Raw genomic sequence first — 72,089 nt, 5'->3', positions numbered from 1 at the left:
AGGAAGGAAGGAAGGAAGGAAGGAAGGAAGGAAGGAAGGAAGGAAGGAAGGAAGGAAGGAAGGAAGGAAGGAAGGAAGGAAGGAAGAAAAGTTTGGAGACAGTAGTTCCTTTGACTTCATGTCCATCCATCCAGTAATATTGAACATTTGTGTGAAACAGCCTTCTAGGAATTGGTACTGTATCCATCCAATATGATCCAGAAAACATTTATTAAGTACTTGTTATGTGCTAGTTCTGGGCCACAATCACAAACCAAAAATAGCCCTTGATTTCCAGGGGCTTCATTCTAATGGAAGGAAGTACACACATGACCATTTGGGAAGAGAGAGAACATTAAAAAAGGCTTCATGGAAGCCAGACTGGTGATTCTGGGGAGTTGATGGCTTACTGACATCATCTGCAGAACTAGAAGCTCAGAGAATCTCTTTGAACAAAAGCCTCTCGCAGGCCACATAGTCTAGACCAGGGGTCGGCAACCATTTTGGCCTTGAGAACCATAAACGCCACATTTTTTAAAATGTAATTTCGTGAGAGCCGTGCAGTGCTCACAGTGCGTGCTTCTGCAACAGCGCCTGAAAAAAAATTGACTTTATGGCTCCTGCAGAAAGAGCCATATCTGGCCCTCAAAAGAGCCAGATATGGCTCAAGAGCCATTCGTTGCTGACCCCTGGTCTAGACAGAGGTCACCATGCTGGCCCTACTGGTGGCACATCAGCTTTTTCAGTTTCACCTATACTTGAGGTTCAAATTTATCAAATATTTATCAAATAAAAAATTTATCAAATATCAAAATTATCAAATACAAAGGAAAATGCACCTATTTGAACAAACAGAAGAATCATAGCAACACACCAAATCTAAGAGCTAATAATCTAAGACTCTCATTTTTCAGCTCCTCTGTCAGAATAGAACTGAATTTGGGGTGCTCATTAGGACAGCTGTGGCATTCTGGCAAGTCCCTTTTTGGAGGGCATGTAAGGTGACACAGTGGATAGAGTAGAATTGAGAAAACTCATCTACTTTAGTTCAAATCTGACCTCAGACTATGTGATCCTAGGCAAGTCATTCAACCTTATTTGCCTCAGTTTCTTTAACTGCAAAATGAGCTGGAGAAGGAGATGGCAAACCTCTCTGGTATCTTTATCAAGAAAATGCCAAATGAGGTCATGAAGAGTCAGACATGATTGAGAAACAACTGAACAACAAGAAGTCCCCTTTCCTTACATAGTCCTATGAGTATTCTAAGAGTCCTCTCAATCTATGGTTTAGGTTTCTACTGAAAAGCAAATATACCCTGGGAGGGAGCTGCTGAACAAACAATCCCTTTTGGAATAGGACCTACACTGCCTAAATAACTCACTGGTTTTGTTCTCTAAGTAGGATGCCACTCAGGAATGTTATGAAAGTTTCTCCCTCTTTCTTTCTTTTTCTTTTTTTTAAAAACCCTTACCTTATTGACTCCAAGGCAGAAGAGTGGTAAGGAGTAGGCAATGGGGGTTAAGTGACTTGCCCAGGACTTGCCCAGGGTCACACAGCTAGGAAGTGTCTGAGGCCAGATTTGAACCTAGTACTTCCCATCTCTAGGCCTGGCTCTCAATCCACTGAGCTACCCAGCTTCCCCCTCCCTTCTTTCTAAAAGGAGCATTCAGTCAGAGGGTAGTTCATGAGCAATGTTCATGAACTGTAAATTTCTGGGTGGAGAAAAGGGTATTTTGCCTTGGGCATTATAATCCTAACCTAGCCAGGAAGGGAGAATTCCTGGGCAGTATCAGTTCTGAGGGGCTGCCTCTTGGGTTAACTGCAAGTTTGAGAACCCATGGATCAGACCTTCTAGAAAAAGGGGATGTCCTGAACTAATATGCTTCTCCCATTTTCTTCACTAAAATTGTCAGTGTACCCAATGCTGCCATCTCAAGGGCTTGGAAAACTTACACTCAGGATCCTTCCTCTTAGCTCACCTGAAAGTACATGCAACTCCTACATGCTTTCCATTCCATGGGTGGAGAGGTAGAGAGGGAAAAAATCCTCTTTTCCCCTAACATTACTACCATCTTTAAATACATGAGAATTCTGTCTAAATTGCAATAAAACAACTGAGTCAGAGCTCTGAGCCAATAACTACGTATTAAAGGGACCTGGCCTTATTCAACAAAAAGGATCCCAGACCTTCCTCTCACTCTGCGACAAATATTTTTCAGCCAATCTGAAAGAAAACAAGGAGGCAAAGCTCGAAGTCAATAATAGGTTTATTGAGAGAGACTGGTGTCCCTTAACAAAGCTCGATCCTTGCTTCCTCACACTCAAAGACCATCAAATGAGGGTTTCTCTTTCTTATATACCCTAGAATTACATTACATCAAGCTACTTTCCTGACAATGGGTATAGGGATACAGGGTTTTTGTTGGTTTTTTTCCTAAAGGAGTGAGAGATTCAAAGAGTGGGGAATACATTTTCTGACATTACATCATGATATGTTTTTGAAATGAGTGGGTACTAGCTTCTTGAGGAAGCGTCTCAGCTTCTTATGGAGTCCTAATTGACTAAGATGGTCCTTAAAATGATATGTGAGGTCACGGTCTCCTTCAGACTTGTCTTATGTGGTTAGAGGATGCTCATCTTCCCATTCGAGTCATACAGTACACAGACCCTCTGCCTGAATGGGCCACATTCTCTATTGCAAAATGCTGGCTCATAGGAAAGTTACAGAAACAGTTCAATATATTACATTCATTTTCCTTAATAACTTTATAAAATATAGTTACCTTATAATATAGTTACTATAATTCTATTCATCACTAGTCAATCATTATCCCAAGTTAATCACTTCCTTTACTAAAAATTGACTTATTCTAATATCTGGGGTAATATTTTTAAAAGAGTCGGGAGTCAGGGATTCTCATTCTCTTCAGATCTTAGAACCTTTTTTACTCCAAGGTATAAAATTTATAACCTGTAAGTCCCAGATGGTAGTCTATAAGTGCAGGCCTATCTAGATTGGTACATTAGAAAATATATATTCCCTTTGGTGGATCACAATCAGACTGGATGAGACAAAGACTGTTACCAGCTCATTGTCACAAAACAACAGGGTGAATTTATGACAAGTTACAGTCCAGAGGGTCAAGATAGGTCAAGACATATAATAAAAGGTTTTGTCCAAAGAGTCAAAGAGGTCAAGATTTGCCCAACGTTGGCCAATCTAGGAAGTGACCAAGGATCAAGGGAATCCTAAAATAGCTAGGGATGTTTCACTGAACCTTGTGACATCTCTGTGATGCAGAACTTAAATGATCAAGCCTAGGAAGAGATTGGTTAGCTATTAGTCATGCAGGGGGGTATGTCCTAATTAGGTTAAAGTCTAACATAAGAAGAACCCACTCAGGTATTTAATCTAACCTAATTATTCTTAATTGTATTAAACATTAAAATTATTTGATTATTCTTAAATGAACATATATCAATTCTGCTAATACAAATGAAATAGTCACTACCCCTATGGAATCACATAAAATCAATTAATAGTGATTGAAGCTTAACATAGAGATAAAATAATTGATTCACTACTATGGAAGAGAATTCTTTACTCTATTGTCTATACCAAGTTAACACTAACTTAAGTACCCCTATTTAGTACCTCACTAGACTGAAGACAGGATTAACTCCCCCTTTGTCTACTTTTAAATTGAATCAACAGAAGATTAAACACCCTACCTAGTACTAGGTGAGAAGCTAGCAAGGTACTTAGAGAATTCACACCCTTAGAAATTCAATCAAATCAGGAAATGGTGAACCTTTTTCATGAGAACTTAACCTTCAGAAGGTGAGAAACTGATCCTACAGACACTGCCCTCTGGGCAGTGCTAGACAATTTGGAAACTGTGATTGGCCCCAGTGAAGAGGGGAAGGGACAAGAAGTCACCATAAAAAGCAAGCCCCCAACTCCTTCAGGGCAGATTGTCTTTAAGAAGAGTCTGAAGATAGTGTCTTCTGGAGATAGTCTTAGATAGTCTTAGAGGGAGCTGGAGACTAAGCCCTGGATCATGGGCTCAGAGCTTGGCTTCTTCTTGGACTACTTTGTTGGGTGAGTAAAAGGCTGACCCCTTCCTAGTTTCTAGGGAGACTAGCTTCCATCTTGGAGGAGGCTCATGGTTACTCACTACCAACCTTCCTGGTTGAGAACTAATTATTCTTTGCCTGGATTAAGAAGACCAAAAGCAAAACATTTAGGTTGAATATCCCAAGGTTTTTGCAATCAAATGAGATAGCATGTGAGAAAGTATTTTGCAAACTTTGGTTATCTTCTATTCAATTTAATTCAACATGTATTTCCTAAGTGCCTGCTAAGCATAAGGCACTGGACCAGGTAGAATTTTTAAAGTCATGTTTGTAAGTTGATGACTAGCTGTAAAGTCACAACCTAAGGGGCATTAATCTAACTCCATGAAGGATTTGGGTGCCCATAATCCCATCTGAAGGTGTCAATCACTTCAGAGAGCCAAAGGATCCTTGGTACTCACCACAGATTCTCTATGTTTTCAGCAGAATGCTTACGAATGATGGGCATTCAGTTTTATGAACCATACAAAAATAAATTTTAAAAAATCCCCCCCAAAAAAAAACATTTAGGTTGATAGGATAGATAACTTCTCTATCCCCCTCACATTTCTCTTCTTTATTGTTTCCTCTCTATTTCTAAATATCTGAAAATAAATTTCTGACTCAAGATATAATAAATACTGGCAACCACATAATTTCATATAATCATTGTCCAACCATTAATTTTAACCTTTACAATTCTAAGGCTGGGGTTAACCCAAATAGAGTAGGGGTCAAATCACTTCTCATGCTTTACTATATACTGAATGTCTCAAAGAAAGAGGTGAAAGATTCCAAAAGAGAATAAACTGGTCTATCAGATTGCTTTTATAGACCATGGAGAAGGGTAGCTACTCTTCTGAGCTCTAGTTAGCCAGTCATCAAGTATTGCCTCAGATACCTCCAAACAAATGATCTGTAATCTCCTCAAGGTGACTGAGAAACACTATCACAATAGTAAGGGATTCTCAATCTCTTTTACAGTAGGTGGAGCAAAACTTGTATAAACAAAGTCTCTGGAAAGTCTGAATTCTTTCATTTGTTGAAGTTAAATTCCCTTAGTAGGTATAGTTGTTGTGTTGTTTTTTTTTTTCTAAACCCTTACTTTCCATCTTAGAATCAATACTTAGAACTCCATATCTAGAGATAGCGACACTTGACGTAGCATAGCGATAGGGTAAACTTCAGAACCAATGAGCAAAAGGACTTGATAAGAGAGAGAGAAAAAGAAGTGCCAGCAAGCAATGTAAGCCCTTAGAGCAGTGATGGCAAATCCATGGCACAGGTGCCAAAGATGGCACACAGAGCACTCTCTGTGAGCACGTACCTACCCTCCTCCCAGAGTTCTTTACTAGAAAGGAAGAGAGTCTTAGGAAGAGCTGCTCCCCTCCCCCTCTCCACCATGCCTAATAACATTTTTTTCATATCCCCCACCCCTCTGCCCAGCAGCCCAACAGGAGTGCACAGTGGGAAAGGTGGGAGGCTCACAGGAGGCAGAGCTAGAGGGGAGTAGAGTGCTTGGCCCATTCCCCTCACCCTCTCTTCATTCACTGAGGACATTCCTCACTTCACTCACCCAGCACCCCAATAGGAGCACTTTCTCCCTCTCCTGCATAGGGCTTGGGGGGCAGGGTGCACCTGATATTTGGAGGGGAGGGGCACAGACATGATCTCTTGGGGGAGGGCACTTGGTCTGGATGGTGGGATGGGAGTGGGATCCGGCACTCTGTCTCTAAAAGGTTTGTTAGTACTGCCTTACAGGGTAGCAACTGTTTCACTTTTGTCCTTCTGCTTCCAATGTCTAGCACAATTCCTGGAGTATAAATATTCCATGAATGGGTATTGATTGATTGATCAAATCTCCTATCAAAGCTGCCACACAGTTGATCCCAAGATTCCCAGAGTGTGTAATACTGAAGTTGGAACTGTCATGGTATCTCTGAGTTGGAAGGAACCTCAGTGACCACCTAGTCCTATTCATACCAGAACAGGCATTCCCTTTGCAAAGAATTCTACATTTGGTCAAGTTGCAGCTTTTGCTTGAAGAATCTGCAATGAGGAGGAACCTACTACATCCCAAGGACACCTTGGGATGGCTCTATCAGAAAGTGTTTTCTATATCAAGTCTAAATTTGCCTCTTTGCATCTTCCATCCATTGCTCCTAGTTCTACCTTATGTGTTCAAGTAGAAAATATTTAATTATCTATCCCTCTTCCACATAGTGGTCCTGCAAATAGTTGAAGGCATGTGTTACAGTCCTTCAAATTTTTTTCTTATCCCAAGCAGAACATCCCCATTTCCTTCAGCCATCCTTTGTTATAAACTTAAAAGCTTTTGCCATCCTGGCTGCCCTCCTCGACTCTTTCCAACTTATCAGTCTCCTTCCTCAAATGTGGCACCCAGAATTAAATGTAATAATCCAGATATGATCTGAGTAGAGTACAGAACAGAAGAGCAGGGAATACCATCTCCCTAGTCTTAGCTGTCATTCCTCTTTTAAAGTGGCCTCAGATTGTCAAATATGGGTCAAGAGGACTGGGGCTCAGTTCAGAAGCTACTTGAAGAACATCACCAATTCTCTGTCTGAGTTCCACATGATTCTCCCTGAAGGGACCATTTCATTTTCATGAGCAATAAAATTCATCAGACATATTTTTCGAATGAAAAGGAACATGGCATTTTGCATGTAATTGCAGAGTAGGCTAGACATGCAAATTTAAAGAGAAAATAAAATCGTCCTTGCTTTCAAAATAAATTGTCACGACAGAAGCATAAAGCCTTATTTCCTGAAAGCAAAGGGCCATTGAGAAAGGAACACTCACATGCCCATCATCTACCTATGTGGCAGCACATGTGGATAAGAATAATTCCAGAGCGAAGAAAATCAGAATGGGTAATGAAGGGTTTCTGAGGCATGGAGTATCTAAGATTCTGTGGAGACAGGAGAATTTTCTTTTCACTCTTTTCTCTTCCACATGTCCTTATGTTTAGTAATTCTACCTCTCTTTGTTAGTGGTGTATTCCATTACTGTATACCTTCTAAAGAAACACTTTGGAGGCATGGGAAATCTTATTTTTCCCTATAAATCTGGCCAAGCTTCTGTAGCTTTTGAGTCTACAAATACTTAATGTATCTGGAAAGTCCTATTATAATCAATGAATCAGCAGGTACTTCTTTTTTAATAATATATTTTTCCCAATTACATGTAGTAATTTTTAACATATACTTTTCAAAATTATGAGATCCAAATTGTCTCCTTTCTTCCCTTCCCTCTCCCTTCTGTGAGATGGTAAGCAATTTGATCTAGGCTATACATATATGATCATGCAAAACATATTTCCATATTGGTCGTGTTATAAGTGAATACTCATATAAAACCAAAACCCCCAAGATAGATGACACATGTTAAACCAGTGGAAATGTGCGTCAGCTATGGGGGGGTGGAGGTTGCGGGGGTGAAGGGGAAAGTAAGAGCATGAATCTAAAAAATAAAAATTAGTTTAAAAAAATAAATAAATAAAACCAAAACCCCAAAATAAAAAAACACGCACAAAAATAAAATGAAAGTATGCCTTGATCTGCATTTAGACTCCATCAGGTCTTTCTCTGGGGGTAGATAATATTTTTCATCATAAATCCTTTAGAATTGTCTTGGATCATTGTATTGATGAGAATAGCTACATCTTTCACTTCAACAGGTATGTCTTTAAAAAAAAAAACAACAACAACAACCAAAAAAACCCTTACCTTCTGTCTTAGAATTGATATTAAATAACAGTTCCAAGGCAGAAGAGTGGTAAGTGCTAGGCAATTGGGGTTAAGTGACTTGGCTAAAGTCACACAGCTAGGAAGTATCTGAGGACTCAAGGAGTACTTCTTGAGCACCTATTACATTTCAGACACTGTACTAGGTGCTAGGATATAAATGACAAAGCAAGACAATCCCTGCCCTTGGGGAGTTTGCAGTCTACCTGGAGTTACAACACAGTTCATAGATAAGTAAATATAGGATATATACAAATAAGTACCAATTGATAGGGAGGAGATAAACAGCTGGGGGAACCAGAAAAGTCACCTTGTAGGAGGTGACTTTTCCTTAAGCAGTTAAGAGTTCAGAGGGGTAGAGATGAAGAGAGTTCCAGGAATCTGAGAAAGCCTGTGACTCTCTTTGGATTCTCAGTGCTTAGCACAATGACTGGCACATAGTAAGTGCTTACAAATAAATGCTTATTGATTGCTCTTCTGACTAGAAAATTATGGAATGTCAAAAAAAAGTAAGCCAGTTTGGCTGAAAGATGAAATGCATGAGGAAGAATAAAATGTAAATAATCTGGAAAGATAAAGCCAATCCAGATTGTGAAGGGCTTTGAATGCCAAACAGAAGAATTTGTATTTCATCTAAAAATCAATAGAAAGTCACTGAAGCTTCTTGAGCAGGGGAATTAATTGGTTGTACCTTATACTTGATGAATATCAATTTTGCAGCTATGTGGAGGTTAGATTAGAGGGGAAAGAGATTAGTGTGCATCAAGTTCAATTAGGAGGCAATTGCAACAGTCCAGACCTAAGGTGGTTGTGGTGTGAGATGGATATGAGAGAAATGGAAAACGAGTCAACAAGATTTAGCAACATATTTGGATTTGAAGGGTGAATGAGAGTAGAAAATCAAGAAAGATTCTTCAGTTGCAAACCTTGGGTTACTAAAATAATGATTGATGTTCTTGACAGAAATAGGGAAGTTAATAGGAAGAATGACTTTAGGAGGAAAGATAAAGAATTCAGTTTTGAACATGTTGAATTATAGATGGCTATGGGACATGTAGGTAGAGATGTCCCTCTTGCAGTTAGAATTCAGAAGAGAGATGAGGGCTGGATATTTAGGTCTGGGAGCCATTAGTAAAGAGATGACAATTAAATACTTCAGAGATAAGAGCATAACTGAGAGTGTGGAGAGACAGGAGAGCTCTGGGGTATAGTGATAGTTGGGGAAAGAGAAGGATCAGCAAGTCAGGTAAGAAGAGAACCAAGAAAGAATAGTGTATTCAGAAGGAGAAGGTAGTAAACAATGCCCCAAAACTGCAAAAAGGTCAAGGATCATGAGAAATGGGAAGAGGTCATTAGGCATGGCAATAACAAGAATGATAGATTATCTTGGAGAGACTTGTTTCAGCTAAGTGCAATGGATCTAGAGATCTTTACTACCACCACCTGCATCTTCACTATGACAATACCCCTCTTAAAGTGGTGGAGGACACTGAGTTGATTTTTCCTTCTGGAAATAGATGTCATATTTAGAATGAGAAGAAAAGGGGGTAAATGCTTGTCAAATTTGCAACTCTGGGAGGATAGCTAAAGCATTAGTACCTATCACAATGTTAAGCATGTGGTAGACACTTAATAAATCCTTGTTGATTAATTGATTAAATTATATATTCAGGCTACAAAAAGTCCTTGACAGATTAGAAAGATGAGCCTAATTTAATAAGATGGGATTTAATAAGAACAAATATGAAATGTGTGCTTTGGTTTTGAAAGTCAACTTCACATCAAGCCTGGGGTGTATGACTCGGCAACAGTTCCTAAAAAAAAGAACTATGGACTTTAGTGAACTGAGCTCATCATAAGTCAACAGCATTATATGAAAGGAAAACCAGCACATAAAACTATCTTGAACTCTGTTTTAAGTGATACATAGTAATCAGAACACAGGAAGGAACAGTTGTGCTGTACTGTGCCTTGGATGATGGCTTGTGGCTCCACATTTTAAGAAGGACATGGATAAACTAAAAAGGAATCAAGAAAAAAACAAACCATGATGAGCAGACTGCTAGTGAACATGTTTAATGAGGATCAACTAAAGGAACTGGTGATTTTGAAGACTGAAGAAGGCTTGGGGTGACACATGAGAGCCGTCTTCAGGTATTTGAAGACTAATTATGTAGAAGAGATAGAATTTTCTACTGGATCCTTAGAAGTAATGAGGAGACGTGGCAAAGGGTTAATTTTAATTTGTTGTAAAGAAAAACTTCTTACCAATTAAAACTATCAAAAAGTGGAATTATTTGTCACTGGGAAAATAGTCGATTCTTCCTCCTTTCAAGGACTTCAAGCAAAGGCTGGATGACCAATTATTGAATATGTTGTAGATAGGGTTCATATTGAATCAATCACTAAATATTAATTTAATGCCTATTGTGTGCCAGGCATAGTGCTAAGGGTTAAGGATACAAAACAAAAAAGACAAAAGACAGTCCCTGCCTTTAAAGAACTTTCAATCTAATGGGGGAAGAGAACATGCAAACAAATATAAACAAAGCAAGCTATATATAGGATAAATAGGAATTGATTAAAAGAGGGAAAGTACTAGAATTAAGAGAGGATAGGGAAAGCATCTTGATTTTAATTGGTGGTTAGAGGAAGCTAGGGAAGTTAGTAGTCAGGGAGGGAGAATGTTCTGGGCATAGATATTTGCCTGAGAAAATGTACAGAGCTGAGAGACAGTGTCTTGTTCATAGAACAGTCAGGAAGCCAGTATCACTGGATTGAGGAATATACATTGGAGAATAAGGTATAAGAAGACTGGTAGGTAGGAGGGGGCTAGATTATGAAGGACTTTGAATGCCAAATAGAGCATTTTGTATTTGATACTGGAGGCCATAGGGGAGAGTGACAGGATTAAACATGGGCTTTAGGAAAATCACTTCAGTGGAGAAGATAGATTAAAGTGGGGAGAGACTTGAGGCAAGTGGACTGCCAGCAAGCAATTGCAATAGTCCAACCATTAGATGATGAGGATTTGGACCAGAGTTTTGGTAGTGTCAGAGGAGACAAAGGGGTGTACTTGAGAGAGATGGCAAAGGTGAAGTTGGCAAGCCTTATCAATGGCTTGGATATGGGGAGTGGGAAGGAGATGAGAGATATGAGGAATCTAGAATGACTTCTAGGTTTTCAGCCTGAGGGACTAGAATGGGAGAATGAAGTTTTCCACTACTGTAATAGAGAAGGTAGGGGCAGAAGAGATTTTGGGGGGAAGTTAATGAATTCTGTTTTGTACACAAAGAGTTAAAAATGGTTACTGGACATCCAGTCATAGATATGTAATAGGAAATGCAGGGAAAGGGGGAAAGCAGGTTGATTATGTTCAGAAAAGGAGATTTAAGAATTTTTGAACGTAGAGGTGAAATATTTGTCATATTCAGAAATAAGTGGGACTAGATGATTTCTAAGGTCTCTCTCTCCACTTTGTGATTCTGTGTTTCTATGAAACAATAGCAGCTCTGTGAAGGTGGCTCAGGGGGGAAAAGCTACAATTCTGCTGTCCTTTCTTTCTCCATCATAATAATTATTATAATTAATAATGATAATTATTGTCATTGTTCATAATTATTATAATTATCATTATTAAAATCATGATTATCATTATTGTTATAGCTAGCATTTCTGTAGAGTGCTCTAAATAGTTTTAAAGCCATTTTAAGCTTAATATATTTTATAAATGCTTAAAATGGTACTAAGAATTTTGGGACATCCTGTATATAGCTCTAAGGTCTGTAAAGCATTTAACAAATAATATCTCATTTGATTCCAGAATAACTTGGGAGGAAGATGCTATGATTATTCCCATTTTACAGATGAGGAAACTGAGGCAGACAAAGGTTAAGCGACATGCCCAGAGCCACAGAGCTAATAAGTATCAAACAATAAACAATCAGATCCCCCACTTTTTAAAGAACTATTGTGCCACGAACACGGAAAATACAGTTTTTGTACAGAAGAATTTGTTGCAGACAATTTGTTATTACTAGACAAACAAGGCACTACTTCATCTGCTAGGACGGTGAACACATCTTTGTTATATAGAATGATTCTTGATAATGCTATATTTTAATTATACCTGCTTCTATATTGGAGCTAAAAGCTATGCCTTCACAGCATTTTTACAATTACTTTGGCTGATATGGGAATGTCTGGGGTGTAAGTTTCATATTTGGAAAAGTGTCCAAGTCTAAAAAAAGTGATTCACTCAAAAAATGTATTTCCTGGTATCAGTGCCTTCATGTGAGAATCTTGAATTACTTGAACATACACCAACCACCATACTTCCCTCCAAGTGGTTTCCATAAGCCTCATTATCCTCATTTTCCCCCAATAGTAGAATTTTTAGACATGGAAGGACTTTAGTAAACATCATTTTACAGAATAGAAAGCTGAGACCCAGAAATAACAACTGACTTGCCCAAGGACATTAGCTACTTAGTGTTTGACCCAGAGGTTGAGTTGTGACATCCTGACTCCCAGTCTAAATCTCTTTCCCCTACACCACAATGATGTCTTATATTGCAATTTCAGAAATGCTTTGTCTTATTTTAATTTAAATTAAATTTTGCTGAACACTAACATTTAGACCCATTAAAATTCAGTCACAGGAGAGGCTGTTTATTTCTGTATGAAAGGTGCTTTGCTTGCAATTAGAGGAAGATGTCACTAGGTCATAGGATCATAAACTTGGAGTTGAAATTGTCCTTTGAGGTCATTTAATCCAACCCTCTCAAGTTCAAGCTCACATAAACAGGAAGTAGCAAAAACAAGATTCAAATCCATGCCCTCTAACTCCAAATCCAGAGCTCTTTCCAACTCACAATCTGCCTCACATCTCACACTTCTCATCCACACTGTCACAGCTCTCCTCTCCAAACCACCCCCAGTCCAAAGAGCAGACTAAGCCCCATAGATGGAGCCTTGGAGCAATAACTAAAGTGTTCACGTCTCCCATCACTAAGACAATTGGTGCAAAATTTTTCAGTAATAATTATATTTCCACCACGAATCTCCAATGGATGGTATTTTTTTTCTCTATTTCTACCCACGATGTCAACATCCTGGGGGAAATAGAGGTCATCCAGACTAATCAAAACAAACAAACAAACAAAAAAACAGATTTACCTGAGTTGCAAGGGAGGAGAGGTAGAAATAATATTTGAGTAGGGTAATTACTGAGCTTTTGTTGAAGCCTTGCCAATCAAATACAATTCAATTTGATGCAATAAACATTTATTAACTGACTATTCTGTGTCAGGCTCTGTGCTTAGCTCTGGGGTTACAAATAAGAAAAAGAAAAATAGTATCCGCCCTCATGGAGCTCACAATCTAATTGGAGAAGCTAACCACAAAAGGAAACAAAAAACTGGGTTTTTTGGGGGAGGGAAGGAAGGGAAGGAAGGGAAGGGGAGTGACACCAGAAAGTATACTATGAGAGAGCATGATGTTCTGTAGAGTCACCAAACTTAGCTACCTATGGAACATAAAGAGTTACCTGGAAATTTCCGAGTCTTCTGTATAGGAAAGGTTTTGAAGAGGTTTATTGTTCCACTCTTCAGTTCTCGAATCAGAGAGGAGAGACATCTCACATAGTTCTAATGGTTTTCATATAAAAAAAATGGCCAATCTGCATGGTGGTGAGATTTCAGGTGATACTGGGGGAGTCAGGATGTTCTGTGATGGAGTGGAAACTACGCTGAACTGCTGATGACAAACAGTCTGGTTAATCACCTGAAACTTCTGTATAGACCACTTCTGCAAAAAAAAAAAACCTATCTGTCCAGACAATCAACCTATTCCTGGAAGAAAGAATAATCAGTTCTTTGTTTTGCCAAAATAAGCCATGCCACTTCTCTAATGATATACAAACTAGGAAGGGTGAGCGGCATCCAGGAGTAAAGTGATGGTGAAGCCTTGATTATGTGGTTTGTGATCCCAAAATCCAGGTTTCAGCAACAATTGTAGGCCACTAAGAGTCTAGCATATTGTTTTTTTCCCCCTTCAAAATTATTTTTTAAACAAAAATTTAAAAGCTAAACATAATCAGTATTGCTAAATGCTTTTTGAAAGATATGTAAAGCAGAAAAGGAAAGGGAAGTTGGTAACAATAAATAAAGCTTCTGGGACAAAGAAAGCTGAAGTGTTTGTCCTCTCTCTGTCCACTGTGGAGATCTCCTCAGCCCTGGATTCATTAATATATGTGTACCTGGTTAAGCTCTTGGGAAGTCTTTGGGGACAATTGCTGCTGTGACAAGGAGTCAAGATATTTTTTGATGTTTGGCTCTTTATGTCAACTACTTTATACCCCAAAGTCCTGGGGGAAAGTATTTAAAAGTTAAGTTTGGTTCATTTCTGGGGCTCTCCCACAAAGGGAGAATACAAAAATATTTAAAATTCAATGTAAGTCAGATATGAGACAACTATGTTTCCTTCACAAAATAAAAACTTAGTACAAGAGAATCACAAGTTCCCATTAAAAAAAAAACCTTACAAAAGCAGAAGCAATAGCAACTTATCACTACTCATACTCTTTCAGCAGGCTGATTCTTAAATGTTAAAACATAAAGCATTTGTTAAGTCCCTAAGAAGTGTTGGACATACTAAGCACTTTTCAAAACAGCCCTGGGAGGTAGGTGCTATTTATCAAGCCCATTCCACAGTTGAGAAAACCCAAGGCTGACAGAGATTAAGTGACTTGTCCAAGTTCACACAGCTAGTGAATGTCTGTGGCTAACACAGGTCTTGTGTCTTTAAAACCAGTGTGCCATCTAGCTGCCTATCCTCATGGGAGAGTAGGTAGCAGCCACCTATCCTATCTCTCCAGTCTCAGTTTGTCCGGATTTACCTTCCAAACAGGAGACAGAGACAGACACAGAGACAGAGAGAAAGAGAGAGATCAGAGACAGAGACAGAGAAACTGAGAGAGACAGAGACCGAGAGAAGAGAGAGATGAGAGACAGAGAGAAGAGAAACAGACAGACAGACAGACAGACTGACAGACAGAGAAACAGAAGAATGGAGAGAGGACAGAGGGAGAAAGAGAAGAGAAAGAGACAGAGAGAAGGAGAGAACTAACCCACTCACATCATGATGGCCCCTCTATGCAATATATAAATGGGGGGGTGGAGAAAGGGAGAGGAATCCCCACTATGGAAAAAAAAAAAACAAGAATAAGAAGGAGCTAGGCATAATATGATACTTCATTCATTAATTTTTAACATAACAGCTGCCCTGTGCAGTCACCCACACTTCCTACTATTTCCTGGGCTCTTTGTCTAGAACAAGAATTTTTAACTTTGGGGGGTCATGGACCCTTTTGGTAGAATGTTGAAGCCTATTGGGCCCCTTCTCAGAATGATATTTTTAAATACATAAAATATGTAGAATTGCAAAGGAAACCCATTTTATTAAAATGTACTTAAAAAAATTTTTTAACAAGTTTACAGATGTCAGGGTAAATTCCCTGGTCCAGGAGTACCTGTCAGTCATGACTTGCCACTCATATCAGCCCCACCCACTAGCTACACCTACTCCTTCTACTCTCATGTGGTTTCAGTCATTTAAGCTTCAAGATTTAATGTTAAACAAACACTAGATTAGTAAAAACATGGTAAAAATCAAGCATTAGTCACTTGAATCATAAAATGTGCCATTCCAAACACTTCCCAGCTCCAACCCCCAAGGCAAACTCTACTGGATTTGAGTCTGTTTCTAGTCTTTTCAGTTTCCCAAGCTAAGAAGAAGAGAGAATGAGGAAGTTTGTTTCTTTCAGGCAAAACAAAACATAACTTCCATTTCCACACAGTAAAGGACAGGAGAAAGAAAATAGTCCTGCCAGAGAACTTTAGGAATAGCACCTGCAGCTGAGAGTACCATTTTGTTCTTTCTGGGGTCGGTGGGCCCCCACCTCCGGGGTCTAGCTCGCTTCTGTGCACCTCCACAGGGTTAGTGGGACAAGGAAATTCTCTATCATAGCCACGGGTAATTTATAGATAAATAAACTTGATGAATAGACAAAGTGATAGTCTGGTCATTTTCTTTGGCTCAGTTGTCTTCTCTTACTTCTTTTTTCTTTGAGAAACAAACTGAAAGAAGGATATTATAGTAATATAGCAACATCCCAACATTCCAGTGACCCTGAATGGCTATTTTTCCCTATAAAAAGGAAAAATAAAAAAGGGGGTGTCCTGACAGTGTATCAGGATCCATTCTACTATTTCCAACAGATATGAGCTCAAGATATATTCCAAGCTAGGATTATTGCTCCCCCACCCTGGCTCTCTCTCAATCTCTTCCCCATCACCAGCCATTATATGAATCATATGACATGACATTGCAGTGGTGAAAAGGTACAATCTGCTAAAAACAGAAAACAAAATAAGTGACAAAGAAGTCAAGCCAGGCAGCTCTAGCAACCATTTCCCCAAACTTCCTCCTCCCATACTTCCAGCAAATCTAGTTTGTGAGACCTCAGCTTCTGCTTTTCAAGCCAAGAAAAAAACGAAACAGATTCATGAGGTCACAGGCCCCCACTCCCTGAGCAGGTCATCAGCATGGCCAGGAGGTCACTGAATGGCTTCCACAGCAACCACAATGGGAGCACTGGACTTCCCACCAGTGATAGCTGATATGGGATCACAGAAAGTCCAGCCCTAGAGAACCCTGTTTCTCAGTAAGAGGAAGCTCGGAATTTTCATATGCGTTCCTACTGACAATCTCGCTTTCATTTCTCTATTGTCTCCCCATAGTGGTACTCCAAGCCGCTCCCAGTGTTTCTTTCAAATTATCCCATCTTAGAGGAGTTCTCATGCTATGTGCTTCTCCTGAGGCAGTCTCCCTGGTCCTAAAGACTTGTAGAAATGTGGCAAACTCCTGGAAAGGCTCCTTGCATTTTTTTTTTAACTTTTAGTAAAGAGAATCAAAAACACAAGCTTTCCCATAAGTATTTGACACCCTTAGCTATGTTTTATTTTATCAGTGCCTCCTAATGTAGCTTTGAATAAGAACTTGCTTCTGGTATATTATTATTAATTATTATTACTCGTGAATCAATGAATGGCATACTGGACCTGGAGTTAGGCCAAATTTGACCTCAGACACTTGCTAACTTTGTGATTTTGGACATCACTTAATCTTTGTTTCAATTTCCTGATATGTAAAACAACAGAACCTACTAACCTAGGGAACTGTGAGGATCAAATGAGATAATAATTTAAAAGTGCTTAATACAGTGCCTGGCACATCGTAAATTCTTCGTAAATGTCAGTTATCATCATCACTGTTTATTATACCTGAAGGTGACCAAAATCCCCTTTTACCAGGTACTCAACAAATTCAGCTTCTGCTAGAAAACTTCCAAAGAGGGGAAACCTCCTCTCGCAGTAGGTAGTACCCACACTATTTTAGTAACCAAAACTCTTGGGTAGTTTTTCCTTATATTAAACCTTAATTTGTTGCTCTACATCTCATACCAATTGCTTCTAAGACTGCTCTCTGGCACTCCCAGCCTGTTGTGAAGCTTAGGTGCTATCAGAAGACATATGTATGTGTAAGTATGTAAAGGGTAAAATTATGGTTGGACTGAATATATGAGTGTGGTCGCCAAAATTAATTACTCAAGTCAGAATGACTTTTATAGTAGTTTATTTACAAATAGAAAGAGTGAAAGTAAGGAAAATGAATCAGCAAAATGATTTTCCCTGTCAGAATCAAAGTACATTCATATATATACACACACAAAACATGCATGCATGCATATATGGTTTTATATGTGGGCAAGAATGAGGATCGAACCTGTGATTTCGTTGCAATATGAAGTTTCGAAAGAGAAAACTTTCTCTACTAAAGTAAGTTGGCCCCTAATCTTAGAGAATAGTCTAGAACACTGAGAGCCAGTCAGAGGCAGGACTTGGACTCAGATCTTAAGTACAAAGCCAGATCTATACCATGACATCATGCAGTCTCTCATAATAAGTCTATACAAAATAAAAACAACATAATTTTTTTTAATTTTCATTTTGAATATTTTCCCCTAGTTACATATTTCATGTTCTTTCCCTCTCCCACTATCCCTCCTAACCCCCCTTAGCCGACACACACAATTCCACTGGGTTTTACATATATCATTGATCAAGACCTAATTCCATATTATTGATAGTTGGACTAGAGTTATTGTTTAGTGTCTACTTCCCCAATAATATCCCCATCAGCCCATGTGTGCAAGCAGTAAAACAACATAATTTTTGAGAGATAACTCTAGCGAGTTTAGAGGACTCCTGCTGAAGATAGCCCTTGAACTGAGCTTTGAAGGAAACAAGGGATTTTAAGAAGTGAAGAGAGAATTCATCCAAGGAATAGGAGACAGATTCATTACCTACCCCTTCCAATTTTGTGTCACTAGGTCAGTGCCTCTAGGCCACCTTGCTTGTTATCCATACACTGTAAATTTGCACACTAACATCTAAAGTCCTGGGACTTATGGATAACCCCTTTCCTGGATCTTTTCTCCTGGGAGGTAATGTGCCCAGTGTTATATCTTTAATTTTCTATGGCATTCATCTTGAGAGCTATATCAAGGCTGTTTCTTTCTTTCCTTCCCTACTCATTTAATTCCCCCTTGATTAGATTTGTAAGCCTGCAAGCAAATATACCTTCAACAGCCCTTTTTAAGTCCACTCCATCCCTGGCCAAGGACCCATCATTTCTAATGATTCCACTTTAATCTGTGCCCTAGAAACTCAAATCCTGTTCTAAGGCGCCATCCTCTTAACTTGCTGTTCATTTCCTAAATTTGCTTCTCTTTTCTGAAGCCCTTGCCTTTAATCAGTAGCTCTGATGAGAAACAAAAACAAGAAACCATCTATAAACTTCACATTTATAGTTTTTTATCCAGGATCTCATAAATAATTTCCAGTGATGATTTTTAGGTTCCATTTGAAAGGGAAAGAGAATAAGTGTTTTTATAGGACCCACTTTATGCCAGGGACTGTGCTAAGTGCTTTACAAATATGATCTCACCTAATCCTTAGGACAACCCTGGGAGATAGGTGCTATTATTATCTCCATTTTACAGCTGAGGAAACTGGTTAAGTGACTTGCTCAGGATTTCCTAACTAGTGAGCATCCAAGGCCAGATTTAAACTCAGGATTGACTCCAGGCTCTGCTGCCATTCATTCCCATATGAATGATGAGAAATAGGCAGAAATCATCGAATGTGGGGAAGTAATATTGTCACATTCCAGATATATATCCCAGGAAGAGAATGGACCCCTATCAGGTCAACAAAGAGATGCCTGTAAAGCTCTCAGAAAGAACAATTTGTCTCTTCTTATTTTGGATTTTACTGGATGATCTTTCTCTGGCAACTACAGAAACAATTTCTTAGAATGTAAATGCCTGCTTTCTCCTCAGAGAATGCAGCTCACCCTTCTGGTAAGAAATATCTCACATCTTTTCCTTAAATCCATATGTTAGGTGGTTCTTGCTTTCCTCCTCCTCTTTCCTAGTTCTTCTGCTCTCTTAACTTACCACTCTTCTGCCTTGGAGCCAATGCACAGTATTGATTCCAAGATAGAAGATAAGGGTTTTAAAAATAAAAAAACTGAATGAAAGCTGGACACTAAAGGTGGATAAAAAGCCCTGGAAAGGGCTCATCAAGCCCTGAAGCAGAGGTGCTAGGCCTCCCCAAACACCCATCCAGCCCTGGGTATCAGTCAGTAAACATTTATTAAGTACCTACTTACACGCCAGGCACAGTGCTAGTTAATCACTGAGGACTCAAAGAAAGAAGGAAAGAAAGACCATCCTAATAAAGAAGACAAAATGAAAGCAAAAACTATGTATGAAGGAGATCTATACAGGATCAAATGGAAATAATCCACAGAGGTTAGGATTCATTTCTGTGTCTTTCCATCCTTTTACCTTTGCCATGATGCTCTTTTTTTCTCCAATTTTTAGAAGAAGACATTTAATCTCTCCTGATAGCCTAGAGACCAGAGAAGCATTTATCTAAGGAAAACCTTATCTGCTTCTAGGAAGAAGAGCAATCTACCTTTTGAACATAGATAGCAGCTATTATCTATGGCAGAAAGGCAAACACTGTACACTTTGTAGGACTCCAAAGGATGGTCTTCGCTTTCTCAGGCTCGAGCACTCATCTAGTTGACTTTCAGCCTTCAGTTCAGGAATTCCTATTGGTAGCACTTCATGGCCAACTCTCCTAGGGAACTGCTAGGGCCAACTCTACAGGCCATACCAGTTCTTGTTGAGGAAAAATTCACTGAGTCCCTGAGAGACACTTTATTTATTTATAATGCTCCTCTTGCCTTTTCCTGAAAGATGAAGCCAACTGGTCCAGCCTTTGATTGACAATTAGCAGCTTCCTGTCAAAAGCCAACACAAAAAAATAGATAAACATATGTTAATATACATACATTTGTTGTTGTTTAGTCCTTTTAGTTGTCTTTGACTCTTTGCGACCCCATTTGGGATTTTCTTGGCAAAGATACTGGAGAGGCTTGCTATTTTCTACTCCAGCTCATTTTACAGATGAGGAAAACTGAGGTATACAAGGTTAAGTGACTTGCCCAGAGACAAAACTAGTAAGTTTCTAATGCTGCATTTGAACTTGGGTCTCCTGAATATAGGCCTGGCTCTCTCTCCACTTGCCCACCTACCTTCTCTAATATGCATACATCCTTTGTCATTTATAACATCTATTCTTTTTGGGCAAATCAGTCAACTCTCAAGAGTCTCAGCTTTCTTATAGTTATAACAATTATAAAACTGAAGGAGTTTGAGTTTGATTTCTAAAGTCTTTTCCATCTTGAAATCTATGATTCAATGATTTTTATATTTTTTAATTTTTATTTATTTAATTAATTTATGTTTGCTTGATTAATTAATTAATTTTTTATGATGGCAGGCATTATTCTCTGGTCAAGTTAGGAAATTCAGTTTTGGTTGTTACTCACAGAGTCCATTTACATGGCACTTTAAGGTTTGCAGAGTACATTATATATATATTATCTCATTGGATCTTCATGCCAGCCTTTTAAGGCAAGGTTTAGCTATTGATATTCCTGTTTTACAAAAGAGAAAACTGAGCTTCATGGAGATTAAATGACTTGCCTATGGTTGTGCTATTGGTATGCTCCTAGACTATAAGTCTAGCATTCTCTTCACCATACCATGAAAACATAGAAAGTTGTGTTTTCTGAAAGTGATTATACTTGATGTATACCTATTCAGCTTATGGGAAAGGAAAGTTAGCTGGTTATTCCTGGTTTCAAAATGGCCCTTCCTGATATAATCATTGTTTATCTTCTATATTTCAATTGAGTTTAATAAATATTTATTAGGTACCCACTATATGCAAGGAACTGGGCTAGTTGCTAGAGATCAAAGACAAAAAAGAAAGGAGAAACAGTCCCTGCTGCTAATGCTAAGGCATAGTGCTTGGCACACAGAAGACATTTTATAAATGTTTTTTGTTGTTTTGTGATTGCTATTGTTCATCGAGTTGCTTTCAGAAAAGTATTTCCAAATCTTAAAGTATTGTGTAAAAAGTGTGCAGAATGGATAGAATGATTGGCTTGGAGCCAGGAAATCCTAAATTCAGACCTGGGTTTTTCACACTCACTAGCTATGCCATGCTGGACAAGTCATTTTCCCTCAATGTACTTTATTTTCCTCATCTGTAAAATGACAATAGTCTCTGCATTATAGAATGATTCCAAGTTTCAAATAAGAAAATGTATATAAAGTACCCTGAAAATTTTAAGGCACTATATATGTGTATATGTGTATATATGTATATATATATATATGAACTTAAGTTTATGTCATTTACTATTATTATGATACAGACACACCTTCATCCTTTCTTCATCCACATCCATGAGAAACATATAATTCTGAGGAGCTGCCTGTACTGCCTTTGGGGTAAGATAATCAATTAGTTCCTGTATATTAAAGATCTTTTTAAATGTCAGTTATTATTAAAAGGTTGAAGCTACTGACAAAAAAAATGAAGTTTAAGGATTTCATTGCTTCTACTTTATTTATTATTCCTTGTTATTGAGAATATATCGGGTTCCTGGACACATGACCTGTTACCAGGGCTTGTGGTCCTGGCTCCAGAGTACAAATTAGAAATTGAGGACTTGAAAGATTATTTGTATTGTTTTGTTTTAATTTTTAAATGTTACTGATGTCATTGTTTTTATACCAAAGTCATTTCACCATTATCACCAAAACTAGCTCTTATATGGCATTTACTCTGTAGCAGGCACTAGGCTAAGCACTTTATAAATATCTCATTTGATCTTCACAAGAACCTTGATATGTAGATGCTATAATTATTCCCTCGCATATGAGGCAAACAGTGATTTGTCAAAGACCACACATTGAGTATGTGTCTGAGATAAGATTTGAACTCAGGTCTAATATCTCCCTGTGACCCTCAAAAGAAAGAAAAAGTTAAATAACCTTGATCAATAAAGCCACATCTGATAGCATATGCAATATTCTATAATTACTAGTGAAAAGGAAGGAATGCTTCATCATCTGTTTATTCTCTAGGACTGAGTTTGATTTTTTCAGTTCATCAGAGTTCAGTTGCCTTTTAGCATTTCCATTTAGATTATTATAGCTTTTTCATATCTTGTTCTGCTGGTTCTGTTCTGCATCAGTTCATGTAAGTCTTCCCTTGTTTCTCTGAGGGTTTCATCTGATGCAAGGACTCCATTCTGAGTCAAAGTCTAGTTACTCTTAGGCCAGAGATTAAATTATTTTTTAAATTGGTTTCTTATTAAAAGCCAAGGATTATAGGATGGTAGATTTAAAGCTGGAAGAAAGAGTCATTTAGTCCAATACCTTCAATTTACAGATAAGGAAACTGAGGCTCAGAAATAATTGATAATAAGTCTCATTTGGCACAACTACTCTCCTTGGAATAAATTCTGGCTATGACCTCTGACTTCAGCCTAGTCAGCTTCTCTCTCTGGTCCTGTCTCAGCTTTTCAACCACATATCTTTTTGTCCAGTATACCTTTAGCCTATGTTCCAATATAGAACCTTTTACCTTAGTTCTGTCTGCTCTGGTCCTTTCCCAGGCTCCCAGACTTACCCTTTCCCTCCTTGAAATCCTTACTTTGAATTTGTCAATTTCTACCCATGAATGACCTGGACTAAGCCTTTGCCCAGCTCCCCACTCTGATTAGTCAATCTTGGCATTTGTTCACTGGACCTACCTGTAAGTCTTGTTTTTCAATATCCACTCCCTTCACCTGCTGGCCTTCTGCCCCACACCTTCTTCTCCTTTCAGCAAGGGAAATTAGGGAAAGAGACTGTAGGATTTAGCCTTGGAAAGGGCCTTAATGATCATCCCTCTCCAGCTTTAGAAAGGAAGAAGCTAAAAACCAGAGAGGGCAAGTGATTTGCCCAATATCACAAAGGTTAGTAAATAGCAGAATAGCAATTTTAACTAGAGCCCTTTGACTTTACCTCCAGTGTACTTTCTACTACTGTCTGCTGTCTTCTCTGCCCTCCTCCCCCAAGTACACACCTTCACCTTAACCTCTATCCACTAGGACTGCCCTAGGCGGGCCTTCCTGGGCCAAATAAGCTTTTTAAAACAATGTTCCACTCTTGTGCCAACCCAGATTGATGGTGTGAAGGCCTAGAGTCACAATCTAGAGATTTATCCTACTTTTATTGGCTCAAACTCCTATTGAGAAATTAGATGGATATACCCTTCTGGAGAATCCAGTCCTCAGTTTGCTAATATATAAAGCTCAGTCAACAAATGATTGTTAAGGCTACCCTTGTCCCAGTATTGCCAGAAACTTTGACTGGGGGTGGGGGTAAGGAGTGCCAGAAACTAAGGTCATTTAAAGTCTAAGCTTGGGGTTTATACCCTAACCTCCACAAATCCCTCAGGAGTCTGGAAAGATTTCAGGGAACCTGTGGAATTTGATGGGGAAAAAAATGAATCTTTATTTTCACTAACTTTTGATTGTCTATAAAATTCTAGTATTTTATTTTATGCATTTAAAAATATTATTCTGAGAAGGGGTTCAAAGACTTCCCCACTATACCAAAAAATTTTCCCACACAGAGAAAGGTTAAGATGTGGTCTAGGACAGTGGTGTTAAACTCAAAAAGAAATGGAGGAACATTAAACTCTACCTAAGGATCCCTGTGGGTGCATTTTGACTTAGAAAACCACATATGAATATTCTTTCTGTTTTATTGTGTTTGTATTTATTTTGCTAAATATTTCCCAATTACATTGTAATCTGGTTCAGAAACGTTGTGGGCTCCCATAGCACAAGGGCAATGTGACTAGCCCGCTCAACATTTCCAATCTAGTGACAAAGATTTCCCACTAGCAGCCTCATTCCCCATTGAGACACACAGTCCAAAGGTGGTAGGTGCCTCTCTTCAGTGGGAGTGATCTATTGGGTCCCTTGGCTAGTGCTGCTTTCAGCTGCTTCTGTTCCTGCCATTTGTTAAAAACTAGCAGTCATAATTAGCTATTCTGGAGGTTGGAAAGGGAATGGGTGATCCAGGAATACTTTGAGAATTAGGACAAAAGGCCTCATTGTGGGAGGGATGGAGGGAAGGTCTTTGCCAAGGAAGGCAAAGACCCCTAGATCTCCCCATGGCTGAAGTAGAACAGGATGGGATTAAACTGAGTGTTGGAAGACCATGAGATCCCATGTTGACCAAGACATGATATTTTCATTGTTATCATGGTAAAAATTTCAGTCCTCCATAATGCTACCCTTCCCCTAGTTTGGAGTATTTTGAGGTAAAGCCCCAACTTTTTTCATTCCTAGTTATGGATTTAGAAAATAGGTACATCATACTTAGGGCCAAGGAATAATTACGCTTTCTCCTCAAAAATGGACACATTTCTTTTCTTCAGTGTGCCTTTTTGTCTTGCTATTAACTAGATCATTATAGCATTGCATATTTTGTTCTCCTGACTCTGTTCTGCACCAGTTCATTTAAGTCTTCCTTTGTTTCTCTGAGAGTGGTGGTGCCCAAACTCATATGACAAGGACTCTAAGATCTTCCATTTAATTAGAGGGATTTATGCCCACAGTGCCTTACACATAATAACTCAATTCATTTTAGAAAACATTTATTCATCTTGCCTTTGACAAATGTTGTCTATGTGATCTTGGGTGAGTCACTAGGTCTCTGAATGCCTCATGCAATTCTTAAGACTACAAGTTGCAAAAAAGGGTTCCAATCTGCATTAGAAAGTGTGTGAAGTGGAAATTGAGGGGGTACATCCTCTTTAACCACTATTCAAAATATGATCAAGGAAAAACATCTGTTAAAATGTAGTGCTTTATTGAGAGAGAGAGAGAAATAGAGGGCACTATCTCAAGCCATTGAACTAAGACAAATGCCCAGAAATTCTCAGAAAAATTCCTTATTTATGAGAGAATCCTGATATAATCAAGCCTCCCAGAAGGAGTTATAACATTTTTACAATGGATGGAGACAGAATGTTGAATAGCTTTACAATGGCCACATTCAAGCTAATTAACATCTTTAAGAAATTGGAGAATAGCTTTACAACATTTTAAAGAAATGACCAGAATGTTGGAGATTGATACAGATTGAAGAGTTCTGACTGGATTATCTAGGAGGGGCTGATGTGAAGATGTCTAGCCATTAGGGCTTGACCTCTTGGAAGAAGCTTCAGATACAATAGGAGAGATTTCTAAGACAAAAGGATTCTCAAGATTGGTACTTAAGATTTGATTATTTCAGGGTCTAAGCACAGTCCAGCCTGGAACTCTTGCCTCAGGCAAATTTCCAAACAAACTCAAAAGACTCAATAAAAATAACTTTGCCCTTCAGGTAGAAGGGTAGAGTAATCTTGTGTTGGAGGGAACTTGAAGAGAAATGGATGGGGGGAGGGGTGGGTTTTACTAACTTTTTGGAGATATTAATAACTCTTAATAACTTGAAAATAACACACTGATTTCTCACTCCACACAGAGAGTAAATTCTTCTCAAGAAATCTCTTGCAGCTCTGAAATCAGAGATGAAGTCAACAATAACAACAAAATGTTAGATTATAAGGATACAGGGTCAAAAACCAGTCTCTGCCCTCAGAACCTAATAAATGTTTCTTTAATTGAATTTTGTACTCCACTTCTGCTCAGTTGTCTTTCTAGTACCATGCAGATAAAAAAAAAAAAGGTAAAGGCTGTCCCTAAGGGGAACATATCAATGACTCATGTCATTTTTTTTTGTATCCCCAGCTCTTAACACAGTGCCTGATATATAGTAGGTACTTAATATACACGACTGATTTCATGTTCTCCCTGTGTAAGACTGGAAGGACTATATGAATGGGCTATACACACAAAAGAAACAAAGAATCTAGAACTTGGTACTCTTGGCCCTGAATAGGCTTCATAATCAGTCACAGAATGGTCAAGTAGAGTGGAAGTTCCTAATAGAATATAGGATACTTAAGGACAGGAACTGCTGCTTGTTTTGTCTTTGTATCAGCCCAAGTGCTTTAATTGAATTCAGTGCAGGTGAACAAGGTTTTTATTAATCACATACTATGTACAAGATGCTGTGACTGAGAAGGGGAGAGACACAAAAATAAAATAACCCCTGCACTTAATAAATATTTGTTAAGTAGAATTAAATGGAAATGAAATGGAAATTTATTTCACTGATTTCCTTTGACCCAAAGCTTGCAGCAATTTGGCCCTATCATCAATTCATAAGATATAAGGACATTTCAGTGTATAATAGGTCCATTGGTTCTCCTGACCATAATTGCCAGAGTCTGAGCTATACCCCTGCTCTTACACTACACATATAGACAGTTTAAGGGGTTTGAAGGTAGGCAATTTCAGATTCAAGATAATACAGCATATGGCCTCCAAAACAGACTTGGGCTATAGGGCCTTTGTGAGCTAAGTTCAATCCTTGAAACTCTTTAATATGACAAGCTGTTTTATAAAACTCTCAGACACCCCCAGATAAACCTAGATAACATTAATAGATTTGTCCTAGACTGAACAGTAAACTTTCAAGTACCTAATGATCTCAGCCTAGAGAGTAGTAGATATAATCGAATCTTAAGTACCCTTTTGTCTTAGGAGTTTATCCCATTGTATCTAGGCCTCTTCCAGGTGGCTGAACTCCTTCCCTTGTCTCCATGTAAGCATATCATTTGTCCTTCCTTTCCTTTATTCCCCAAAGTTTACATAAGACTAAAAGTTCTTCAGTTCCTTGGAAATTCCCATGTGGTGTACTTTACCATAGACATTGATCCCAGTGTCTCAGAGCCTAGCTTGGTGTGGTAGCATTGGTTTGTGTGCACTTGACTCTGTGTGGTGGCTATAACAACTCTATCTCTCTTGTTCTGATTATTCTTTTCAACTTTCAGTGATGGACAAATGAATTTGGATTAGTAAGGTAGAACATCAGGGTTACAGTGTTTCCTTCTACTAATTTATCCCTAAGGGAGTAAAAATTTTTACTGGGAGATTAGTGGGTAAGAGAAAGAAAGAGCCCTGGATTTTGAGTTGAAAGATGTGTCTTCAAATCCTGACCAGACACTATGAGTGACTGACTATTGGCAATTCGCTGGACCTTTGTGGTTCTCAGGTTCTTCATCTGTAAAATGAGAGTGCTGGGTTAAGAATCTCTAAGGGCTCTTCTAGTTCTAAATCATTGGACCCTATGATTGTCTTTATTCTCTTACCACTCCTTCTCAGTCTCCTTAGATGGAGTACCATCCTTAGCTTTTCCATTATGCATGCATATACCCCAAAGCTCTGTCCCGAGTCTTCTCCCACTTCCTATTTTCTGCCCTTGTGATCTCATCATCCTCCCCCACATTATCATCTTTATGCAAATGATAATTCTCAAATCTATATATACCCAGACCTCATCTTTCTCCTCATTTTTAGTCCCACAATTGCCTACTGGGATATCACTACCTAAATGAACACACCCGAAACAAAACCTATTATCTTCTTCAAAAAAGAAAAGAAAAGCACCTTCCTAATTAAAATTTTTTTCCTATCTTCCATTTTGATAGAAGGTACCACCATCCTTCTAATTCCAGAGGTTCATAACTTCAGACACCCCACATTCTTCCCTCTTCCTTATTCCCCATATCCAATCAATTGCCAACTTTAACTGACTGTATCTCCATATATTTTGTAGCTGTCTACTCTTCACTCACATAACCACCATCTTATTCCGCATACTTATCTCTTACCTGGAGTATTGCAAGAGTCTTATATTTTCTTGTCTCCAATCTCTCTTCTTTCCAACCCAAAAACCTAGTTGATGAAATGATATTCTTAAACCACAGATATGGATATGTTACTCCTCTATTCAAGAAGTTTTGATGGCTCCCTGTTGCCTCCATGATAAAATACAAACCTCTCTATTTGGTGCATTGGATAAAGCACTGAGCCAGGGATCAGGAAGATCTGAGTTCAAATCTAGTCTCTGACTCTTACTAGCTATGCAACCCTTAAGTTACAAACTCTGTTTCCCTCATTTTCCTCATCTGTAAAATGGTGATAATAATAGCCCCTACCTCTGAGGGCTATTGTGAGGGTCAAATGAGGTAATTTCATTGTAAAGTACTTAGCACATTAGCTATTATTGTTATTATTTGTATTATTTTATTTTGGTATTTAAAGCCTCTAACAATCTAACTCCAACTGATTTTTAAAGATCAAGGAATCTTCTGTGAACTTTTAAATAATTTTTTAATTCAAAGATATTTTGTTTTCCCAATTACATTATATTTTCAACGCACATTTTCCAAAATTATAAGATCTAAATTCTCTCCCTCTCTCCTCCTCCTGGAGCTGGTAAGAAATTTAATCTAGGTTATACATGTATTATTAAATAAAAATTTAATAACTATTTGAATATAATTTATTTCCTATGTGCTTTACTTTATACATTTAAAACATTATTCAGAGAAAGTACATTGGCTTCCACCAGCCTGCCAAGAGTTGTTATTACACAAAAAAGGTGAAGAATTTCTGTTCTAGGTTATTTCATGTTACTTTACTTCATGAATTCTACATTCCAGGGGATATGACCTTAACATTCCCCATATACAACATTCCATCTCCTGCCTTCATTCTTTTTCAACTGGCTGCTCTCTATTACTCTCACCCTCCATCCCTCAGAGGCATGCATTCCTCACTACAGCCTCTTGGAATCCCTTCCTCCATTCATTATAGTCTTAGCTCAAGTACCATTTCCTTCTAGAGTCCTTTTTTGATCCCTTCCAACTATTAATGCTGATATGAAATATTCAAGGAAGGAATTTGAAAAGGACTAGCATTTGTGGTGTGAGGACTTGATGAACCCTTTTCAGACTGCTCCTCTATCTTTGACATTCACCTGGCACTCAACTCTCATTTGTGGCTCCAAGAAGCTGTAGCATATACAGCAGCCACATACCAGTTAACCATCTAGGCAGATGGATTAAACCAGGTTGAGGATTTAAACCTGGTTGATGGGCCAGAAGCCCATTGGTGAATTAAGGAGGTGTCTACCCCAAGCATGTGAAGACTTCCTCACAGTGAATTGGGAGGATGAAAACAATTTGTTCTAATAGTCATGAAGGAAGGTGAAGCAGGTATTGTGGAGGACTGAGAGCCATGTTGGTGAACCAATGGCACATGTGCTGGAGTATACCAGAAGGAGTTGCTCCCTTCCCCCTCTCCACTCATGCCTGAGGACATTTCTCACATCATTTGCTCCTCTGCTCAGCAGCCCAATGGGAGCACTTCCTCCCTCACCTGTCTGAGGTAAGGTGGAGAGCTCACATACAGTATGAGGATTGCAGTTTGGGCAGTAGGTCTCTAAAAAGTACTCCAGCACCAACTTAGAGCCTAGTCAGATATCAAAGATGCCAAAGTTATCCACTGAATCCTAGGCCATCTACCAGTCATTTTGACTTTTTTTTTTTTTTTTTTGCCACTAGACTTGAATGAGTCTGGAAGAGAGAATGAGTCTGGAAGAGAGAATGAGACTAATGACTTTGTGCTATTCCACCCCACTTAAATCCAATTCATACAGAAGTCAAGACATCACACCATATCACTAGTCCTCTTTGAAAATAAAGGACAAACACTAATAACAAAAGTAACCCTGTATTAACTAGATAAATATTTTGTACTTATTTATATACCATTTCCTTCTCACTGATGTACTATATAAAGGCAGAGACTATATTAATTTTTATCTTTTTTTGTTGTTCAGTCATTTCACTCACATCCAACTTTTTGTCACCTTATGTGGGGTCTTCTTGGCAGAGAGACTAAACTAATTTGCAATTTCCTTCTCTAGCTCATTTTACAAATGAAGAACTGGAGCAAACAGATTTTAGTGATTTGCCCAAGGTTGCACAACTAGTTAAATGTCAGATTTGAACTCAAGAAGATGATTCTTTCTGACTCCAGGGCCACTATGCACCCTAACACATAACTGGTATTCAATAAATGTTTGTTCAATTTAATTTCTAGGTCTACACAAAAAATTTAATCAGAGGACCTAGGTTCAAATCTGTACTCAACTAAATACCAACTGTGTGCCATTTTTCTCACCTGTAAAATGGAAGAGGGAAAGACTAGATAAACTTTAAAGTTCTATCCAGTACAAAATCCTCAATCCTAACTCAACTATATAGTATTGGGAGGATCAAATAAGGTAAAATGTGCTTATATCAGGGGAATATAGTAGTAATGACTTTGGCTGAAACCACACTATCTTAAAATCTTTTTGATTCTCTAGAAATGTCTTCCACATAGTCCTGAAAGGTAGCCACCTCTCCAACTATGTATCTCCCAAAATATGTATATAGCAATGGACTCCTCAACCATCCTTTATCCTCAGTCTATCTTAATCGGCCTAAAGCCTACTGCCTTGGGAGGTGCTGGGCTAATAGACTCTAGTCCTTGGGAAGTATTCATATTCAATTTAAATCCATTTAATAATCACTTGTTATTAATGCTTACTATGTGCCAAGCCTGGAGCAAGATGCCAGTGTTCCAAAGACAAAAATGCAATCTTCCCTGATCTCAAAGAAAATTATCAGATAAATGCAAGTTTAAAAAAATAATTTAGTAAGGTAAATCAGGGGTCAGCAAACTATGACCAGACAGCTAAATCTATCCTACCATTCTGAACTTAATCATTCTTAGCTAGTGGTTACCTTTGTTCACCCCTCTTATAAACTAACATCCACATAGCACTTCAAGGTGTATGAAGAGCTTTACATTCTTTTTTTAATCCTTAAAGCAATCCTGAAAAGTAGGTGTTATCATCCCCATTAATTTACTATCCTTAGAGACAGCCAGGTGGCACAATGGATAGAGTGTAGGATATAGAACCAGGAAGATCTGAGTTCAAATTCTGCCTCAGACACTAGTTGTGTGACTTTGGGAAAGTCCACTTGACCTATTTACCTCAATTTCCTCAACTGTGAAACAGGGACAATAATAGCACCTACCTTGAAAGGTTGTTGGGAGGATTAAATGAATAATATCTGTAAAGTACTTAGTACTAATTTTTTATCTTTTTTTATTGTTCAGTCATTTCACTCATGTCCAACTTTTTGTCACATAGTAGGCATTATATAAATACCTCTTCTCTTCTCCTTCCCTTCCCATTTTAGAGATTGAGAGAAACGAGGCTTTGAGTAGTTAAGTGATTCTCCTTTGGTCACACAGCCAATAGGTACTGCAGGGACTATTTGAACGCACATCCTTCTTGACCTATGAATCAAATACTTTTATCACTGCCTCCTCTGTTTCACTTAAAGTCTATCTTTTAAATGTCTACGGACTGTAGCTTCTGGTGGAATGTCTCCATACATGTATTTTTTTACCTTATAAAGAGCTTATTGGCTCAGTTTGTAACAAAGCCCAATTAGCTGAGATCAATGTATTAGGCCCTGGTGCAGCAGCCAAGTCTATTTTACAGGCTCAGCGTAGGACATGAACACAGCACTAATGGCCCAGGGTGGGTCTTAGCCTTTGCAAGAGAGCCAAATAGCACGTCAGGAAGAGAAAAAGCCTGGAGCACTGAATCACCCAGTGTACTTTGTACATTTATTTAGACAAGCAGAGTTTAGTTTTAATTATTGATGGTAATAGCTCTCGGTACACTAGTAAATGTCCTTCGGTGTATATTTTGTAAAAGTAATGAAGTCTCTGCTATGTGAATTTCCCTTTCTGCCCCAAGGCTACTAGAGCTCTACCGAAGACCTAGGCAGCCACATCATGTGTGTGCGTGAGTGTTTGCATGTGTGTGTGTGTGCGTGTGTATACATTTCCAGACCCAAGGATCAGGAAGATAGGCTATTTTTGTTTCTGTGATTTTTCAGAAATCATACTTAGAGGGCACTGAGTCCCTAACTTCCCTCAAATTAGGTAAAGTTATCTGATGAATACAAGTTTTAAAAAAGAATTTACCACTCCGAACTAATGATTCTGAGCTAAAGGTTAGCTTGGTTCCCCCCTCTTATAAAATGGCACCCACATAACATTTCAAGGCTTATGAAGAGGTTTGGGGCTTGCCAGATCCTCCCAGATGTTAGTTCTCTTCTCCCCACCTTCCTCACCACCTAAAACGAATACAGACTTCATTTACTTTGTTGGCTGCTCTAGCCCATGTTGGGGGCCTCATCCTTAGCTGGCTGGCCATGGAAACCACATGATCTTTTCCAAATGAATTCTAATTCTGATGACCCAGTGATTAATATAAGCACGTGGGACTCACCATGAAGGTCACCTGTAGTCATTCTACTTCCAAACTCAATGCCAAATCAGACAAGGTAGTACAATCCCTCACTGCCATAAAAAGCCCATTAGGACTCTTGGTTTCATGTCAGATCAAATATTTCAGCTAAGGTACTTGAGGTAAGAGTACAAAACTGGTTAAGGAAAACTTGCCACCACTATGTAATTGAAAAGTAATTTAGCCACCTGTTATACCAGCACTGTAATATCTTATTTACCCACAAATAGCCCTGGAGGTAGTTAGGTGGCTTGAAAAAACAGTAGCAGTTGAGCAATACTTTTAATGAATATTCAGATTTTCCTCAAGATAGGGAATAGTCTAGAAAAGGGCCCCTAGGTATTTTATGCCCCAAATCTAGCACATGTCACCAGGGACAAGTCCCCTGAATGACACAATTCCTGAGGTATACAAATAATAGAAAAATATAGCACATTCTCCCAATTCCCACCACCAAAATTAAGGTTCTGGGAAAAACCAAGATCAGAGTAGAAAAGATACCTGCTAGAGCCCAGGACAATAGATGTTCCCAGGTAGCCCACAATGGCACCATGGTAGTCTCCAGCTTGGTCTACCATTGCCACCAATGGCTGAAGCACTGCTCCCTAGCATTCAGACTCTACTGCAGAGTGTCCAACTCCAGTGGGTTTGTTTAAACACCAGAAGCACATTTGCCTAAAAGACTAATTTAAGGAGAACTCACATTAGGCAGACATTCACAGAGAGGTCAGAAGAAGTGATCTCCCTGAAGAACTCACGTATCGATGGTGAGACATAGGAGACACTGTACAGGACCATCCTGCTTGGCAGAATTGCAGACGCTCAGAAGAAATGTGAGGAGTACAAATTTAGAGACATCTCCCTCCCAAATGTTCCTTTGGATTATTTGTGCCTAAACTGTGGTAGAGCCTTCCAAGCTCATAATGGTCTGTTCAGTCACACTTGGAACCACTGTACATTGGTCCCAACAGAATAATGTCATTTTGGTCCTCTTTGAGTGCAAAGGATAGCAATCATCCTTAAACCATAACCAACAAACATGGCAGCAGGACACTGGGAATTCATAGAGTGCTATGAAAATTGTCCTCATACAGAGCAGTTCTTACCGCTTAGAGCCAAAACAGATGCAGCAGAAAGCTCACTAAGACATGTATAGCTGTTCATTCTTGCAAGAGATCTCTTATCTTGGGAAAAGGGACACTCTGATGGGACTAACAGTGAGAGAGGCACCGTCTGCCTGGAAGCAAGAGGATGGGACAGTGATTCTGGCACTCTGGGCAAATTCAATAGGGGGGATGTTTGTTACTGAAAAGGACAGGCTACCAGGTTAAGTGCAGTGAGGTCATGCCAAGCAACCCCATGGAGGAGATAGAGAAGAGGGAAGAGGTGATGGGGAGATGAACAAGTCAGGCAAAGGAGAAACAAAACCTACCTAGCATCATATTGCACCGGCCAAGGCACCAGGCTAAATACTGGCACTTGTGATTTCTGAAACCTTTTCAGTACTGTTCTCCTTTGCAATATTGTAGTTATCCTGTATGGGGTTTTTTCCTCATTCTTTTTTAAAATATGTTTTGGTAAATCTTTAAGATGGCCATCCTGAAAAGAACTATAGTAATTCATACTCACATGGCACTTTTCATGATAATAATGTGCTTTACCTAAAATAACTGTACTTGTGAGGAAGGAGGTTCATTAGTGTTATTTTACAGATAAGGAAATGAAGACTCAGAGAAGTGATAAATTTAGTCAATGTCTCATAGCAAATAGATATCAGTGATGGGATCTATCAGAAAATTAACTTTTTAATTCTAGGGCTAGAAGAGACCTTCAAAGTCATCTAATCCAATAATTTAATTTTATAAGTGAATAAACTGAAGCCAGGAAGGCTAAATAACTTGCCCAAATGAGAGATGAACTCAGATCTTCTGACTTCAAAGTCACTTCTCTTTCCAATGATGCTGTCTTCCTAACTCAATGTAGTTAAGAAATTTGCTCAGGTTATATAGCTAGAAACAGGATTTGAACCCAGGTCTTCCTTACACCAAGCTTAGCATTCTTTCCACTATAATTATTTCAGATACCACATATAAGGACCAATGTAATGCCAGTAACTGCATTTTCATAAAGAAAAACCAAAGCATATGGAAAGAAGACAAAAACAAGAGGAAAACTGTTTACCTCAACTTCCTCTCTCAGAGGCATCTTTCATACAGCAATCTCAGCTCCTTTTCTTGTTCTCATTTAAGCCCTATGTCTTTATCTTTCTTCTTTTTCTCTTTCATGCTAATTCTTCTCCCCCAACACCAATTCTTTTTCAGTTTGGGGATTCAGTCCTTTATCTTGATTTCTAGTCACTTTCCTACATAAATTATGATTTACACAATTTGTTTCCTCTTTTGGAGAAAAATTATATTTATTGATATTTACTATATCAGCACTGTCTTTTGTTTGTGTGCCCATACAGCTTCTTTCTCCATCTTCTCCCAATCTATCCCCCAAGCCCATCCCCACTGCTTCTTTGCTAAGTCTCCCTCTTTCCTTTCCCTTAAATTTCTATACTTAACTCTCCCTCCGGCTCTAAGGCTCTTTCTCCTCCTGCTTCTGTCCCCCATGGTGCATATAACTCCCATGAAAGGATTAAGTTTCAAAAAGCTCCCAGGGTAAGGTCAGCCAGGAGAGGGTGCTGTAATGGTAAATGGCTTCTGTAGTAACTGGCCTTGATGGGGTAGAGTTGTCCCTTTATGTCCTGGAGAGTTTACTGGGCAAAACCTCAGAAATATTGTTTTGCTCACACAAAATCTCTTGATGCTTCCAAATCAGAGATGTGTTTGTACAGTTTGGCATCAAGGAAGGAATTTGAGGACAAGAGAGAATAATATAGCAAAGGACCAGTTTCACTTGTCAAAAACTGCTTGGAGAAAAGTTGTATACCATTGGGCATAAGACCCACCTTTTGATGAGAGGTATGGGCTAGAGTTAGTTTTACAGAAAAAGAGAAACAAGAAAGGAATAATAAAAAATATCTGTTCCAAGGAATAGATCCCTTTTCACCCTCCCCTTGCTAAAAAAGAAAAACAAACATTTTGGTGTAAGGATTTTGTCTTTCTCAGAAGACCCTGGATTTAAAGAGTTCTTTGGAAAATAGCTAAGACATTTAGCTGAAGAGGATTATTTTTAGAATCTAGACAGCTTGGGAACATTAACAGAACTTTTCTACAATGCTGAGACTTTTCATTCTCATCTTTAGGTTACTGGTAGCACAGGAGCCAGAAGATAGGTATCCACCAAAGAAAGAACGTTATCCTTATAGGTTTTCAGATTATAAAGCTTTCAGATTTTTGGACAGTGGCCATTACACTGAATTTGACCAAAGCTTCATTGAAGTGTGTGTGTGTGTGTGTGTGTGTGTGTGTGTGTGTGTGTGTACAGGAAAATGAATTTAAAATGAATGAATACTACTGTAATATCCACTCTGAACTCCCTCCAATAATGAGCAATGATACTAGAAGGTTGGATCTCCAAGGGAGCAGCTATTACCTTGGATTCCAGGAGTATTCCAGGGGTTGACTTTTCTCTTAAAACTGTGGCTCATGAGTCCCTACTGGTGTGTTTCCCATAAACAATAATCCAATAGAGTCAATTAGCTCTTAGAAAAGTTATGTACTCAAATAATATGGCAAAAACAGTAGTTAGAGTGCATTATCCTCCAAATCTGAGGTGCCTTCTCCAACAAATATGTATGTAGCATTCATGAGTGGGATGGGGAGTAGGCGCAAACAGTGGCAATATGGCATATATGTAGACAATGTATATGTTCAAGGCAATTCACAACTCCAAACTATGAGGCCTCAGTATCATTTTTAACCCTGTAGAGTCTTCATGAAGTTTACAGCAAGACAAGTCATCAGTGATAGATAAGTTGCTCTACTTCTAAGTTGGTATATCCCAGTAGGACACATAATTTCATCTGGATAGGTGGGCTTGTTCTTCATAGTGTCTCAGCTCAATAGATGGATCCTCTCCTGGACTGTGTTAGTAAATCACTTGGCTGGGCTAGGCAGATCACTTGGATGAAAGATTGGTTCTTCATAGGATGTGGCATTTCTACTGGGTTAGTGAATCCATTGAACACCCCAGGCTCACTTTGAATGGGCAGCTGTAGTCTCTGTCACCTCCAGTACTTGTTTAGCTAGGTTTTTTTCACTGCTCTTTCAGCTGGAGTGCTATTATGTTCTGTCATAAAGGATGAAGACCTTTAGTCTAAGGCTGACAGCGCTTCCTATTCAATGGTTCTTCAGGTTCACAGAGAAGTACCTTCCATGTGGATCTCCACCACTCTTATTTATGGTGATTAGATATTTCCATGATTCTTGTTTCAGTCTTAATGCAAATGAGTTCCTGGTGACCAAAGTATTGATACACTCTGGGGTGAAGAGATCTTTTTCTTGCCTTTTCACATGCAATTGAGTTATTCATAGCCCCCAACTCCTTCTTGGGTGCCAGAACACTTCCTTTACACATTTACATTTCTGACTGTCTTTGCCCCTTTCAACCTTCAAATAAACTCAAATAGAAGTCAGTGTACCTTTACACTACTGATGTTGTCAAAGTATAAGATGCTTTGATGGTACTGCCAAAGATCTGTGATCTCCTCACTGTAGTTATTCTCTGCAATAAGGAGGTCACAACCCTGCCATATGTTCTAAGACTGATTTACTCTTGTCCATATCACTGAGCTTTCTGTAGACATGTTTTTCTATCACTTTTCACTACTATTTTACTGCTTATAATTTTCCACCATCTTCCTTCATAAAATTTTATAAAATAGTCTGTAACCTAAACCAGGGTTCTCTTTAGCTGTCATATCTCTCTGCCTGGTGAGTAAATCAAATAAATGAAGTTCAATCTATTCTAGACCCTTTTGGCCTACATATTGTGGCAATTATGTCAAGTAATAGTAGTAGCTATGTCTCCTTTCTGAGAACAAGACTAACTAAACAGGGAAAGTTGTAAATTGAACCAATAGGCTCAGCACTATTAGGCTGGTCACTGGGGAATACAGTCTATGATCGCCATAACTCAGTGATTCTCAAAGTGGGTGCCACCGCCCCCTGGTGGGTGCTGCAGGGATCCAGGAGAGCAGTGATGGCCACAGGTGCATTTGGGGGCGGTGAATAACTGTAAGGGGGCAGTGATAGTATGTGACAGGGGGCACTAAGTAATAGTTTTTCTGGAAAAGGGGCGGTAGGCCAAAAAAGTTTGGGAACCACTGATGTAACTCATGAAACGAAAATGCAAAATGGCTCCCAGTTCTATGAGTGTTCATTATATTAATATTGATATTCTCACTATAGATAGCTAGTGTCACAGTGGATAGAATCAGATTTGCAATCAGGAATACATGAGTTTAAATCCTGCCTGGGACAGTAACTAGTTTTGTCGCAACCTACCTACATTAATTTCCTCATCTGTAAAGTAATAATACCTATCTCCTAGGCTTTCTGTCAAGATCAAATGAATATGTGTGTAAGTATATATATATACATATATATGTATATATATATATATATATGTATGTATGTATGTATGTATATACAAACTCTAAAGCACTATATAAATGCTAACTAGTATTTTCATAAATGTAGTTAGATGACAACAAAAAGAAGTTGTAGCTAAATGGAAGGGTAACACCAATTCTTGGAAAGTCAAATAGCATAAGACTGAATTTTTAAAATCTATTTTCAAGATAAATTAATTCTGAAACTAATTATTACTTTGTGACATGGATAAGATCACCAACTATCAATAAGTGGGTACTGTTTCCTTTGACATAGTCTGGTAATGGTACCATTGGGAAGTCTATCTAAATCCAAAAGATTCCTATAGATTAGACTGCAATAACAATAGCCTAGTCTGGGTCTGGGTGTGAGTATGGAAGTTTACAATGGTGATGGTGATAAGTCTAGTAATGAGTGTCCAAGACAATAAAAACAAGCATTTATTAAGTACCTATTGAGTGAAGAACATTGGGCTATATAGGAGGGGAAGAAGCAAAGTTTAGATGAGATCTAAGAGCAATCCTTACCCTTAAGGTGCTCATAATCTAGGAGAGTGATAAAATAACCACACAGATAGCTATGGTGTTTGATGTTCCATAAGAAGTTTATTAGAGCATTGGTAAAGAAATTATCAGATGAAGTTTAATGACTAAGGAAAGGCTTCCTGAACAGAAAGTTGCCAGAATAAGGCTTCTTAGAACTGGAAGCACTTGAGTTTGTCTTTAAAAGAATCTAATTATACATACATTGATTATACACATGGGGAAGATGGGCAAGCAGGGTGTTCCAAACATATGGGACCATGAATAGAGTAAGAAGCCAGGAGACATGTAAGAATGGAGTGTATGGGGCAGGGGAGCAGATAGCTTCAAGTTGTCTGGAACCTAGGAAGTACAGAGGGAAATACATGAAATAAATTTGGAAAATGTTGTACCTGCCACATTGTGGAGGGTCTTCAATTCTAGGACAAAGAGTTTAAACTTTACTTAGCAAACACTAGAAGTCACTGAGGATTTTTTTTAGCAGTGGAATGATCAGTTCAAGGCCTAAGAAAGATTATTCTGACAGTAATAGGGGCATAAAGGAGTCAGATAGGTGGCTCAGTAGATAGAGCATAAGGCCTGGAGACAGGAAGACCTGAGTTCAAATTCAGCCTTGGACATTTACTAGCTCTGGTCAAGTTTCTTAGCTTTTATTTTCCTTACTCCACTAAAGAAGGAAATAGCAAGCTATTTCAGTATCTTTACCAAGAAAACTTAATGGACAGTATGGTCTACAGCAGGGGTCGGCAACGTATGGCTCTCGAGCCATATCTGGCTCTTTTGAGGGCCAGATATGGCTCTTTCTGCAGGAGCCATAAAGTCCATTTTTTTTTCAGGCGCTGTTACAGGAGCAGCACTGTGAGCACTGTACGGCTCTCACGAAATTACATTTTAAAAAATGTGGCGTTTATGGCTCTCACGGCCAAAAAGGTTGCCGACCCCTGGTCTACAGGGTCATGAAGAATATGACATGGCTAAATAACAACAAGGGTATCATAGAAGGAGGAAAGGGAGTAGGTGGAAAGAATAGGCTATTTGTTACAATATCCCAAGTGGGTGGGAATGAAAATCTCTACTTTGCTAGTGTTGGTGGAAATAGAAAGGAAATAGAGAAATGAATGAAGAGATGTTTTAGAGGTGAAATTTATAAGACAAAGTGACTGGTTAAGAGTTAAGGGAAAACGTCGGCCATGGGGGGGGGGGGAGGGGCGGGGGGTGAAGGGGAAAGTAAGAACATGAATCATGTAACCATGTTAAAAACGAATATTAATAAATGTTAAAAAAAAAAAAAAGAGTTAAGGGAAAAGAAAGAGTTAAAGATACTTCCAAAGGATTTGAACATTGGAAAACAGATAAATGGCATTGCTCAAACACTTAGGCACAGATTTAGGGCAAAAGATAACTCAATTTTGCCCAGGTTGAACTTGAGGAGCCAATGGGTCTACCCAGATTTACTAAAGGTATAATATCCTCCTCACTCTGTCATGCCTCTATCCTCTTTGTTCTGACTAATGGGAGAGGGGCTAGCCCAGGGCTGGCAAGCAAAAAAAAAAGCTTATGAAGGAACAAAGGTGCCAAACTAGATAGAAATGATGTAGAAGGCAGCTAGTGTGAGAATACTGGGGGAAAGAGGGTCAAAGATAACAGAAAGGCATCTTTGAGGGAAGAATTTGCTTTTGGCTCTTCTGTGAGAACACTAATAGTAAGACTGTGCATCTGAGGAAGACCAGGTTCAGGAGGCAATTAGTGAAGTGGGAGAGGCTAGAGCAGGGGTAGGCAAAGTATGGCTCTGGAGCTATATCTGACTCCACCTCTCGACAGTCTGGGCAGAGCCCCAGGATGTGCCCCAGGGGACCCTTCAGCACCACCCCACCCCCCCATATTCCAGCGCCTTCCACCTCCAACCTCCTCCTTCTGCAGGCTTTTATGGCTCTCATGGCCAAAAAGGCTGCCGACCGTTGGAGCACTGCTGGAGTGGATAGACTAGCAGATGGACTGGCTGGAGAAGGAAGCAGTGGAATTAAAAATTAAATCCAGATTTTTGTGGTTCTCTTTAAGGAGAAGCTAGAGGCTAGCTGAAATTCCCCAGGTCCTAAATTGACCCTTCCAGAGTCACAAGAGACTAGAGATTTTGACTTGAAAACTGAGTGCATATAGATGTTAGTTGAACCTATGGCAGTAGATGAGATTGCCAAGAGAGAGTAAAAATGAAGAAGATAAGATGGTCAAAGAAAGATGATTGAGAAATATTCTTTAGATCAGGAATCCCTAAAAAAGTTAAAGAAGGATGAACTTAAGATGTAGAAAAAGAACCTACAAAGAATGATGTCTGTGAAAACCAACGGAAGAAAAAATATCCAGAAAGAAGGCATTGCCAAGAGTGTCAAAAACTACACTGTGGGTGCAGCAATTGACTATAATTAATAACCTTAGATGCAGCCATTTCTGTAGAGCATTAGTAGAAGGAAGGCCAGTTACAAGAAACTAAGGAGAAAATTAGTAAAGATGTAGAATGAATGTGTTCCGTCAACTTTTCTAAAAAAGTTTAGCTATGAAGGTGAAGTAAGGAAAGAGATAGTATAGCTAATGAAGTGAAGGAATCAAGGGAGGTTTCTTGTTTTTTTAGGATTAGGGAGATCTGAATATATTTTATTCAATTGAGAAGAACCTACTGAGTGGCAAGGGAGAAGTTGAAGATACATGAAAGTGTAGATAACTGGAGAGAGAAATCCAGAAGGAAGCAGGAAGGGATGGGATTAAGGGCTCAGGTAAAGGCTTAGTTTTAATGAACCGCAGGACTATCTTTTCTGTGTCTGAAAGGAAGGAGGCAGGACATCATTAATGACAAAAGGATCAGTTGTTACCGTGTAACAAGCCAGCAGAGATTGGAGGCACCAGGACTATCTAAAATTTGGAAGTTTTGAAATCTGAAAGACAAAGAAAGAAAATATGGTCTAAGGTTAAGCAAGAATCAAAGAGAGTCAATTCAACTGAATTCAACAGAAATATGTTAAGGTTTACCATGTGCTTGTTCATAGTGTGCCAGGCTTATATGGAGATGGAAAAGGAACAATCCTTTCTCACAGGAATATTACTTTCTTCAATGGTTTATAAAGAGAGGAGATGAGTATACAAATAAGTAAATATAACTATCAGAGGGAAAGAGAAAACTAGCAGCTAGGGAGAATTAAGATAAGTTTTATGGATGAGGTAACACCTACTATATGCCAGACACTATACTAAATGCTTTCCAAATATTATTTCATTTGATTCCTACAAAATCCTGGGAGATAGATGTTCTTGTTATTCTCATTTTATAGGTGAGGAAATTGAGGCAAAGTGAATTGCCCAGGGTCATGCAGCTAGTAAGTATTAGAGGTTGAATTTGAATTCACATCTTCTTAACTCCAAGCTTGGCACTCATGCCTGCACTGGGCCCCAATACATAAGGAATGGCTTGTGAAAATTTGTGGAGGCAGAAGATGGATCAAAGAGTTCTGGGGACAATTAATAATGTTTTTTGACTAAAATATAGAATATGTAAAACAGATTAAGTTAAAATAAGATAGGATCTTAAATGATGGAAAAGCTTGGTTCCAAACAAGTTTGACCTTATTGAAAGAGAATATTTCTAATATGCCTCATTTGATATCAGTATCTTTTTTAATCCTTTTAAAATTCTTTAACTTTTACCTTCTGTCTTAGAATCAATATTATGTATTGGCTCCAAGATGGAAGAGAAGTTAGGGCTAGGCAATGAAGGTTAAGTGACTTGCCCAGCATCACACAGCTAGGGAGTGTCTGAGGTTACATTTGAACCCAGGACTATCTTGTTTCTAAGACTGGTTCTCAATCCACGGAGCCACCTACATACCCCCTTTCTAGTCCTTTTTAGTTGGAGACTAGTTTTGTTAGTTGCCCTTTGATCTTCAAAATGAGCTTCAGCTGTGGACAGCTCCCTGCTCAGTTAGCATTGCTTGCTGGGGAAACAAGCTGTGTTTGCACAGCATCAAAGTATTTCATCTTGTCTTGGAATAAGACTGGAAGGGATAAACTCACATTGTAAAATACTAAACAAAATGTTCGACCCCACTCCATTATTCACATGAGCTAGGTCCCCTCCTCCCCCTTCCGCCCCACCCCAGAAATTGTTTCAGTTCATCATATTTTCACTTTAAAAAAAATAAGTTTTGTTTTTAAAATGTGCTGTTTTATTTATCGATGTTTGCAATTTTGCCACAACTTTGGAAAATGAATTTTTTAATTTTTAGTATAAACAAAATACACTGTTCTTCAAGACTATCAGAATTAAACCCAACCAAAGTCAACCTTCATCATGTTTTCATTTCTTCTTTTATAATTAGGTACTAGGAATAGACTTTTGGACGATGATTCATCAGTGTCAGCATCCATTATCAAAAAGGGGGCATGGCATAGTGGATAGTGCTGGACCTGGAGTTAGGAAACCTCATTTCTAATCCAAACTTAAATTCTTACATTTATGTGACTTTTGACTAATCACTCAACCTCTCCATGGCCTCAGATTCTTAATCCACAAAAGGGGGATGATACAATATTAGTACCTAGATCACAGGGTTGTCGAGAGGTTCAAATGAAACAATGTATGTAGAATGCTTTTAAGCACTACATAAATATTGGTGATGATGATAACAATGATACGATCTTGTCTACTAGAACTTTTGCTTTATTTTTTCTTCAGACTTTCTGATTTTGCTCAACTAATAATCATTGATACTAAAAGGAGGCTAAAACTATGTGTATAAAATATGTGTATATACATACGTGTGTATGATCATGGATCTAGATCAGTGATGGACAAACTTTTTAAAGAGGGAGCCAAAGGAAAGGAAATGCTCATCTGTCAGCCTGTTTCTAAAGCAACTCTTATGAAGTTTCATTGTACTGTATCTTACTCACTGTGTTCGTCAGATTAGGAATAATGTCGTGGGGCATACAACATTTCAGGGAGCTACATCTGGCCCGCGGGTTGTAGTTTCCCCATCACTGATCTAGACTATATGTACATATACACATATGTATATACTGTGTGTGTGTGAATGTATATGTGTATACATGTGGCTCAGACTCCATGGAAGTTCATTCACCAAATGAAGATCAGTGATTTACCTGCAATCTCTAGTCTTAAACAATTGACTCAGTCTCTGAAAAGTTAAACAATTTGCCTCTGACCACACAGCTAGTATTTTTAGAGACAAGATTCAAATTCAAGTCTTTCTGACTCTAAACCCAGGCTTCTATCTATTACATTATGCTGCCTCTCATGAATATAGATCTGATTGTTTTACATGTTTTCAGCAGACTGAATTATCCATTATTAAACAGTTTCTGTGATTGATCGACGGCCAATAATAAGCTGACCAATAAAAATAGCAAAACATATTATTTGGCAACATGAGCTTATCTATATTTACAATCCCCACTCCCAAATCCAAAATACTTTATAAAACTCCAGGACCTTATGGAGCAGAGTTTGAGAAAATATAGGATAATAGCAGATTTTAAAAAGACTTTTCAAAGTATATTCTTACATTATTTCACAATAATGCAAGATAAAAAGTACAAGTAAATCCTATCCCCATTTACAGATGAGAACATTGAGGCATAGAGGAATTCATGAAGTCATTGAGCTGGAAGAGACCTCAAATATCATTTTACAAATAAAGAAAATAAGACCCAGAAGTTGACTTTACTCAAGGTGGAAGAAATAGTTAAGTCGTAGTGGTAGAACTGGCTAGCCTGAACCTAGGTCTCCTGACTTCAAATCTAGTGATTATTCCATTGGATCAGCCTGCAGAAGTATGAAATCTATATTCCAGAAAATTACCAATGAACATAGGACACATGTTAAATAATTTTTAATTGTTATGCAAAAGGTCAATAGTTCATTAATAAAGGAAAGAGTTGAGAATAGAGCCTAGTTTTCTTAATTCCTAGCCCAGTGCTCTTTCCACTATACTTGGTCTACTAGCCTTCCGTATGAATACCTGGTTATTTGTAGACCTTCAGTTCATACTGAATGAAAATGCCTTTTAAAAAAAAAAGCAGCAAGAATCTTGGTTTCCCTTAGGTGATAATTGTCCCATTATTCGTATAAGATTTTTTTCATCTGCTGCTTCCAGATCAGTACTAGGAAAAGGAGCCATGGGAATGTGGCCATAGTCGAACAGGAAAAGATAGTCAGGTAGGATGAAAAAGTATCTTTACCATTTCTACACGGAGACTTTTCTTTTCCTTTCTCCCTCTCCCTAAAATTATGATGACCTCTGGCTGACCAAGAAGTATTGGAATTCCCATCTAAGAATAGAAAGATCACCCAAACGGTAGAATGGGGAGTTGACAGGTCTTCAGAGCATAGAAGTATCTGGTGGAAAACTGATTCTCATTCATGATTCATCTATTTTTTGGTCCATTCAATTTGATTCTACAAGTTTTTATTAAGCACCTACAAGGTACTGTAATAGGTCTTGAGAGTACAAAAACAACAATGAAAAAAATAGCTCTTGCCTTCAAAGAGCTTGAATTTGTTGGAATTTTTCCTCTCACTAATTTCATTTGCTCTCTCTGCTTCATCCTCTTTTAAGGAAGCATTTTGTTCTTTCTGCCTATTTCTCTTGATCTCCTCTTGTGTACCTTTTTTTCTTCACCCTTCCCTTCCCATTTCTGTATTGTCTACTCCTATTTGAATGTAAGTTTCTTGAAATAAAGGAGTGGCTGTCTTTCTTTTTGGTTCTATTTGTATCCCCAGAATATAGAATAGAACCTAGCACAGAGTAAGTATTTAATAAATGCTTGGGGCATTAGGCAGGAAAGGTAATTTGGGGCTAGATTGAATATCACACTTAGGTATTTGAATTTTACTCCATAGTCGAAGGGAAAACCATCAAAGTTGTGTGTGTATGAATTGGTCAGGCTGTAATTATAATATTTAGCATGGAGAGGAAGGGGAAAGGCTGGAGGGAGGAAACAGCTAAGAGTTTAATATAAGATACTAGGCCAGGCAAGGGATAAACTACTTGCAATTCTTCTTCATGTCCAATGCATTTTGCTCCTTGTCTTCACTGTCTGTAACTGTAATGCTAGGAATATTCAGGGAGCCAGGAAGATGGGATGGACGAGATATTCAGGGAAGACTAGTACCTATTCTATGAAATCTTTCCAAGTCCTTTTTTGCTGCTTTCTCTCCAGCTGCCACCCAGCTCTCATCTGTGGCTTCAAGAAGCTATAGCACGTGCAGTGGCTACATCCCAATAAACCATTTCTGCAAGGAAGCTGAACCAGATAGACCTCAAACCCATCAATGAGTTAAGGGAATGTCCACCCCAAGTACGAGAAGACTTCTTCCAGTGGAAGGATGGGTGAGAACAATATTAAGTAACAGATTTTAAAGTGTTTAAATGAAACCAAGCTCTAAAGACGAAGTAATTTACCTAATTTTCGATGTCCATGAAAGTAGAAGCAGGCACTGTGAAACAGAGTTTGGTTAGACATGGAAGAAGCCAAGGTCATCCACTGCAAACCCAAGACATTACCAGTTGTCCTTATGCCACTAAACTTTGATGACTCTGGAAGAGAGAATGAGGCCCACTACTTTGTGTAACTACCTCACTTAAATCCAATTTATGTGGTAGTCAAAAGACATCCCCATAGTGATGCAATTTTGGTCCACTTCAAGTATGAAGGACAATCACCAACTCTAGGAATGGAAAGTAGGAGATGGATAGTAGAGATAAAATCTTCCTTCCTCACAGCATAGGACTTTGTTAAGTTTAAATGATCCTTCCTTTCCCACTACCCCTTACATTCAGGTGGTACATGATCAAATGAAAGAGGTAGATATATATGAAGAATTTTGTAAAAACTAGAGTTTTTTCTTTGTTTGTTTTAAACCACTACTTTCCATTCTAGAATCAATACTGTGTAAAGGTTCTGCAGTGGGGGTTAAAAGATTTGCCCAGGGTCACACAGATAGGAAGTGTCTGAGGTCATGAATCCAGGACCTCCCATTTCTGGGCCTGGCTCTCAATCCACTGAGCCACCCAGCTGCCTCCAAAACTAGAGCTTTTAAAAACAAAAGAAGCAGTAACTATCAGGGAGATACAAAATTTGTCTCCCTTGCTTAAAATCATACCCCTGGTTCTGAACACATATTTTAGCAGCCTTAACATACAATTCTTTCCCTTGGTGATGGATCTAGATAGTTCTGATTCTTTGTGGCTTATCTGTCTAAATTCTGTACCAAATTAAATTCTGTCCTACCCAGCCAGTAAAATGACCACTTCGCCTTAATGATTCACCTTTGCTAATATGTCATTCATATTTCACAGCTATGCTGCTAGACTAAAATTTAATTTTTCAAAATTCAATTTTGTGCATCTTTTTTCAAAAGGGCTTCATTTTCTTTCCCAGTAGACCCCTTCTGATGTTTATGCCATAGTGATTCAATTTTGGCAGATAATATATGACTTAACTTAGCTTCCTTTGCATAAAATAGGGTTTTTGAAAACTATTTCCAAGTTGTCCTTTGTCTGTTGCCATCACAACTGGACATTATGTGACTTATTTTTAAAGGCTTTCTTATTAGCCATTAATAATTATTGGCATCTTTATGAATTTGTGAAATTATAAGAGGGAATTAGAGAACTTAACTAATGTTAAATGAAACAACTAAAAAAATTCAGAGTTTGCCATCTTGAAATTTGTCTTAGGCTAGTGGAATTTTAGAATTAAAAGGGGCCTATGTAATCATCTGGTTCAATTCCTACCTGAAGCATAAATTCTTTCTCACAATAGTCTCAAACAGAGGTCATCAAATATCTGTTGGATACTTCCTAGAAACAGATAATTCACTATATGGAAAAGCAGCCTATTTCATATTTTGAAACCTCTACCCTAAGGAAATTCTTCCTTTCACTGTTCATCTAAGACTTTTGTTTTATGATATATCACTTGAATTTAAGAAGAAGAAAAACCACACAAAGCCAGAAAGTCTTGTTCTAGAAGTTCTGAAAAAAGGACACTTTTCCTATCCTTCTCTAACTTTTCATTCCCAATTCTCCATAAAGGCCTAGATAATAAGTCAAGGCAGGGGAAACAACTTGGGCATTATGAACAATGGATAGTCCAGTTTGGCAGGAACATAGGATGCTTGGAGGAGAGTAGAAAGAGATAGATAGAGTTCAGATTTTAAGAGTCCTAAATGCCAGTCATTTAGGCAGCTGGGTGGCTCAGTGGATTGAGAGCCAGGCCTAGAGACTGGAGGTCCTAGGTTCAAGTCCGGCCTCAGACACTTCCAGCTGTGTGACCTTGGGCAAGTCACTTGACCCCTATTGCCCACCCTTACCACTCCTGGGCCAAGGAAGGTCCCTAGCCAGGATGAAAAAGGAGGAGGGTTGGGCATGGGGCTAGCAACCCCACCCTGTAAAAACTACATCTGCTAAAGAAACTGCAACCTAAAGTAGGAGCAGCTGGGTAGCTCAGTGGATTGAGAGCCAGGCCTAGAGACGAAAGGTCCTAGGTTCAAATCCGGGCTCAGACACTTCCCAGCTGGGTGACCCTAAGTGACCCATTGCCTACTGGTTGTGGCCCTATGCTCCTAGAATAGAGTCCCAGGATAAAAAAAAAAAAATGCCAGTCAGAAAAGAAGCCACTGAAGAGTTTTGAGTGGAATATGATCAGATATGTATTTAAGATGATTGTTCTGGGACAGGGGTAGGCAACCTTTTTGGCCACATTTTTTAAAATGTAATTTCGTGAGAGCCCACAGCGCGCGCTCCTGTAACAGTGCCTGAAAAAAAAAAAATTGACTTTGCGGCCCCCTGTTCTGGGAGAGCTAAGCAGAATCCAATTCCCATGCTCTAGAGTCCAAACTGTCCTCTCTCTTCCTCAGGTATAATCCTTCATCTCTCATGACCATACCTTTGTATTATCCCATCTATCCCCCAGAAATAGAATATACTCCTTCCTCATCTCTTCCTCAGATTATCCCAAATCTCCTTCAAGATTCAATCTAAGCACAGAGTTCTACAGGAAGCTTTTCCTAATCCCTTCTACTATAGAGGGCCTTCCCTGCCTTGTATTTATCTTATATTTATTCTGAATAAACTTATGTATATTCAAGTAAGGCACCACTTCCCCACCTCCCAGTAGTCTTTGGAAGTTTGGTCCCCAGAGGTTGACTGATTACTTCTCCCTTCAAAGTTTTATGGATTGCCCTGAGGGAATGGGAATTTTTAGTACTATCTTTCATGAGCCTCCATCTGGTATACTCCCAGTTGATTATTAGATAAACTTAATTAGATTTTAGGAAGGATATTTCCTAAAGGGGTCTAGGAAAATCCAAAGCTGCTAGGTGGCTCAGTGGAGATAATACTAGGTCTAGAGTTAGAAAGATAAGAGTTCAAATCCAGTCTCTGACATTCACTAGCATGGTGGCAAGTCATGTACTCTCTGTTTGTCTTAATCTACAGAGAGAAGGAAATGGCAAACTACTCCAGTATCTTCGCCAAGAAAAACCCCACCACATAGGGTCATGGAGAGTTGGACATGACTGAATAACAATAAATAGTAAGAACAGTTGGTACAAAAACCTCACCTGCACTAACCAACAACAAAAAAACCCAAGGCATAATCTCCCATGAGGATCCACAGAGTTCATGGGAAGAATGAGCCCAAACTTAGAGTATGATGGCCTTGACACACACATGTACAGAACATAAGTTGAAGAGATATCCTCTTTGGTCCTCATAGCATAGGACTTTGCTAACTCTAAATGGCCCTTCCTCCCACTCTATCCCCCCCCCCTTCTATTCAGGTGACATATGATAAAATGAAAGAGACATATATATATTTTGTAATTAGTTATGAGAGAATTTACAGCTCCTGGTTACTGGAACTGCTTTCTTGAGTCCAGAGCCAGCATTCTTTTATAGTTTTTTTAAAGCTGTTTTCTTCCTCAAATGGCTATTTTTTGCATTTCTCTGTATTTGTGTCTATCTTTGGTGTTTCTTTCACTACTCTATTTGTTGGACTTCTTGTCTCTTACTGGTCCATTCTTTCCAATGGCAATGCCATTGATGGGGAGCAAGGAGGAAGGAAGTAGAATGCTTCCTGTGAGCCCACATACTCCCAAGTCCTCTGATATAAGCATAATGCTTGTCCTCTTCAAGGTGCTCCTGACCTTGGAGGTTCCCAAAGTTTGATTGATTCCCCACTGGACTGTGGGCATATCAACTGGTTTGCTGCATTAATGTAAGCTCAGAGATGGATCTGATTCTTTCAGCCAGTTTCAAAATATTCTCTGTGTGGCATTATCTGTTTTTCATCCAAACACCTTGTATTCGACTACTCCTAACTGGATTGGGGACCTATTTTCTCCTAGTTTATAATTTTGGTTGAGAAGTTGGAGACTTCTGTGTTTATTGATATGGAGGATACAAGACTTAATCCTTACATAAGTTTACATCATTTTCTCCAATAAACTGTAAGGTCCCTAAGAGCAAAGAGTATTTCTTTTTTTGTTGTATTTTGTATCTCCATCTCATGGCATAGTATCCGGCAGATTATTATTATAATTATTATTCCTGTTGACTCCTTAGGAGCATAGGGCCGCAACCATCTCACGCCAGCGGACTCTGTTCTGGGCAACTTCCCCCAGCTGGGCCCGTGTCATTCCGACTGTTTTTGTTTCATTTTCGGCAGATCTTCGCCAGGTCAGATAGTAGGTGCTTAATTAATGTTTATTGCTCAGTTGAATAATTCTGAATATCCTGTCTACTTTTTTATTTTAAGATTTGAGAATACTCATGTTACATCCATGGAGTTCTCTTTGCTTAGTGTCCAGCACAATATGCAATAACTGTTCGTCCTTATCTGTCTGACAAATACTTTTTGATGACTCAACAGCAAATATTTACATTCCAGAAATATTAACAGTACAAATAACTACATTACAAAATAAATATGGTGAATACAGGGCCTACTATGTACAAGGTGCCAGGGATACAAAGATGAGAAATGATAGATTTTCTGCCCTCTAATAACCTACATTTCAATAGAGGAAATAGAATGTATACCCCCCAAAAAGTATGATACAAAGTAGAATGTGATAGGGACAAAGAGAAATACAAAGTGTTCTAGGGGGAAAAATTGTTTTAACTCTTACCCTTTGTCTTAGAATCAATACTAAGTCTAGGTCCTAAGGCAGAAGAGCAGTAAGGGTTAGGCAATTGGGGTTAAGTGACATGTCAAGGGTCACACAGCTAGGAAATATCTGAAGTCAATATTGAATCCAGGTCCTTTTGATTCCAAGCCTGGTTCTCTGTGTATTGAGACATCTGGCTGCCTGTGCTCTAAGAAAATTTAGAGATCACTTTCAAGTGGGAGAGTGAGGGAGAAGGCTTCAGGTAGAAGCTAGCATCTGAGCTGGGTCTTGAAGGAAAAGTATTTTAAGAGGTGCAAATGTGGAGGAAATATGTTCTAGGCCCAGGAAACAGGTCTCATGACTATATTTGAGGCAGGACAAATAACACTGAAAGCTCAGAGAAAGGAGAATCAGGGAAGAGGCGGCATTTGATTAATTTTATTTTTATTCTCAGTTCCAGATTCTTTCCTTCCCTCCAGACCCAACCTCACTCATTGAGAAAGCAAGAAATGCAATGTCCATTATAGATATGAAGTCATGAAGAAACCTATTTCTGCATTAGCTATGAAGAGACAGCATTTGAACAAGTCCTTGAAAGATAGTCTTTATTGCAGTAGTTAAAGATAAGGAAAAGGTATCCCATGACAGAGGATGGAATGAGCAAAGATCTAGAGGGGAAAAAGTTCCAGATGTGTTCCTGGAACAGCAAATAGTCCAGTTTGACCAGAACATAGCATAGGTAACTTGGTGTAACATAAGATTAGCTGACAAAGGTAAATCACTACCAGCATATGGAGGGAACTGGATACCAGCATGAGGGATGGAACTTTATTTCCTAAGCAATAAGGAGCTGCCCAAATGTGTTGAACAGGAAAGTGATCATTAGGAAACAGGATAGGGAATGAACCTGAGACTTAATTCAAAAAGGAAACTCCCTCATGAGGAAACTCTGTCTGCCAATGCAGGTTGGCACCTTTTTTGCAGCTCAGAGCTTTAAATTGCTGTTAAAAGTACTGAGAAATTAAGTAATTGTTAGGCATCCTGCAGCCACTATGTATTAGAGGCAGGACCTGAATTCAGGTCTTTATAGGTTTGAGGTTAGCCCTCTCTCCGCTGTGCTACATTTCCTTACAATCATAAGGAATATTAATCTGGCAGAGGTATAAAGGAAGGATCAAAAGAGGTAGAGTGGAGACAGGAAGACCTGCTCAGAGGCTCCTTTTTTGGGGAAGGTTGCACTGCTGTAGAGCCATCAACAAACATCTCCTTTACAACCAACAAAGACTTGTTGGCTTTAAGAGTAGACATGAGTAAGATATAGTTATATATATATATATATTTCTTTTTTGTCAAATGATGCCTTCTCTAATGGATGGAGGAGAGAGAGAGAGAGAGCTAACTGGGTATTTTAATGTGACAAATTAATTAATTTTTTAATAAAAGAGAATAGAGCAGGTAGTATGAATAGAGAAGCACAAGGATGAACAGCTCCCTGCTTCCTGAAAATTCCTACCCTGCTACTTGTTTTTCTCCTGCATCAGAGATTAATCCTTTTGCTTCCTAAAAGCTCATGTCTCCTACTTAATAGGCCAATGGGTCTCAAAGTCCATTATCTTGTTCAGGCAAAAAAAAAAAAAAAAGAAAAAAGACATACAATGGAGAACTCAATAAAGAAGGAAAGTTAAAAAAAAAAAAAAAGTCTAGCATCTCTTGGTATTGGTTAGAGGCCGCTAACTAAATTTAGAGCACTAAACATAAAGTTAGGAAGACCTAAGGAAATCAGATAGATCCCTTGTAAAATAATGGTAGTAATCTACTATCACCTAATGCCATTTTGAGAGAAGCACTTTGTCAACAAGCACTAGGACCATCAGTTACAGGACATCTTTATTTTACAGAGGAAATGACTGAGGCCCATAATGGGGAGGAGGTTTACTCATACTTATAAAGATAGTAACTGACAATGCCAGGATATGAACCCAGATCCTCTGATTCCAAAGCCAACACTTTTCTCAGGGTATCATACTACTTAAATGCATTACAGAAATATGAATTATCATCTCATTCAGCCCCAACTACCATCCTAGATAAGGAGCTTGAAGCTCACATAATATGGGAAAATTATATTTCAAAGGAAATATCAATCCCTGCCAATATCCATTTTTGGTTGTCTAGTCATTTCAATCATGGCCAACTCTTCATGAACTCATCTGAGATTCTCTTGGCAAAGATAGTGGAGTGGTTTGCCACTTCCTTCTCCAGCTCATTTGACAGATGAGAAAACTGAGGCAAACTGAGGTTAAGCGACTTGTCCAGGGTCATATTGCTTGGAAGTATCTGAGGTCAGACTTTAATTCAGGAAAATGAGTCTTCCTGACTCCAGGCTTGGTAGATAACTCTTGTCCACTGTGCCACCCAGTTGCCCATATGTTTCATTCTTGGCTCCAAAGTGGGAAAATGTTGAGTAGCCTTTGCCATGTACCATCCCCAATTCCGTATCTTTTGGCAGATGGTGTTCCCTCTTTGTGAGCACTTACTAGATGTTTCAAAGTTCTGTAATTGAAACATTTTTTCAGCAGCAGTAGAGGAGGAACGGAATCTGTAATTTTTTTTAGGGAAATATGATAAGGAACATTTTTCTACCAAAACAGATACAAACTTCTGCCACTTGGTGCTTTAGACATCTGGCCATGGCCATCCAAGGATAAGTGACTTGGTCATTAGAGATAGGACTTTAAGTCCAGGTTTTCTAACTCCCAGGACAGCTCTCTAGTTGCTATGTCACACTGCCTTTGACAATTCGATCTACTAAAACAGGTATTGGGGCATATTTCACTGGCAAGGTAACTTTCCCTAAGTCAGGTTTTAGTGTCAGCTTGGGCCCAGAACCCGCCTATTAGGAATGGTTAATGTTTTCCTCCCGGGTAACCTTGAAGGCGATGAATATTAGCCTTTTTGTGTGTGTTTACTTTTTATTAGCTGTAGAACCTTGCCAATTTTCTCTTGCTAATCTTTAAGTCCTATAATTATCACAAAAAAGTACTCTAGCAAATGAACCCCACTTCTCAATGAAGATTTAATAGGAAAGAGAGCTATTCGGAAGACTCGGGGGATTGTTAGAGCAGCTTTGCAAAACACACTACAGAACATTGACAAATACGCTCTGTCGCTGCAAGAACAACGGTTCCTGAAGTCGTTAAGGATGGAAATTCCCTTCTCTCTCTCCATTAGTCCCCCCTTCCCTAAAACCCCCCATTTACTTAATACTTTAGTATGCAGTTTGCAGTGGTGGCCAGCAGTGGGGCTCCGGGGGTTATGAGGTGGTGATGGGAGCTGCTAAAAGAGAGATCAGATGTAAAGAAGGCAATGTGGCGCAGTGGAAAAGCTCTGGATTCGGTCTGAATTTGAATCTGTGCTCTGCCCCTCTCTCACCCACTATGACCTTGAGCAAGGTGCTTCCACCTTCACCCTCCGGATGTCAGCTCCCTCGTCGGGTAAAGAGGACTGGACAGGACTAAATGGGCACGAGTGACTCTTGTAGGCTGAAACCTATGGACCTCAATATCTCAGATGAGCTGGAGAGCGGGAAACTCGATACCTGCTTTCTTCTGAAGAAGTCCGCCATTGTGGCAGGTGTCTCCACTGCAGCAGGTCTGTAGGGACCACAAAGACTGACTAATCCTTCCCGGCCCTCATTTTATGGAGAAGGGAAGTGATGCCCAGCCAGATAAAGTGAATTGCCTATGATCACAAAGGTGGAAGTGGCAAAGCCAGGATCTGAATTCAGGCCTCCCTACTTTCGATCCAGGACTCTTCCCACTGTACCACTCTTCATCTGCGACATGGTTGCCTCTAGGGCTCATGCTTTCGGTGAGTTCCTGTATCAGAAGCAATCCATAATTGGGTAGCACAATCTGAGAGCTCTGCAGTTCTGCTCCTAACAAGGTAGAACCAAAAGGCAATTTTCAAATATTTTGATCTCAGAAAGTAGAATAATGGGGGAAACTACGAAAGCTTATTTCTAAAAATAAGTGCTGTGATTATCAATGAGAACAGAGAATCAGAAAAGAAAAAAAAATGTAAAGGACTAACTTCTCCAAGAAGCTCTCTGTAAGATAGGCTATCTCAGAAGCAAAATGAGTAAATTGAACTAATCTGTGACTTGATATGAGATGGCCACCACAATGCCAAGCCTCATACCTTTTCCTCGAGGTATGTGGGTGCCTATTTACTCTCTGGGCTGACTTACTCCATTCTACCTTCACACTGGCCAGTTTAGGGTTCATGAGGAAGACCAATGCCATTCAATTATACTTAACCTCCTATATATCCTAGGGACAATTATTGAAGGGAAAAACACTGTCTTATTTACCACTTTTGCTCTTGAATCCCCACTGATATGTTTCTATTTACGTAAACCCAATCATTCACAATGATGATACATGAATATCATATCTAGTTATTATATATACTACATAAAATATGCAGATATGCATGTATTTATCATATATAATATATAAGCATATATTGATTGCACATAAAACATGCTTATATTTAGTATATAGCAAATATAAACATATACCTATTTATTATATATTATATATAAGATATACATGTATTTATTATGTATTTTATAAAATACATATATTTATTCTATATCATTTATAAAAGATACAAGATGTGTTTAATATATAACATGTATTTATATATTAAATAGAGTCAATTACTGATCAATAGTAATATCACAGGTACTCATATATAAAAACAAATGCAGGAATACTTTATCATCTGTACATAAATTTGGGTCACACTCCTCACCAATGCACTCTGTATCTGTGGAAGAAAGTAGGCACACATTTAGAGATACCTGGCAAGGAAAATATAAGTGAGGAAAAATCCATGTGCCCAGAGTAACTCACAATATTGGAACTACAAAACAAATGTAATGAAGAAAGCAGCAGATTTGAAGTACAAGGGACCTGGATTCAAATCCTGTCTTAGATTCTTGCTATCTGTGAGATCCTCGGAAAGTTACTTAACCTCTCTTTGCTATGATCTCCTAATCTGTAAAATAAGAGAACTGTAATAGGTAAAATCTAAGGTCCTTTTTATCTCTAAAATCAGGATAATTCAGGGTCTTCTTTGTATCTTGGAAACTATCCATAAAAGTTCCTTGATGAATAATATAGCTCCTATGTTCAACAGATGCTTTCACTGCCAAGCTAAGTTGATTCCTGTTATACTTGAGCAGCATATCATGGGAAACACCATATCAACCATGCTAGTGCACTCACTGGGTAACCTTTTTGATTCTCTTCTTCCAAATTTCCAAATTCAGCTCTATTGAGTGACCATGAGCTTCCATTTTCAACAGCAACTATATAATCCATCACTTCTAGCTTCAAATTTAGCTGGTGCAATTTTGAATTCTGTCCTTTTCCTCTCTCTCTTTCTCTTATCTTTCTGAGTTTAGATTGGGGTTCCTCCCTGCAAGTGACTCCATCTTTGTTTATAGTTCTAAACAAAATTCTCCTCTTCTATCTGCAATCACATGAATTACATTTGTTCAATAATCATTAAATAGTTCTAGTTTTCCTGCCACTTCACATTGAGATGAGCAGGTGATATTTCAGAACTCTAAAAGTCATTGTTTCTCTTAGAACTCTTAGAACTCTGAGTGGACTTATTCCTTGGCCCCCCAAGTGAACTAAGCAAACTTCTCCTCTTGTTATTTAGATCCTTTCATAATCTGGCTCCCACCTAACTTTCCAGACATTTCACATTAGTCTCCTTCGTGTGCTATAATTTCTAGCCAAAATGGCTAGAAATGTTATTTCCCAAATCTGATATTCAATCTCCTTCCTCTGAGTCTCTGCATATCTGAAATGTTATCTCTCTTCACCTTTGCTTCTTAGAATATTTCGCTTGCTTTAAGGTTCACCTCAGATTCAGCCTCTTCCTGGAAGGTTTCCCTGATCCCCTTCTCATCAACCACCTTGAATTTATGAATCTATTTATATATTGTAACTCCCTAGGAGATCATAAGCTTCTTGAGACAGGGGCTATTTGTCATCCTTGTCTTCATATTCCCAATGCCTACCACAGTGCCTTGTATATAAAAAGCATTTAATAAATACTTGCTGGATTAAATTGAAATGTAGTTTCAATTCATACAGTTACTAACCATGTGACCCTGGGCAAGTCACTCAATCCTGTTTGCCTCCATTTCCTCATATGTAAAATGAGGCAGAGAAGGAAATGGCAAACCACTCCAGTATCTCTACCAAGAAAACCCCAAATGGAGTCACAAAGAGTTAACAGACTGAAAAATGATGAAATGATGACTGCCTATCACCAGCATCTAGCACAGTGCCTTGAATGTAAGAAGCTTTTAATAAATACTTTCTGGATTACATTGAAAGGTAGTTTGAAAGGCTTCCAGAAGTGAGGCTATCATTGATGGACAAACCCAAAGGAGATGCTTTGGATAGGAAGACACATACGGGTTTAAATCCACTTCTGCCTTTTACTGTTTCTTGACCTTGATCTCTTCTCTTGCCCCCAAGTTTCTTTATCTGCAAAATGAAGGGGTTTAGTCCACTAAATGATCACCAAGGCTCCTTCCAGCTATAGATTCTCTATGGTTCATCCAAGATAAGAAAGCAGACTCTCTACAAGTTGACTTGCTGTTAAAAATATCTCCTATTTTTATAGCATTTTATACTTTTCTAAGAACTGTCACAAACATTAAAGGACTGGATGTCACTGAGTATACCAAGTTACTATCAAACTTATCAATCAATCCACAAGGAATTGTTAGCTGCCTGCTATGTACAAGGCTGTTAAACACTCAGTCATTCAAAAAGCATTTCTGACATATTTACTATGTGCCAGGCACTTGGATACAAAGGAAAATCTAATATAGTCCCTGCTTCTCCCCTCATGGAGTTTACATTCTAAGATGATGGGGTACTAGATGCTGTGGTGGCCACAGAACTGAGGGTCAGCCTCTTTCCTCAAGGATCTCACAACCAAGCTGGTGAATCAGACATGGATGCATTATAGAATCACAGTACCTGATATTTTGGTAGTACTATCCATCTGAAATTTCATTTGAGGAAGGCACCCCAGATGTTGTTATCTCTATTTTATAGATGAGGAAATGAAGCCCCCTCACTTTTTCATTAGCAAAAAGAAAATGATGTTTGCATCATCTCTCTCTCTCTCACAGGGTTGTTGTGAAGAAAGTTATTTTGTACACTTAAAGCATTTTAGAAACCTGTATTAGTATTACAACTGAAGAAATGCAAAAAAAAAAAGTTACTTTCAATAAATTAATAAAAACATCTTTAGAAACATAACAGTACACATAATTAAATCTCTTTAAGATTTCAAAATACTTTACATATATTTTCTTATTTAATTATAGTCCTCCCTCTCCAGTTACTAGTACTTTCCCCTCTAAGGTTACCTTGTATTTATTGGGTGTATATTTTGTACTGACATATCTGTCTGTATGTGTCATCTTTCCCATTCAAGTGTAGGTTTCTTAAGGGCAAGGGCTATTTCTCTAACTCCTTTTTTTGGTATCCCCAGTGCTTTTGTATAGCACAGCACCTTGGTGGCAAACCTATGGCACATGTGCTGGGGGAGCACTCAGAGCCCTCTCTGTGGGCATGTGAACTGTTGCCCCCGCATAGAGTTCTCCAGAATTCATTACTAAAAAGCCAGAGGGATGTGGGGCCAGGTTGCTCCCCTCTCCTTCTTCATGTGCACCTGTGAGGACATTTCTCACCTCACCCATCCCTCTAAAAGTTTCGCCATCACTGGTGTAACACACACTAAGCACTTAGTAAATGTTTGTTGATTGACTGGCTGATTGAGGTAAGCATTATTATTATCCCTATTTTACAGATGAGATAACTGAGATTCAGAGAGGTAAAATAACTTCCTTAAGAGTGTACAGATAATCAGTAAAGGCAAAATTTCAAATTGCTTGATGACAAGTCCAGCATTCATGCCACTACCTTACACTGCCTCCAAATTCCAAATGAACAGGTTCTACTGAGTATATTCATGCTGGTTTTTCATGGTATTAAAACAGAATGGTTGAATACCTATTATTTCAGAAAAATTAACTGCAATACAGTTCTGAATTTTAAGAAATTAAATTTATTTCAGAAAACAGTTTATTATATATTTATACCTTTATAGATAAACACTCACATATATGGCATTTTTAGGAAATATTTTTAGAATTTCCTTGACACTTAGGCACGAATCAAATCTATCCCAGAGTAACAGAGAATAAAGCCATCTCCATGCTGTCTGTTTCTGATCCAGGTAATGACTATCCTCAGGGTGTCTAAAAAAAGTGTTTGGTCTTAACAGCAAAGAATGAGATAAAGGTCCCTAGTGTGTCCAAAGTACCCCCTGGGGTATTTCATCCATAGGAGCATCATTTTACCAATTGCTTTAAAAACTCACAAGCTGATATTGTCTCTACTCTGACAAAACACTCCCTTAGAATAGCAATCTCTAGAGATCTGTGAGAGTGCAGGGAGGGATTAAACCTTTCTGGAAAAAGATATGTAGAAATATAATCTTTTAAAGATGCTTCCTGAAAGATTGGCTCAACCTCCATAGCAGAGATAAGCTATAAAATTGCAATGAGTCTGACAGGTTTGGGTATTTTGTTTTTAGTAAGGTTTTACTGAAGCATTTTTAGTGGGGAAAAAAAATCAAAGACATGGCTTGAAAGAAAATAAGTTTGTGAGTACATTCTGAAAGCCAACAGCTTTGTCTATCCAATCCAAAATACTGTGTGAATGGGACACCATAACTGGTTTTCTGCCCTTTATTATATGTAAACAAACTGTAAAGTGAAGTAAGAGAGGCATAAGATGGTTTCTGCTGGTACATTAGTCTCTTCATCTGTAAAATGGGGGCAATAATAGTATCTACAGAGGCTTTCATGGGATCGTTGTGAGTTGAATGTGTGGAAAGCTTGTTGGAAAACGTGAAGGGCTGTATAAGCACCATATTGTTTTTGTCGTCAGTCTTAGCGTTGGTGTACCTAGCACTTCTCTGACATTTGGCAGACTTCCCTGGAACATACATATTTAGTTCTCCTTGCACCCAGTGGGTTAATTTCCTGGTTTTTGTTTTTTGTTTTTTTTTTTTTTCCACTTTTGGAGATTACTAAGAATCCCTCCAGAATCATTTGCAAACCAGCCTTAAATGGTCCTTTTGAAGAATCCCATTGTCCCTAAACCATTCTTGTTTGATATACAGGTCGCCCCAAAAGTCTTGATGCAGTTTTTAGCTACTGAAGTTCTCTAAGGAAAATAACTAAGTTCAATGAGAGAAACAGAGGGAGGAACATGTTCTCACATCTGAGCAATGAAACTGACTGTCTTCCCTTTGTAGAGTCAGAAGGAAAGGATCCCTCAATAGACATGTTTAAGAAGAAATTCAAGGTTAGACTGGGGGAAAATGGAGAGGGATGGGATAAACAATAGCACAGTGCAGTCGATTTGGAACTGGCAGGATAACCAGATGCAGAAAGTAGTCAGGGTGTTGATGTCAGTGTGAGAGACAACAAGGTGGCATAGCGGATACAGTACTGGGTCTGGAGTCAGGAAGACTTGAGTTAAATCCAGCCTCAAATGTTTATTAGCTGTTATTAGCCAGTTATTAGACTTGGACAAGTCACTTAACAGATCTTGCCCCAGTTCCCTCAACTGTAAAATGAGGATAATAATAAAATTTACCCCCTGGGGTTGTTGTGAGGATCAAATAAGATTAAATTTGTAAAGTACTTAGTGTAATGCCTGGCAAAAAGTAGGCACTCAATATGTGTTTGTTTCCTTCCTTTCTTTAGTTCCTTTAGATTATTCCAGGGATCTGTCTTTGACCTGATGCTATTTAACATTTTATCAATGACTTGAACAAAGGCAGCGACCATGTTGGATGACAGACTCTGGATATGAATAACTTTAACAATGGACAAAATCTAATGAAATGATGTTTTATGGGTAAAATCCTACAGTTGGATTGAAAAATATCCATTCTACTTTTATAACAAAAAGCATAACTAGAGATAGCAGGAGGTATGAAAATGGTCTGAAGTTTTTAATGATCTACAAACTCAATATGTGTCAGAAGTAGCATAACTAAGAAGGTACATGAGATCATAGTAATAATGATGATGATGATGATAATAATAATAATAATAATAATAGCTAGCATTTACCCAGCACCTAGCCAAGCACTGTGCTAAGCACTTTATAAACATTGTCTCATTTGATCTTTACAACAACCCAGGGACATAAGTGCTGATATATTCCCCATTTTACAAAAACAAAGGTTAAATATCACACAGTAAATGGGGCTGGATTTGAACCCTGGTCTCCCTGACTTCACATTCAGGATTCTATCACCTGTGTCTAACCATAGTTCACATTAGGGTTCCAGAAAGACAAAGAAACGTTTGTTGTCATTGTTAAATGAAAGTGGTCAAGTCTCCAGAACTAGGAAGAGAGTAATAATGCTATTCTTTCTGCTAGTCAGACAACATCTGGACTATCATGTTTAGTTTGAGGAGTTATATTTTAGTTAGGACATTAATAAAACTAGCCAGAGTGTTTTCGGAGGAGTATGACCTGGGAAGATAATAGACTAGAAGCCATGCCATGTGAGAATGTGTTAAAAGAACCAAGAGCCTCTAGTTGTTAGAAAATTCCTCTTTATAGATTAAATACAAATCTACCTCCCTGTAACTTCTATCCATTGATTGTATTTCTGACCTTTGCAGCAACATAGACTAAGTAAGTTCTCTATCTTTTCTACACAGCAGCTCTTCAAAGATTTGGAAACAGTGATCAATAATGATGCTTTGGCAAGAGCTCTGAATTTGGAGTATAAAAAATTTATGCTCAAATCCCAGCTCTTCTATTTATTTCCCATGTGACATTGGACAAGTTACTTAACCTTTGTAAGCCTCAGTTTCTTTATTTGTAAGAAATGATGGGGTTTGGGCTAGATGACCTCTAAGACCTCTTCTATCTCTAATTATATAATCAAGTAAACTATGTCTCTCTGTAGCCATTTCATCTCCAAGTTACACATTCCTGATTCCCTCAATTGTTCTTCAGGTAAGATGGATCCCAGATCCTCCTCCCCAACATCCAAAATACATTCCTTTGCACATTTCCTGACTTGTCAATGCCTTTCATAAAGTGCAGGGTCCTAAATTGAGCACAATGCCTCAGGGGTGGCCTGATAATCATAGATAGAATCAAAGAGGAAGACTACTTCCTAAGATCTCAGCATTATACCCTTTAATGTCACTAAAGATAACCTTAGCTTTTCTACTGCAGTTATCCTATTGGCTTACCATAAGCTTGTTTTCAATCCTTGTGACAACAGAAGAACATCAGATAAGCAGCTCTTGGTTGAGTCCAGAACATCATTGCTCAGCTCTCCCAGAGAGATGATCTAGGTTGAGGTTCTAGAGTTGTACAACAAAATTGGGAACTCCCAGCGACCACCCCAGGAATGTGCCATTTCCCCCAGTTGACCTTATCAAGGGATAAGCAATCAGCCACATATACAAACAAGGAGACAAAAGGGACCCTATCACTGAGCTGTTCCCAAGTCTCACCTGGCTTTACTCTCTCTGTTAGAGTTCCTCTGTTAGCCTCCTCATATTGGATGGGTGAAGTAACATGCCAACACCATCTCTAGTACTTCCTCTGATTACATACTTTTTCTGTCAAAGCCCTAATAAAAATGAAAGCACCCGAAGGCATTTCTGCTGCTTAGATCTAACCCTGCACTTGCCACCCCTTGCTTCTGTTGCTCTCTGCTAAGATGCAGTCATCTAAAACCACCAAATAGATTCACATGAATTTCTGCCAGGGTTGGGCTCTATCATCCTCTGTCTGCAGAATTGATTTTTTGAATCTCAGTGTCAGACTTTACCTTCTTCCTGTTAAATTTCATCTCTTTGGTTTTAGCCCAGTGTTCCAGTCAATTAAAATGATTTTGAAATTTTATTCTGTCACATATTATATTAGCTATCTCTTCCAGTTTTGCATCATATATGAAAATTTAATAAGCATGTCCTCTGTGTCCCATCCAATAGATTATAATGCATATTTTAACAGTTAAGTAGGGACAATCCTGCTCCAAGCTCATGTGGAAGAGGAAATCTGGATTCCCTACAGATGGTGAAATCCTTCAGCTATTCCTGTTTGCAGGTGCCATTGTGTTTGACTGCATCAAGCCTGAGAAGCCTAGAGAGCCTCCTCAATGAGATCCATAATCACACAAAAGAGGTCAGGCTAGCAATCCATAGAGGGAAACAAAGGCAAGAAGAATGGATATTACTCAGAATATGACATGTAGTTGGATGGGCTCCTACTGAGTTGGTCCATTGGTATATAAATATATATCCTGGGAAGGTACTGCAAATGGCCAGTGAATTGGGACCGAACTGAATGGAACAGTAAGTTGGCTTGCATAAAGAAAACCACATATCATTTTTCAGTGATCCCAAGCTGTTGACCCAAAAACACATCTTAAACACACACACAAACACACACCCCCTGCCACATTCCCAGTGATGCAATATGGCTGTGAATCATGGTACACCAAAATCTCTGTTGAGTCAGATTTGCTTAGAGAGCCATTCGGTAGGTAGATGGCAAGTAGACTGTCGTAATTAATAATGCTGAATTGTGGACAAGAAAGGACATAAAAAGCTATTGTCCAGGAAGTGTATGATTTGAAAAGGAAATGGATTAGTCATCTAGTAAGTGGAAAAGTTTATAGGCAGATAGCCCAAGTACTGTACTGGAACCCCTAACATGTTAAAAGACTGGGAGACCAAAGAGATCATAAGGAAAAAGACATGTACAAAAATATTTATAGCCACGCTCTTTGTGGTGGCAAAAAATTGGAAAACGAGGGTATGCCCTTCAATTGGGGAATGACTGAACAAATTGTGGTATATGCTGGTGATGGAATACTACTGTGTTCAAAGGAATAATGAATTGGAGGAATTCCATGTGAACTGGAACAACCTCCAGGATCTGATGTAGAGTGAAAGGAGCAGAGCCAGAAGAACATTGTACACAGAGACTGATACACTGTGGTAAAATCGAATGTAATTGTCTTCTCTAACAGCTGCAATGCAATGACCCAGGATAATCCTGAGGGACTTATGAGTAAGAATGCTACCCACATTCAGAGGAAGAACTGTGGAAGTAGAAACACAGAAGAAAAACAACTGCTTGATCACATGGGTTAATGGGGATATGACTGAGGACATAGACTCTAAATGATCACCCTAGGCAAATATCAATAATATGGAAATAGGTCTTGATCAATGACACATGTAAAACCCAGTGGAATTGTGCATCAGTTATGGGGGGAGGGTAAGAAGAGGGGAGGGAAAGAACACAAATCCTGTAACCATGGAAAAATAGTCTAAATTAATTAAATAAAAATTTCAAAAACAAAAAATAAAAGTAAATAAAAATAAATAAATAAAAGACTGAGAGGAAACCTCCACTGTGAATCAGGAAGGTAGTTCAATAGCCAGAGTACTAAGCCTGGATTCAAGAGAGTTCTGAGTTCAAATCTTACCTGTGTGACCTTAAAAAAATCACCTAACCTCTTTTTGCCTCAGATTCTTCAACACTAAAATGGGGATAACAAAAGCACCTGGGAGGTATCCCAAGACTGTTATGAGGATCAGATGAGATAATAATTGTAATAATTGTAGCATAGTACCTGGCACAAAGTAAGTGCTAGTAAAAGCTAGTTATTATTGCTATTACTAGTTACCACCCAGGGAAGATCAAATGAGATATTTGTAAAATGCTTGTCACATAATAAGTACTTAATAAGTGCTTATTTTCTTCTTCCTTCCTTCTACCAGCTAAATTACTTACTACCTGTGTTATCCAGGGAAAGTACTTCACTTCTATGAGCCTTAATTTCCTCACCGTAAAATGAGAGAAAAGATTTAGGTCCTTTTAGATCTAAACCTATGATGCAATAAACCTATTGCCACTGTACTATATGAATATAAACATACCTTACTTTGATATTTCATTGTTATACAGAGATGATCTCAGGTTCTCAAAGGCTATGCCGATGAAGTCTAAGCTCTTGCACAGGTCCTTGAGCTAGAAAGACTGACTATAGCACCCAGGACAAGCCATGTGTCTATTTTCCAAAGTCTAGTCTAATGAAGTTCAGAGAGAGGTTTATCAAGTTGGCTGGAGACTGATGATTTATTTTAACCACAGAAGCTCTTACAGACCATCATCTAAATAGTAGTGGAATTGCATTCTACAGTCATAACTAAGGCTTGGGGCAAATGATGCTTTTTCCTAGGGAAGAGTTTTGGGGGAAGAGAGTTATTCTTCTTTGTAGGGAGTTGTCTTTCCTACCTTTATTACCCAGTGCCCCAATATTTCTGTTTGCTCCTGCTCAATAATTCTGTCTTTGGCAAAAAATAAAATAAAATAAAATAAAACAACCTACCTCTTTATATTTATGGTGATCTGCAATAATGGAGAGAGACCCTATGCCTATGAAATCACAGATCTTCAAAGCGTTAGTTTAAATGTCTTCTTATAAAAAGAAAGTAGAAGCTAATCAATGCTTGTGCTATTTTCATAATAAAGGATTACATTGTTTTGTTTTGTTTTTTTTGTGGGAAAAGCCCAGGTTAGGGGATCATGTCATTTGCCTGTTTTTCTCAATTTGAAACCACAAATCTTTCTTCACCTCCCACTCTTAAAATCTCAACAGTGTGAGGATTGGGAGGGAGGGAAGGCTAAGAAGATAAATAAGACATAGTCCCTGCTCCCCGGAGACTTACAATTTAATTTATTACAAAGGATAAAACAAATACACCAAGAGCTCGAATATGACTAGAGTAGAATGTGGCAAGTGAAGTGACAGAGGGACAGGGCACCATAGAAAAAGGTGAGGCCACCATAGCCTCAAAAAACTGAACAATGAAGCATCTGAATCGGTTCTTGAAGAATGATTAGCACATTTTAGGCAAGAGGAACAGCTGATTCAAAGGTGAACAAATGCAGCTGTGTTCAGAGAGTATTGAGTAATCCAGGTTGGCTATAGTAAAAAGTATGTTTGATGAGTGGAAGAAAATAAGGTTATAAAGAAAGATTGGAGCTAAGGACCCAGAGGTCTCTGAGTAGTAGGCTGAGGAATACAGACTTTATTTTTATAGATAATGGGGAACTTTTTGAAGAAGGAAGTGGTATGACCAAAGATGTGGTTGATGAAGATTCATTTGGCAGTTGCAGTAGGTAGGTGGGTTGGAGGGTGGAGAGAGAGACTGGAGGGGGAGGAATCAGTTAGGGTTTCACAATTATCCAAGGGAAAGGTGATAAGGAACTGAACTAGAATGGATATGGTAAGGATAGGCTACTTATTCTGTATAGGGCAGCTAGATGGTGCAGTGGAGAGAATGCTGGACCTGGAATCTCTTTAGATTCTTCTTGGTCAGTAACCCTTCCTGACAGGAAGCTGTCAAAGCTCATTCCCATCAGCAAATAATGACTGAATGGCCTCGTGCTAGCGAATGGGTGTGGTCCTTGCCTCCGGTTTCTCATTCTAAGAATCAGATCCTTTTGTTCTTTCTAAGGTGACAATGAGCTAATTTAAGAAAGTAATCTTTGCTAATATATTAATAGTAAGATTATGAGACTTCCAGAGTCTTAGCTCTTCCCTTCTGGGTTTTTTTTTAAACCCTTATCTTCTGTCTTAGAATCTATTCTGAGTATCAGTTCTGAGGAAGTAGAGTGGTAAGGGCTAGGCAATTGGAGTTTAGTGACTTGCCCAGCATATATACTTTTTAACACTGGCCTTCTGAAGACAATGTCCTTTTATTGCTCCTTTCTAAAGACTGACTCTTAGGACAGCATACATACAGAGTTTATAGTACATATGGAGCCAGAAGAAATGAGTTTGAATTTCATCTTCTACTTTATTACACTTATGCTCTCTGGCAAGTTATTTACCCTTTCTGAGCCTCAGTTTCCTCTCCTGTAAAAATGAGACTAGATGACCTCTAAGGTCTCTTCCAGACCCAAATTTATGATTTCAGGAGGGGTGGGGGAAGAGGTGTGGAAGAATGAGGGAGAGACAGCCTGGTCCCCATAGCTTCACCTCTATTCATGGATTCCTTGGGTAATGCTGGAGGCAATTCTACCTAAACTTGAACAAAAACTGGGAGTGAAGGGAGCTGCCTAGAGGTGAGATGTTTTCCCCTAGGTCTTTAGGCAGGTAGGCTCCCTCCCACTCCTCCGGGAAGAAAAATTGGCCTTTCTGAGTGTCCTCTGGGTGCTTAAACTTATCAGTACTACACCTGGCCTTAATACCATTTCACAGCAGGAGCCTTAATCTTCCCAAAGAAGCTTAGCATGACCAGTTCCAGGCCTTCCTGATTAACTTGCTCTTTGATTTTTTTTTTAAGAGACTTTTGACTTGACTGTTGGACTAATTGTGGCTCTATTTTAAAAACACAATAAAGTAAAACAGAGGTCCCCAGGCATAATATTCTCCCATTGTGACACTTTAAAAAGTTTGAAGTGTTGAATAGCACTGTATTTCCTGCTTTGCCATATAGAGTTAACTGTCCAAGGATGAGGCAGTAGGGTACAGGAAAAAGCAGCTGTGTCTCTGGAGACCATCTAGTCCAACACCTCTCATTTTACAGATAAGGAAATTGAGGCTGGGGAGAGTCAGTGACTTTTCGAGGTCACACTAAGTAGTAAGGGTCTGAGGTAGAAGTGAAACCCAGCTTCTCTGACTTAAGAATCAGTTATCTAATGAGAGCATTGGACCAAAGGACCTCTGAGATCCTTTCTGTTCTAGATTGATAAATTAGGAGAGAATTTGGAGAGTTCACTTGTAATAATCTTAAAGATATTTCCCCTTTACTTGAGGTTGTGTTTTAGAATGTTTCTGTAGCACAAATAGTCTTGCTGGTGGCCTGATGGGGTTCTGTACAATCTCCCCTTCTCCCCCTTAACCATTCCCCACTTATGAATGACTCACATGATATTGTGGGTAGCTGGAATGGGGAAGAGCACATTAGGATAAGTCAAGAGCAAAGGTAGGAAGACAAGGACCTTCTGTCTTCTGTTTTCATCACTCTTCATCTGGGTTACCAATGAGACATTCACCTTAAGACAGTCCTTTGTAGAACTAGGCACTGGTTAGGGATGGGAGGTCAAATCAGGCATGGCTTACATCCCTAGAGAGCAAGCAAGCAGTGTTCATATAGTGGGAAGAATCCTGGACTTGACAGGTGAGAAGTTTGAAGCCAGTCTAGGAGTCTATAAAGACCCCTGTAGGGTCTACTTCTTGGGGTTGTTTTGAGTCTTGAAGAAGATAATTCACAGGAAGCATTTTTAAAAAATTAGTGGAATAAAAGTCTTTTGAGGATAATATGTATAATTGTCATAAAATTCTAGTTTTATAAAAGTTAAGAAACTTGCTACCTCTCAGAATCCAGGAAGTGAGCTGCTTGGAGAAGATGCCATGGAGATGCCTGCAGAAACCTCACATTGCATTGAAAGATCCAGAATTAACTTTGGGCTGTAATGAAATTGAACTGGTGGTGGTGTGTATGGGGGAGTTTTGTAACACATTTATTTTAAATGTACACTCTTATGCCAAAGGGGACTGCCCCTTAATTGGCTTTTTGTCAATGTGCCTAGCAATCATTGGTTTTGTTCTCTTTCTCTTTTTGCCCAAATTATTGTAATTTATAAATTGGTTATGTTTACAAGATCCATTGGGGAGACTAGTCTTCTGAAGGATCTCAGGGGGGATTGTGTAACTAGAATCTGTTACCCTAAAAACTATGATCCCCAGCAAAACTACAATTCCAAGAACCCCACTCACTTCCTGTTTTTACATGCTAATGTAGACAGGATATAAATTGGGTGGAGGTCCATCACTCTATCACTTTTCCTTCCTGTCAGCAATTTTGGTGGAGCGGGGATTTTGAGCAGGTAAAAAAACATAGTCACATGGTTCTATTTTATCAGATAATAAACTTTATAAAATAATACTTGAAGCATTGCACATTAATTTTAATTTCCACAATGGACCATTTTCATTTTTGTCCTTGCATCTCCAAGACCTACCTATGTACCTGGGATATAGTGAGTGCTCAATAAATGCTCATTGAATTAAACTCCAGTTGATACCTGAAGACCTAGATTAGATTCCATGGCTTTCTAACCATGTGAGCCTTGGCAAGTCATTTAACCTTTCTGAGACTTGGTTTCCCCATCTACAAAATGAGGGCATTCCTATTTTTGCATTAGCTACTTTAAGTGCTATTGTAGGGAAGGAGCTTTGCTAACACAAAGGTTTACATAGAATACAAATGCATGTGTTGTTATCATCATCCTGGTCTCATCCCCATCATGCTTGAGTGGCATCTACAGCCATGCCATCATCCTCACCTACATGCAATGACCTCAAGGAGTTCATAGATTAGGAAGTAGAGGAAGAAGCATTCACAAAGGTCAGGAGGCAATCATGTCTCTTTTCTACTTTAAAAGCCTACTTACCATGCAATGATCCAGGACAGTTCTGAGGGACCTATAAGAAAGAATGCTCTCCATATCCAGAGAAAGAAATGTGGAAGTAGAAAAGCCAAAGAAAAACATATGATGGATCATGTGGTTCGATGGGGATATGATTAGGGATGTAGACTCTAAATGATCACCCTAGTGTAAATATTAATAATATGGAAATAAGTTTTGAACAATGATACATGTAAAACTTAGTGGAATTGCTCTTTGGTTCTGAGAGAGGGTAAAGGGAGGGAAAGAACATGAATCACAGAACCATGGAAAAATATTCTAAATTAAATAAATAAATGGATTTACTTTTTTAAAAAGTTTGCTTTATATTCTTCTCCTCTTTTCCAGGAGCTGGTTTCCTTATGTGTAATTAATTTCTGTACTCCAGAACTCTGTTTCCCCAAATCCCCTTTTCCTCCTCACATTGCGTGCTAACATAGGGAAGATATAAGTTTTGTGTAGCTCTGTCCTCACTCTCTTTTCTCCCACTTTCGTGGTCTGGTAAGCTTGTCTTTACTCAGGCTTTCTCTATTTCCTCTGCTTCAATTTATTATTAATAAATAATATGAAATATAATATTTGGAGTTATTGGATATTAATTTTAATCTTACACTTATTTTGGGTTCTCCCTCTCCAGGGCAGCCCTGGCTATCTTTGAGAGCTTTCCACTCAGGCTAACCAGTTCCCTCAGCACTGAACTTTACCAAACTTAGCCAGCCTGGACTACAAGTCACCCCAACATTCATATAATTCACTCTTGGGCTCAGATTCAATGCCCCTACCCCCATAAGAGCTGCTAGTCCACCAAAAGACCTTTTAAGAGCCTAGACCCACCTCCTTAGCATAGTGAGACACAGAAAGTAGGATTAAGAAGGGAGAACTTAAAACACATCATGGCACAGCAGAGTGGAGGGAATGCTTTACCTGGAGCTGGGCAAAACTGGGTTCAGATCCTTCCTCTGATATCTAATAGTTCTGTGACCTTGGGTAAGTCATTTAACCTCTGTTTGACTCATTGGTACTTTGAAGGGATTAGACTGGCTAGCCTTTAAAGTTTCCTAGCTTTTAAAATTTATAATCTTATGTACTCCATTCAACTTAGTATCATACATGGGTTCTTTTATGTTTGCTTGTTTAGATGTATACAGGTGGCATTCAATAATGCCTCTTTGACTGCCTCCTTAAGTATCAACCATGCTTGTTTGGTGCCTTCTTTTTCTTTTTAATCCCACCACCCCACACACAAGGCTCTGCCAAGAGCAGGGACTCAACAGATTCTGTGGACTTTTCCACCTAAGGGTAGATATTACCTACCCAGAAGACTGATATATGAGATTACTCACAAAGTACTGGCAAACACCCCTTCACAAACACATACACACATATATACCACCATCATCACCACCACCAGACTCTATATCTGTGTGACCCTGGTCAAGTCATTTGATGTCTCTCTGTCACAGCTTCTTCATCTGCAAAATGGGGATAAAATAGCATCTACCTCACAGAATTATTATGAGGATTAAATGAATCATTGTAAAACACTTTTTGAAGCTTAAGGCGCTCTGTAAATGTTAGCTATTTCTATTATTATTGGCCTGATACCCAAATGAGATAATGTGTCTACAGCAATTTGTAAATTTTAGCAAAATCCATGCACATCAATTATTATTACTATTGTTATTCTCTTTAGAATTATCATTATCTTGTCAGTTGAGAAGATAGGAAGACATTAGCTTGTTTTCCTACAGAGTGATAATAGAAGATAGAATTCTTATTTTGGCAGCTTGGGCAATCAATACACAAAAATCCAAAGAGTCAGTGATTTCATCATTTTAGGAAGCTTCCTCCACCTCTACAGATGTCAACCCAACTAGGTCTAGTAGAGAAATCCTAGGAAAATGCCTAAGTGACTTACCTATGGTCACCCAGTCATTAAGTTTCATAGGGGGTACTGGAAACGATGTCTTCCTGGCTACAATCTCAAAACTGTGTCCACTTTGCCATACTATCTCTATAAAATAAATGTACAGTAAAGAAAAAAAGTGCTCTGAAACTGCATCTAATACCTGGCAGACTACTTCGATTGCAGAATTCTCCCTCGTGCAAAGCTTTTTATATAACATCATTCATATTCTTGGCTTTGGCTGCCAATTAAAGCTCTCAAATCCCAAATTGCTTTGTTTGCTTTTAAAGAAATCTGCCCACCTTACAGACCAAGAAGTTAACTAACCTGTGTTTTTGTTCCCTAAAGGGCCTCATTCTGTCGAGTTCCTGCCAGCTCTTACCTTTAAATTGAAATACTTTGAATGTGTGTTTTCAGTTTCTGTGCTTCTAAAACTGAGAATTCATTACTTCTGCCTTTGTGCCAACGTTGTCCCTCTTGTGTTTTTAAAACGAAGACAAATG

Source organism: Gracilinanus agilis, chromosome 6, assembly GCF_016433145.1.
Source record: "Gracilinanus agilis isolate LMUSP501 chromosome 6, AgileGrace, whole genome shotgun sequence".
NCBI lineage: Eukaryota > Metazoa > Chordata > Mammalia > Didelphimorphia > Didelphidae > Gracilinanus > Gracilinanus agilis.
The sequence above is the reverse complement of the archived record's forward strand: the minus strand, read 5'-3'. Positions refer to the sequence as shown.